General features: G+C 46.6%; 1 long non-coding RNA gene across 1 annotated transcript; it reads left to right on the forward strand.

Annotated features, from left to right (window-relative positions):
* Positions 1-11,145: 11,145 nt before the first annotated feature.
* Positions 11,146-50,786, forward strand: LOC144172526 (uncharacterized). Its single transcript, XR_013323033.1, has 3 exons — positions 11,146-11,189; positions 37,821-37,922; positions 50,512-50,786. It is a non-coding gene; the product is annotated as an uncharacterized LOC144172526 (long non-coding RNA).
* Positions 50,787-72,089: the final 21,303 nt, after the last annotated feature.

The raw sequence follows: 72,089 nt of genomic DNA on the forward strand, positions 1-72,089 counted from the left end.
TTTTATCTGAGAATTCGTAACACGTTTTTTACCCCAGTACAAATAAATTGTTATCATGATGGTAGAGGCAAAACACGAAACGCAGGTATTAGAGGTTACAATATGTTACTGCTCTCAGTGAAACCAAAAAAATGCCTGAACCGATCTTCGATGTAATTAGGAATTATAGGGAACATATCTTTTTTCGCGCCCTCAGGACTCTTTTTTTGAATGCCAGCCATACTCACCCTGAACAGCGTGATGGTAACAACTTAAAAATTTGAAGCCCCTAGTGTCAGCAGTTTCGCTGGGTGTTCAAACTAGCTCTTGAACCTTTTCAGTCCTTTAGAAAGACTATACATAGAAATTCCTTACTACATTTTGTCCGGCGTGTATTTCTTGTGTATTTCATTTAGTAACATTCACCATCAGAGATTGATTTGAACCTGCCATCGGTTAAACATATATGGAAATCTCTGAAAACAACCTGTTTACTTCATATTTCAAATTTGGACAATAGTTGTGAAACCAGTGTATAGATTTTTTTACGCGCTACCTGCAACAACAAACACAACTTCGTTACGTCAACTTGCTAGTGAGGCAATCACACAAATTGTTAAACAACATTCCTGTTTTCCTTTTTGATCTGTGAAATATCACAAAAGTTAATTTTACTAAGACCATACCCCATAATTTAAATAGACCCCAGAACTTCCATTACCCACTGTTCAGCAGCCTCAGCTGGACATTGATAAATCAGTCGGTCTTCAACATTCTTGTACTTCAACACATCAAAATTATCCTGCTTCACGCTACGAGCCCCGAGGAAAATGGTTTGACCTTCAGGCTTCTGATTAGGCCTAATGTCAAGCCATCATATTGTCGCATCCTAAAGGTGTGCCAAGTAATGCTGACGTCAATATAGGTAAATGCAGTGTACGCGAAAGTTAGCGGTAAACATATTTGTTGTCAAGGTTCGGGTGCACGTTTCGTAGTTTTTCTCCTGGAATTTACGAATCCTAACGGCAGTCATCGCATGGTGGCGCTCTGTTGACTCTGGTGGGGAAAAGTAAAATATTCAGGTTTTTAGGTGCATCTTGGGAGAGATAATCACTTCATTTTTTAATTAGCCGCTTTAGTCCAATTCTTTTGTTTTTGTGTCTTGTTAGGCGTCTTAAAGAGAATTTAGGAACCACCGCTCTCTGCAATCCAAAAAACAAAAGCCTAGGCATTCGTGCGTACGCTATTGAATAAGAAACCTAGAAAGCAGTCTGTGAATGCATTTACATTAATGTAACTGTGCTGCCTAAATCAATCACTAAACTAGGCCACTTTTAATTATTCCTCTCCCAATTATGAATGCGTTTTAGAAGAAGTAGAAAGTAGTTTTTCTTGTTCCATAAAAATAGGTTGTTCGTATGGAATGTAAGCACCCATAGCTTACCGTAGTACACCTTAGGAATAAATTCGAAGCGAAAAGATGGCGCAACAGGTTGAGCCCTTCTTTCATCACGACACCGCGGTGTGTTCTTCTAACCACCGTGGCATTGCGGTGGTTAGAAGAACATGTTCATGGTGGTTAGAAGTACATGTGAGTAGTTGGCGGCGGTAGCCGCGCCGTACGGAGTTAGGTATTATATTTAGCCTTTTGACAAATAATGAGTATAATAAAAGTCTTTTTTGTACCAATGTGCTGCCCATATATAAGCCAAATATGCCAAAATTGCTTACACAAACAAATGTTGCTGTGCAATGTGAAACTGTTCACATTTGAATTCCAGCAACATTTTTTTTTTCAATATCCAACACCTAATTAACACTGTTTGTACCTCAGTTTGAATGCAACTTACTTCGGTTACTGTTTTGACGCATTGGTGTTAGTGCCTCAAAAAGTATCGTGACTATGGCTGAATACTCGTCGCTTTCAGCAAGTTGACTCTCAAGTTGCATATTTTGCCGAAAATGGCCTGACGTAGTGGTTTGAGGGCAAACATTGTACACAAACCCGTCAGCTTTGATGGGCGTAGAGTGCGCATAACTATGTTTGTAAGTAGTAAGTGGCAAACGTGATGTCAACGTAACATAAAACCTAACAAAAGATGTCTGTGCCATCGTTACGCTTTGTGTTGTAAGGCCTTCAGTTTTCTCGCAATACAATATCGGAGGGTATGACCGGTGCATTAGAAACTGCGCATACTACAGGCAATTCGTCAGGTTCCTGGGAAACACAAGTTTATAAATAGGAAAATAAAGCAACCCAGCTTAATCTTAGTGCGGCATTCTTTTGGTGTACTAGTACACACAAAGTAGACAAAAACTAAGGAGCAGAGTATTTTTATTGTTTTATTGCCTAATTGTACCTATCGTACAGTAAAAACACAGCTGGAAAATTTTGCGCTTTTAGTCGCATACGAAAGTATACGAAACATACCCGCATGCTAATAACTAGGTATCAAGCCAGTGCATATCTGTTCAGTGCCTTGTCTGTCCAGGGTCCTCGCAGTCCCTGCTTTAAAAATGGGCAGAGCAGTGCCGGTAGCTGCTGTAGCTCTGACCAGGTGGTAAATGAGCCAGGTCCTGGCTTCTCGCATACTGGAACAAATCGCGAGATCTGTGTCATCAACGTGTACTCGGCAGTATATGGGTTAGAATGGATACTAGCTTTATTTCCGTTTTCAGGCGCACATTATGTCCGTTTTCTGTTGCACAGGTGTACTTAAAGCTGAAACTCAAAGCATCGAATTAAAGCGTAAATTATAAATGATAAATCTTGAAGTCATAATTATGATCGTTATTACATATACGGTAATAGCTCAGTTCGTATATTTTTGCTACAAATTCATTCCCCTATATAACGTGGATTCACGTGAAGCCAGAGCACAAAACATACAACTGAAATACGACAAACTAAATAGCGCTCGTCTAAACTCACATGTGTAAATAATTTCTGCAGTCACTACTTAACATAGTGCTACCAACAAATGCCATGAACGTATCTGAACCAATGGACCCTCCGTTTGAGCCAAAAGTCAATGGGAGTCGCCGTCCTCCAGCCGTGGACATTAATACGCTGTCAATAATAACGATAACAATAACTCTGCTAACAATATTAATTAATCAATCTGTCGTTTATTAACGTGCCGGGTGGCCTTTGTGCTGCGTACGAATACAAAATACACACGCAACACACGAGCACACCTCTCACAATTAATGCATGAGACATCACACGTACATATACACATTTGCAAAAATAACGTAAATACCGTAACGTAAATAACGCAAAAAATATTCAAAATTCTGCTACGAAAAAGAACTCAACGCATGCAATCCAAAGGAGTGCGGCAGAGCTTACACTGTTCCGTTAGTTATTCTATATGTTGCTACGAATACTCGTTGCTGCATACCATGCATTCACTTCAGCAAACATGCAATACACACAATGATAATGCATTAAAGTAAAAACTCAGGTACCGACAAAAGTTTGTAGCTAATGCAGTATTAGCTCTGCTGCGCATGTCATGTATAATTCAAAACGCAAAGCTGAAAATCGCAATCTAATAAACAAAGAGTCCACACGAATGCTCAATTGAATTACGTAGCTACTGCTGCTACTGCATCCGGCTATTTCGTGCGAACGTAGAAAATCAAAACGACCGGCATGCAGACCGTACCTTTTGTCCGCGGGGTTGCGAAAGAATTTTATGCCGCCATAGCCTAAAGAGTTTCGGCACCACTCAGCACAGCACAATTTTGGATGACGGCGCGAATACATTCATGCGTCTGTTTCAATGAAACAATCTTTACTATGGTAAAAGCTGCCTTTGGAACGCCGCAGACCATAGAATAATGGTGCTCGCGGAATAATAGTGCTCGCGAAAAAAACGCCCCGTTTCAGCAGTGAGAGGTAGGAAGGCGCGGTTCCTGTTTTACACTCCGGGTGGCGCTCGTATTTTCGCAATCTTAAACTGCAAGTTTTCGGTTCACTTGCAAATTCAAAACACGAGAGGTAATAGATAACTGGGTCATAAATAGAAAAACAACAACAACCTTCCTTTATGCTCCTATGCAGTACATCCCTAAAACGTTAGGATCGGAGCGGCCACAAGACAGTAAAACGGCGAAGTTTCACCCCCTGACCAAACTCCCAGATTATGTCGCCCTAATAAAGTTACTGAACGCAGCACCGACCCCAGAGAAAAACGGAGCGAAGAGGCTGACGAAATGTGAGGACGAGGGTGGTACGCGCAAATACGGTGTCATCTTCCTTATTGCCTCCCTCTCACTCTGCTTTCATGCGTTGCCGGCAACGATCGCCCTCCCCCAAACACTTTCGCCAGCGCCGTTTCGTTCGCCACTAATCCAAGCCACATGATTTTTTCGAGGGACGCTCAAACAGGATTTGCAACAAAACGCTGTCTGGCGGCGGCGAGGCGCTGCGAGATCGCTGCAAAGTAGGGCGCGCCGACGTGCGTTCACTCATCACGCGATCACTTCCTGAGACGAAGCAGATATGCTCCATGACAGAGCGGCGCGCAAATTTCGAATTAAGGACCACAGTAATCGTCAGTGCATTTTATTTACTCCTGCCTTGCCACAGCGCGTCGTATACCGTGTGCATAAAGGGTGGAATGGCACCTAGCAATCTTTTCAGCATTCCTCAAGCCCCTTATATGCGTCACGACTCGAGGAGGATTCACTGTGAGTTGTGCTTTAGGTGCCAATAACCTGCACCGTCAAAGTGAATCCCGTGGTCAGCTTTTTTTGCAGCGTTCGGCAAATGCACTACGCTGTATGTCAGTCTTGCGGACGTCGTGCTTCTGCTGTCTGAGGCACACTGGGAAATACTCGGTTTCGTCATTGTAATTGGTAGGGCAATGTGCACAAGGATTTTTGTAGGTGAGTTTTTGGCAGTGTTCTACGAACGCTGTGGGCTGAATGACAGAATTGCGGCGTTGTTTTTGTTGCGGCGGAGGCCATCTCAAATCACTGGTTTCGCCCAGGTATTTTGTGGAAATTCATACATGAGAAATTTTTTAAACGACCCATTGCCCTTTTTCCTATAACGGGACCTCTTTTAGTCGTGTAAACCGCCATCCGGAGACTGAAACCGGTTTGTGGGTGAACATGTGCAACTCCATAAAGGTGTAAAAAAGAAGTTCTCTTATTTGAAGCTGCTTGTGGTCGAAACCAGTCACCTCTGATGAAGGAGCCGAGGTGGCTCCGAAACGTTGGCACCGGTTCTAATAAAAGCCCTTGATTGATGTACACTGAACTCACGTTAAGACGAACTAAAATGGACCACGACAATTTGTGCGTCTTATAAGAAGTTTGTGTTATCAGAAGCCCTCCCCCCAAAAATGAAGGAAGCTAACACTAACGCATAAGGCTTGAAGGTAGCGAAGCTTTATCCAACCTTCGCGATCACCACGAAGGCTTAAGTCCACTTCCATCCCATTTGTTGCTTGTCCGCTGCCGCAGTGACCGTTACGGAATTACTGTTGCTCCCAGTGTGAGTTTATTTCATTTTTTTTGAAGTATTAATCCTTGTAGATCACGTTGAAAGGTTTGACAATGCGACGTGAATTTTCTCGTTCCGAACAAGTGTTGCAATGTTCATGACGAGCGCTTGAGGTTTTTTGGCCAATCTTGCCCATATTCCTTTCAGCGGGTATGCTTGGCTTGTCAAACGTGCGCCGTGGATGCTGGAAGGTCGCCGCGAGGCACGCACCCACGCGCGCTCGGCATTTTCTGTTTTTTTTAGCTGCCACGCGGTCGCCGTAATGTCGACCAATCTCCCTAAGCGGGCATGTTTGCCTTGACAAACACGCGCAAGGCAAGATGTGCGGTTGTCGTGAGGCACGCACGCCTGAGTGCTAGGTATTTTGTTTGTTTTGTTCACTGCCGGGCGTCCGCCGCGACACCCGCGCTCACGTGTGCGCGCTCAGTAATTTCATGGTATTTTTAACTTCGGGCACAAAAAATTACGATTTTCTTAACAGCTTTGCTGTGTAAAATTACCAAAAACACGCCCAGGTAGATACAAATATCTTGTTTTAAGGCGGTGCATGAAGCGGGCTTACAAAGGAAGAAGACTGAAAACTTTTATTGGGTGCCCAACTTGATAGGACTGTCTTCAGTGCTCTTGCCTGATTTCATCTAGTCCAAGCTGCTACGGAGAGCGTACTCCGTCTACCTCAAGTGACAATGCAGCGGAGACAAAGAGAGAACTTGGCCCTTTCTTGGCGGTGAAGCGGTGGTACTCGCGACACGAACCGATGTGAACTCACATGCTCGTGCTGAGAAACGGCCTTGGTCAGAAGATCTGCTACGTTCGCGAACAAGAAGCCTCCGTCGTCGTTTCTTTTCAAATTTTTTAAACTCCTAGTTTAAAGAGCCGAGCCTAAGAGCCTAAAGAGCCTAAAGAGCCGAGCGGCCACAGAACTCACCCTCGCTCTTTTTTTTTTATGCTGGCTTCGCAGGTTGAAGGGTTGGAGAAGCGCTAGCTTTATGCGCGTGTCTTTTTTTCTCCGCCCCTCCATTCCTCTATCTCTGGCGCGAATTCGCTTCGCGCTGTAGTTTTCTTTTACTTTTCGTACCCCATGGTTGCGTGAATGCCCCGCCGCACCCCGCCAGGACTGTTCGCTAGGCAGAATGGCCAGCTGTGGTGGACTCTCTGCAAGTTGTTTGTCTTAGCGGAAGAGTACGTGCAAGGCTCCTCATATAAAGTGGATTTTTTGTTTTTGCATTTGGTTTATCAAAAACCAACCAAACGTTCCTACGTTGCTAGGCGTATGCGAGAATTCGTCTTAACGACAGTTTAGAGTATTGGCATTTTCCTCAAGATTTCTTCGTAGGCTGCAAAATCCCACTTCTCTCTAACGTACGTTTTTCACTCTACGACTATAACGCCTTCACTAGGTATAGTTTTGTTGATCTATGGAGCCCTGGTAATTGGCAGTAGCTCAGTGAGCGAAGGCCCAACCCAGGGTGGCTGCCACAAGCCCAGGCACGCAATAGAGGTCGGCCAACGACTCAGTAGGGGATAAATTACGAAAATTCGTTGGCAAGGGGTGGGCTCACAGGCTCTCGTCCTGCAGTGCGGACACCAGGCTGATTATAATGATAATGCAGACCGGCACTGCGGATGGCAATGGCGCTTCTTTCCCTGGCTATCTCGACAAGGCGTGGTATGAGGCGGGAGGCGGATATGTAGCAAACTTTCCCTAATAAATTTTACAATTTAGTACTCATATTAGAATGAAATGCCTCCGGTGTAAATTGAAATGTTGGCTGAAATAGGGGTTTGTGTTCAACAAAAAAACGCCGACAAAAGTCTCAATAAACGCCATAAGAGGTCAAAGCGCCAAATACAAAAGCAATAAAACATGGGTGCACTTTTGCATGCGCCTTCATCAGCCATCAACATTTGCTTAGAGATGAAGCGACAGAGTTCCGACCGGTGACTTCATAAATGTGACAGAACAACCTCACGCCGTTCTTAAATATGACAAGCTTTCTCGCCTAAAAGAAGATATGCCCCGAATCAATGTATGGAATTAAATAAATTTTGTACATATTTTACACAAACTCACGAATGCACTTTTGCACAGGCATTTTGTTCTACACTTCCGTACTTTTTCCGCAGTTATAGTGAAAAATAGAGATCAATTATGCGGCTGAATTGGTTTTACGAAGCTGTAAAGCATGAAACTGACAATGTGTACACCTCGCCAGACGTCACATTTGTTCACCAGAAAGTTCTTTCTGATACCAGGTAGCACGTGAAATGTTGTAAGAAAGCCTGTTCCTACTTTATCAACGGACTTTTGGGGGCACTGTAAGCATTACATATTTTGCCAATTTTTTTTTTCGCCCACAAATTTTTTTTGTGGCCGTGCGATTCAACTTGCCGTAAGAAACAAACATGTTTCCTTAGAAATAACTAAGGGTGTGTGAATAATCGAAAATTTCGAATATTACTCGAATATTGAATACGTTAAATTCATATTCCCTTCGAAAATTATGTATTCGAAACATTTCTAATGTTGGAAAGGGTTGGAATGATCGACTATTATCGAATATTTTGACTGATTAGAATTGTTTAAGGGGTGGAAGGCGGGGTTTCACCTTCAGAAAAATGACCGAAACATCGTTTGTTTTCGAAAGCCACATGTTCAGCTTCTATAATATTTTCTATCCTTTGTGTTTGTAGAATTTTTCTGGCGAAAACCGTCGCAAAGTGGCATAAAAATACTTTTACCAGCCACGGTTACAAAATGCCACCGCGAAAGGGCGAAAAAACGGCAATTTTCTAAGCGCTGTATCACCGCAAGATGGCCACCGGGCACGGCCATTTTTATACCATCGGTTCGGCCGAGGGATCCCCTTTCCGTTCCTGGCCGTCTCTTTTACCAGAGTCCGTCAATGCTTTTTGACGGACTCTGCTTTTACCTTCGTTCATTCACAAACGCCCGAATGGTAGAAAACAAAAGACGCTGAAACGAAGCCAAAAGTAGATGCTGAAGCACGGTTTGCCCTCCGGTCGGCGCGCGCTGAAGCGGTCCTCCTGATTGGGCGTCGCTGCATCGATGCAAGATGGCGGCCGCCTGAACTGCGTAGTGCGCGTTTCGGTGTTCATTCGCGCTGCTTCGCTCGGCTAAGTTTCTGTTCAGTCATTTTATCTCAACACGGACATTATCACGACGGGAACGCCTGAGATCACAAGCCAGTATACGGGAAGTTGCGTGGGTTGAAAGGCGGAGGTAATCGAACGCTTCGTGGTGAGCGTGATTTTACCCTGATGACTAAAACGCGGTGTGTGCGCTTGTGATAGCGGTTCGCAAAGCAAATTTTCGTCCGCTTTGCGATGCTTACACGCTTAGTTAATCTAAGCTTGAGGTTAGATTTAATCTTAAAAGCGACCTGACGGGCCATGTCAGAAATAATCAAAGTATGACATCTTAATAAAACTTGCTGCTAGGCCAGTTCGTTCATGATCATAACAACTGGGATTAGCGCTTTAAAGAACAGGACACACGTAAGAAAAAACGGACAGGACTAGCGCTACTTCAAATGATTTATTCCGCTGTCGTGCGGGAAGGCCTATATCGGCCAGACGGGCCTGTGTATTAATGATCGAGCACGTGACCATGAATTGGCAATAAAGAATGGGGGAACAGCGCACTTGCCTGCACATTGCGCTAACTGTAAGGATTGTGTCGCACGGTTCAGTGAGATTAAGATTTTGAGCAGAAGCCACGATGCAAACGCGCGTGAAATACTGCAGGCTTTTTATATTAAGAAATATGGCACTGATTGTGACAGTGATACTTCCGTTGCTCTTTTGTCTTCTGAGTCTGAATTTTTATCTTGTATGACATAGTGTTAACGGCTGCGGTTATCTATGTATTTCTTGCGATGATTGGTTGGGAGTTGTCCTTTAAATGGTTCACGCTGCGCATGATCGAGTCCGTTATTGTATAAATGCGAAGATGTAGCTTGTGAATAAATCAGTTGAAGTAGCGCCAGTCCTGTCAGTTTTTTTTCTTACGTGTGTCCTGTTCTTTAAAGCGCTAATCCCAGTTGTTATGAAAGTATGACATGTTGCGTTGAACGTGCGGTGCAATGCGTGCGAGCCATATTGTTTTCTTGCCCATGGTTTCCTACGAATTTCGAGTAATCATGCAAACAGGTATGAGTTCAGAATAAAAAAATGTTTTAAAATCTACCTTAATGAAGGATAATTTATCATATTGAATTGTTTAGAGAAATTATGATACCAATGCATACATATCGGATGCCCTGAAGATAAAACTACTAAAAAATAGGCATGCATTGAAGTTGAAGGGAGTATATGCAGAATATTATGCCAAGTTTCAAAGTAGCTCATTTGTATCCTTGTGGATGTAAACTTTTGGCAATGAACAACTGCACGGAAACTGCTGCTGCAGGCAAGTTTATAAAGCATAAAAGAAGTCAAAACTCAGTTTTGAAATTTAAGTAAATAAAAGGCTGCTTCACTTGTTGTCATGGTCCCAACAATGCAAAGGGAAGTTTTCCAGTGTAATACAAGCAACCAGCTAACCTCTTTGCATTGAACTCCATCTACCCACCGTTTGGTTCGCAAACTGGGCTATACTTTTTACAGAGGAGCTGAAAACGATGTTTTATGGAAAGAAAAAGGCGGCAACAGCCTCTCCAATTTCAAGGCAAGGCATTCCAGAAGCCCTATTTTCAAAAGGACGCGAAAGGCTACAACCTTGACTACTTTTGATGAATGAAGTGTATGTTGCAACTTCGGAAGCCGTTTTCCCAAAACAGTTTTTTTTTCACTTATGTCTTTTGTTACAGTGATTTATGCGTGGCTGCTAGGTCTATTTTTGACTCGGTTCTTGGCGTTACATTCACTGATGAAGAGTTCAGGTCGTGACACTCTTGGTTTTTAAGGTTTACTTTTTGTGATTTTTTTTATTCAAATAGCCGTTTATGGTCTATGTGCCTATTTTACATTCACCTCCAAAAATCTAAAACTAAAACAATTGTGGTTTAATGAAAACATCTGACTGTCACGACCTTTTCTATTCATTGGGGAATGCAAAACAATTTGAAAAAGTTTTCTATCATGTTTTATAGGTCGCTCAAGCTCGGTACAAGGTGAACAGAAAGAAATTCTATAGATAAAAAGTTTTCAAAAGATTACTTTGAAATTTTTGTGGCGTTATCAGAGAAGCATTTACAGTTTCTGTGCTAATTGTCATCAAAATCCCCTAAGAAATAAGAACGTTCATTTCTAAAGCCTCGTCACCCCTTAATTTTTCGATATTCGATTCGATATTCGAAGCCAGATATTCGCATTCGATTCGTATTGGTAAAATTGGTATTCGCACACCCCTAGAAATAACCAGTACGAGAATGAATTGTGTGGTCCAGTCGTTTACCATTATTTTTATAGCACTAACTAGAGGCGGTCGACCGCAGCCTCTGGGAGACTGTCTTGGAATGAGCCCCCGAAAAACCGCTGAAATAAGAAAGGGTGAGGTGGTATGCTGTAGTTTAAAAGACTGAAGTGCAATCACAATAATTTTACATCAACCCCACGCAGTGTAATAACAGAGAAAATTTCTCTTCATATAGGACTAAAGCCAAATATCTGATGCGCTACACTAAATATGAGAAGCTTTATGACATCATGACATCTCAACAACTGGGTGGTGAGTACATTTGTTATATTAAAATAGGCAGAGAATAAAACAAAAAATAATTACAACAAGTTCATCACCACTTACTATCGCGTATCCAAGTATATGAAGGCTTTCCTTCAAAATTACAAGTACGACAAGAAAGTGCGCATAGAAAAGTACACATCTCCGCAAAAACAGGAACGAATGATTCCAAGCTTATCGTAAGTCTCGGTCTATATTCCCAGTTTATCGTAAGGTATATTGCAACCTTTTTGTCACCCACTATTTGTGTAAATGTCAGTTATTTAGTTTTTTTCGGAGACTGATGTATAAGTCATAAATATTAGAGCTAAAAGACATACTTGATTGATCACTCATGAAACCAGCTGTTAAATAATTGCAAAGCACCACCGATCTCGAAGGAAAGAGATATTAAGTTCGGAAACACCGCGTTCTTCGATAGATTGCTATGCACCAAATATTTCATTTTGTCAGCTTCTCAAAGTGGTATACGTTCTACATAAAAATGACTCAACCAAGTATTTGTCACTATGCCCATGTTTACTCGCCTAGACAGTGTCGCTCCCACCATATATCCCTAAAGATTATTCTTGCAGGGAGTTAGGTTCTACATTCTGTTCTTAACTACAATATCAATGTTCACTGATAACCACTGGAGAGACCAATGTCTATGTACGACTATTCTCAGGTTGATGTTCAGGAGTGTGCATTACTGTGAAAGCAGTTATGATCACGACTAGCCCAGGGAAAGCAGTCGCAAGCGTTATAGCAACGCCGTAGTTAACTAAAACTTTTTACAGTTTAAGGGTAAGATATTTGCGGAAAAATGTATACCTAGATATTATTGATGATCTTTTTTGATAACCGCCAAAAGCACGAACAGCCTTCAACTAAATAATTATGGTAATTTGTGTCCAGTCGTCTAATAATTCTCATTGAAATTAACACATCATTGTCCGAACCTATATAAATAAACTCGCCGCTCACACACTCAAACCTCTGAGGCTCGCTAGACAATCCCTTGCTTCGCGCACTTCAATTATCAGGTGAACGTCATTATTATTGTTGACAGGAGCATAGCCAAAACAGGGCCAAGAGCGCACAAAGGGATTAGGACTAATTCAAGAATAATGTAAAACTTATATTTCTTCAGGTATTATGTTGTGTAAAACACCGACGGGGTCGGTATAAAGGGCTGGGTTGCGATTTGTGTGTTGCGAAATATGCTGTAAAAATTAGGCTTGCATAGATGCGCAAATCTAGAAATTTGAGGTGCTTCGTCAAAATACGTCCGGCACAAGAAGCTTCTCAATACTTCTGGAAGAAACCTCAAATATTCGACATGAAATCTGCCTTGCAAGTTTTAATTGTTTAGCCTTCCTTCTTTATTAGGCTCTTGAATACCTTTGTACCAAATTCGGATCTTGTAGCACCCATAGTTTTACAGATATAAACGTTTTCTTTTTTTCGGCGCAGGGGTGGCCGCGTTGAGTCACACCTGGTGTCAAAGCAAGTAAAAAAAAACATAGCTAAGTTCAGCGACAGGATGGCGCCTTCAGGGCCACACAGGCCTTATTGAGCGACTTTTCCGATAGTTTGACAATGTAAATCAGATCGCTAGACGCATTTTTCTAAGGTATGGCCAATAGCCGAAATGTAAACAAAACAGTCCATATAGCCCTTAAGGGAAGCCGCCTCTGTAAACGCTCTGAATAAACACATAATTCACCCTTCGGGGTATATACACACTTCAAATAGGGTACAAAAACCTTCCGCTTCATCGCTTAGGCAACTAGAAACGATTAAAGGCCGTATAATAACAGCGCTCGTCGAAACGCGATATAAACAACCCGCATTAACCACAAGCCTAACCAGCCCATCCAGCATGTTTTAATGTGAAAAAATAAATTTTTCACTATGCAAAATTCAAAGAATGTCGGCAAAGCTAGACAAGACCTTTCGCAGCATTGGGCATCAAGCTACAAAGGAAACAACACATAATAAGTTTAGCTCTACGTCAGCAATAGGACGACTGACAAAGGGCTCAGGTAGCATCGCTGAAAGTTGAATTCCTCGACAACCCCTGGGAGCTAAAAATTTAAAATCAATTGCGCTGACCGCGCGTGCAAGGACTACGGAGATATGTAATCGGTTATTATGTAGAAAAGTATGAAAGTAGAGTCTTTGAACAACTTTCATGGTTCCAATGTTTACGGACTTTAGCACATGCTTGTCTAACTTTCGCGCATTCCTGCCAAAATATCACCGTTCTTGGCGCAACGCCCGATAAACAGTTTTTCAGTTCAGGATAGTACTAAAAAGGCCAGGCCTGGATTAATTACCACATCAGCGACCTTTTTGTATGGCTGAGCTTCAAACTCTCGCTTGTTTTCGTAGCTATACACTTGAGCATTGCGCTGGCCTACCTTCCCAGTGACCAGACGTCAGTGGATCTGACAAATAGGCCACCGTTTCAGGTTATTCCGTCAGAAAAGCGCGTATAAATACCATATAAAATGTATCAAAAGGTCGAAACAGCGATACAGCACAGCTTGCTTAGAATCCCTTGGTCCGGTCAGGCCGCCATTTGAACTTGATGCTGTAAACGTCCATTACACGCACCTTGTCTAGTGACAGAAGCTTAGGTGTGCTACTAGAAGATCTCTCGGTCGTTACGTAAGATTCAATAGCGTAAGGGAAGGTAGAAGGAGAAGAATTCATGGAGCTCACCAGCCGGTATATTCTGTGCTTCAGTGGACCCACGAAAGCAAATAAGACAGGGTGAAATTTTTCATACAGAAAGAAGTGGTAGAACGCTGCATTTTTCCGTATTGGCGAGACAGTAAGGCTGTTGTGACCAAGCTGAAGAAGTGACACAGGTTAAAGATAGCACAAGCTCTTGCGCTAATAACGAGTTATGATGACGGAAGCATAGACAGCTTCTACGAGAACGTCCAACCAGCAGTAAAGAAGAAAAGAACTCATTTCACGATTGTGACGGGATTTCACGATTGTGACGGGAAACTTTAACGCAAACGGCGGTAAGAAGCAGATGGGAGAGAGGTCAGTGGGAAACTTTGGAATACAAAATCTCAACGGTCGAGGAGATACACGGGCAGGGTTTTCAGAGTGGTATAACTTGGGGTTGATGAGCAAATTATTCTAAAAATGACCGAATAGAAAATGAGCATGGAAAAGTATCGATGGTACCACAAAAAACAAAAGTAACTTTAAGTGACAACCGAAGTATTGTGAAAGACCTAGAGGTGCTAAGTAACATTACGAGCAGTGATCACAGGATGGTTAGATGCAAGCTAAAGCTGCATCTGAAAAGAGAAGGAAACTCGTGAAAACTAAGCAACATTCCATAGATGAGTCAGGGCCGACCGCAGAAGTTTAAAACAAGTCTTCAAAAGAAATTCTCGCTTCTCAACGAGCAGAGCGAGGTCAGTGTAGACAGGCTAAATGACAACCTAACATCGGCACTCAGTGAATCATCAGAATCTGTGGGAGAAAGAACATGTCGGAAACAAACTGAAATACGAGGTAACAAAATGAAGGAAATAATTGCGAAATGTAAGAACATGGAAGTATAAAGTAAGGCGTATCGAAATGAATTACCGCAGCTTTTGAAGCTGATTAACCGAAGTAAAACAAATAACATTTCTGTATATAACATGGCAGTGATCCAGGAAGCGCTGCAAGAAGCGGGTAAGGTTGAAAGCAACTACGAGAAAGAAAGCCATCGGCAAGAACAGTATTTGTTCACTCAGTGACAAGCAGGGTGACATTACGCTCAACTAATATAAGATACTGGATGTAACAGAATGGTTCTACACGAGGCTCTATACCAGCGACGCTAGACCAGGAGAAACTACTGAGAGTGCAAGGCCTAGTAGCGATATCCCATAATTACCTAGGACGAAGGGTCAAAGGCTCTCAGAACCATGAAAATTGAAAATTGAAAAAGCTCCAGTTGACGATCTCATGACCGTGAATCGTTTCAAGGAGAGGGACATATTGAACTGGAAGACCTTGCTGTGCTGTTTTCGGAACGCTTGAAGACTCAGAAAGTGCCGATAGCCTGGAAAAACGCCAACATAATTATGCTTCATAAAAAGGAAGATCCGGAGTACCTCAAGAATTAAAGGCCCATCAGTCTACTGTCAGTTGCTTAGATGCTGCTTACCTAAATATTAATTAGCCGCAAAGGCGACAGCCTTAATTACCTACAACCCAAAGAGCAGGCTGCGTTTAGGAAAGGGCACTCAGCCATGGGGGACATCTGTGCCGTAAATCAAGTGACAAAAGAATCCACACACTACAGTAAGCCCCTCCACGTGACATTTATAGATTATGAGGAAGCGTTTGATTATGATCTCGCCGCGTCCATCCCAGAAGCGCTAAAGGACCACGGAATAGAATGAACGCACGTAAGAATTCTCAAAGACACATATAATAAATGCACGGGCAGTGAAACTCTCCACAAGCAAAGCGATAAATTCCCAACCCGAAACCCACTAAAACATGGAGAGACCACCTCGCTAATATATTAACAGGCTGTCTTAAGGGGTATTTAGAAAGCTTGATTGGGAAACTTTAGGAGTAATGATAAAGGGAGAATAAATGAGTCATTTTGGGATTTCCGACGACATAGTCTCGCTGAGTGAGACCGCAGAACCCATGCAAAGAATGCTTGAGAAAGTACAATGAGAAAACACGGCCATGGGGCTAAAAATAAATAGGAATAAATGTAAAGTTATCAGGAACATTGGTACCAAAAGCGGCCTCTTTACCTTAGCAAACGAAACGTTATAAGAAGAAAAACACTATAACTACCTCTGACAGATTGTTACTGGTGTCTCCAAAAACAAGAGAAATCCGCCCCTGAATATCTGTTGTTTGCGAAGCACTCGGTACGTACTCGCAAATAATCAAAAGTAAGCTACCTCGGACGCTAAAAAATCTACAGCTACTCCACACTCCCGGTGATGAAACACGGACCTCAAACTTGGCACTTTACTAAAAAACTAGCAAGAAATCTTAGGTTCGCCTCAGCGGGCAATGGAGCAAATCATGTTACAAATAACTCTCCGGGAGACGAAACGAACTACCCGGATCAGGCAACAAACTAGAGAACAATATGTGAAAATAAAAATAAAAATGGACACTTGGGCTGGCCTAATGGCAAGACAAATCGACAACGGGTGGACAGTTAGGGTAAGAGAGTGGATGTCAAGAGATGGGACTGGAATATGGGGTGTCCAGTAACCCGATGTAGGGCTGAAAGATGGAAATTCGGGGGTACACCATCGACTCGAGAAGGGTAGGAGAGGCGCGGTTGGAAGTGGATGGGAGAGGCTTTCGTCATGCCGTGGACATGGCTGAGTAGGCTGATGACGATGCTGACGACGGCAAGATACGCAAAAACATACCAAACGAGAAATATGGGGTTGTGGGCTAAACGTATGATGGTTGAGCTGGAAAACGTTTTCTGTGGAGCGCCTTACATTTTGTTCAATTTTGAAGAACGTATAGCTCTTCTCTGACCTGTTGCACAGGGGTGTCACGATACTGTGAGAAATAGTAAGCGCGCTGCATGTGTGTGACCCATCCGACAACTGAATAATGCAGCTTAGTGAATATATTGTGTGAGGGAGTGTGGCACCATCCCAAGTGTTTTTATGTGTAGTTTGTCGTCTGTCTACACACTCCAATGCGCTTGAAATTTTTTATGAAGGTGTTGCCCGATTTATATAAAGCTTCAGGTGACTTTGTGGTAGTGTTGTTTGTCCACCGTTTTCCACTGTGCAGTCTAAGCGTTACCTTGAACACAGCGCAAGCCGAGCTTAAGCTTTTCAGGATTACAAAACACGATTACGTGGTCTTTGCGGGGCTTCTAAGACGACCAGGGCGCACGACGCTCACACAATCCCTAGTGATGATACATTTAGTAATATGATGTTGAAAAATGTCTTGCAGAATTAGAAAAATGTCATAGCTTCTGGTAAGAAAATATGAGTGCTTTCACTCATGCTTACGTTTGCGTTACGTTGGGTCCAAGAGCAGCAAAAGGCGCCATGGTGGAGGTATTCACAGCATCAGATATATTGTTTGGCCCACATCACCAGGATTTTCGTTAAAGCCTTTTTTGTTCCCATCAACGATGTTTCCTCTTCCCTTTATTTGGTATTAAGAGCTCGTGGAACATGCATGTTTATTTGTTGTCTATCAGGGCAGTGACTTTATGAGGGCTTTTAGATGCGACGCATCTCTTTACCTCGCCTTGTCCCTCCGGCGTCTTCCGTCGTCCGTCGTCCACATCCCTCCCTCATACTCCTCGCCGCGCCAGCTGCGCGCTAACGCCACTCTCACCGCAGCGCCATTTGCGTGTTAGCGCTCGCTCCCGTCGCCGTGCCAGCTGTGCGTCAGCGCGCGTTAGCGCTCGGTCAAACATCGAACACATGCGCATGCGCTGCTCTTTCTCGTTCCCCTCACCGTTAACGCGCGGTACATATAAACGCGGTAACTGCGCCGCTCCGCTCAGTCGTTACGCCGCTCCGATGTCATCCGATGACCACCAATGATTTGAATGGAGACTAACAGGCCTGCAATAGCGATGGTCGGCGCAACCGTACGTAATATAATGGAAACAACAACAAATTGACACGCTAAACGGAAACAACATAAAGGAAAGGCAATGGAAACCCCAAGTTGCGTCGCAACTACCCATGGTTCCCCTCGCTGGAAGATGGTGTAAATTTTTTGTTATTCTCTAGACTAGGACATTACACTCCGTTCCTTGCGCTGCGATCCTGACAGGTGCGGTACCAAGTCCATGCCGTCATCGCAGGTCGTAGGAGCTGCCGATAAATCCAGCTCCTTGAACTCTGCACTTTTTCGCGTGTCTTTTACGTCAACCGCCACTGCTGAGGTGGTCGGAAACACCACGGGTGGCATAGGCGGTTCGGCGTGAGGGGAGCCGTAGCGGGTTCCTCTGTGTCCACCTCCTAGGTGCCTTCATGTGTTCTGGGTGCTAGGGAAGAAGTGTCCAAAAAAGCGGCATTGGTATCGTCCGTGTTTTTTGCGACCACAACTGCTGCACGCCTTCCCTGAAGCGTGGTGAAGGCTTAGGCTGCAGAAGACAACCTACTGTGATCGGGGCTTAGACTACGTTGCTCTCTCGGCATTGTGTCGCCGTCGAAACCAAACACCGCTCCGCCGCCCTCTGAGTTGCATTGGCGTACCTGCCCAGAGGGAATGAGGCAAACCTCTTTCGCGCCTTTAGGAAGATGTTCGGCGTGACATTTTACATTAATAATCTGTTTCCCCTCCTTAAACTTTTCGCATGCCCAGTGGAATCCCTTGTAGTTGGCGCAGATGTTTGCGATTCGCAATTTTGAGACTGGTGGTGATGTTCGGCATACTTTGTGCAGAAACGTCGGCCACGGAAAATTTAGTCAGGAGCAGGCCAAAACTTCTGGCACCTAAAACAGCGCTGCTTGTTGGGAATGTAAGGCCGATCTAAAAAACAAATGAAACCTGCGCCTGCATGTAATAATGGCGGGATTTTTCACAGAACAAAGGTTGAAAGGATGTGTTTTGTTTAAATGTTTTTCTCTTTTTCTCCGTATTGCTATGTGCCTAACTGCTATTACTCCCTGACATCTGAAGCCCTCAAGCAGGTAGGTTTTGCTTGGATTCACATAATCGGGACAGAAGATCCCGCCCTGGTAGCTGTTGCGCTGCTGTGGGGCGTTACCTTAATGTCAAGATGCGTAAAGTAATGTCAAGTAACGTCGCTTACGATGTTTATTGCTTCCACCTCGCTAGTGACTTCCACTAGAACTTAACTGGTTGAAGCCTGCATAGATTTGCATAACTGTTCTATTACACTTTCCAGAAATGCTAAAATATTAAACACGAATTGTGACCTGAGAGGCTTTTTTAAAAGAAATTCGATTGCTAGGAAGCGCGGGGAGCTCTCAGACTTGAGAACGGCAATCTAGGGGGGGGGGGAATAAAATGATACTCCGACGCAACGCGATTTCATGGGCTGATCGTGATGTTTTCGCGCGGAGGAGGGGGGGGGGGGTAAATACCATGCTCCATAGTATGAAACATGCGACTGGGCTACATCCCTCATTAAATTTACCCTGATGGCCGGTAAAATCCCAGAGCTCCCTGCCTGGTAAACAGACCGGGAGCTTATCGGCCGGAGTTAAAGCAGGGCTGCGACGAACACCGTTCGTGGCTTCTACTGTCCACCTTTCAACATGTCGCTACATGGGTTGCCACTTATGTTTGACGGCTCGGTGTCCGCGTTATTGCAAATACCTTCACATTGAATGTACATGTGCCGCGTGCGGGGGTTTACTTCACAGAAAACTCCCTTACAAAACTATTGTTTGGAAAAAAATAACACTTGCCTCACCCATTTAGAATTCTCACCTCACAAAGCAGCAGTACAGAACCGTGCCGCAAGCGTTAAAACTACAAAATACAGTCCCCACCATAGCATCAAGAAGCGCCAAAGTATAAGAGTTCTCACCAATGCATCAGTACATCAAAGCGGCTCTTGGATTTTCTGAACTTCTGTGCATGAATACTTGACTTTCCCTATACAATTCTCTTTTTTTCAAATACCGAAGCCTTCTAACCAGACTCCTGATCTCCCCTAGTCATTTGTCAAGTGTGCGTTTTAGCTACCGTTGCTTTTAGTTCTTACACGGCTTCACGAATGCTTTTACTAAATTGCTTTAGAATCTTTAATAACATATTGAAACAAGCTACCCGAGCAATTTTCAAAGAGCGTGTTTCCAAAAAATGACTGTGGCAATTTACACACTGTTTTATGTAGAATATGTTTACTTCTTTTTTGACCGCTATGTGCTATTTCTGCCCTGTTGATCTTCAAGCCCTCAGACTTTATCAAATACCTTCCAAAAATTCAAAAATGCGCGTTTTGTTTCACCGTTTGGTTATTGAGTAATTCCCGTTTATAATTACATCGTTATTACCAGTGGTCTTGCTTCCCCCCCCCCCCTTGTGTAACATAACAAACGGCGCCCTCAAGATCCCAACAAATGATGGCGAAGATTATTACAGCATGTTGAATGTCACATAGTTATGCTAGAAGAACAGAAAGGCGATCTTTGTAATTTTGGCGAAACTACGCACAGTGTCGAAAAGGTTACGCAGATTTGATTTGATTGATTCTAGGGTTTAACGCGCCGACGGAACGCAGGTGATGAGGCGTGGCGTAGTGGAGGGCTCCGGATTAATTTTGACCACCTGGGGATCTTTAACGTGCGTCCAAATCTCGCACACACGGGCGCTTTCGCTTTTCGCGTCCATCATAAAAGCGGCCGCCGCGGACGGGAATCGAATAAGCGACCTCGTGTTCAGCAACGCATCGCCTCAGCCACTGAGCCACCGCGGCCGGTAAGGGGTACGCAGAGCCTCCGGATACTAGTAGGTGACGCAGGAGACCACTCTCGACGCCACAACCTGGTTTATCATAGCTTTCCGTATGTGGTCACAGAATGCGCTGAAAAATTAAATAAAAATTTTTGACTGTTTCAACACACTTGTAAACTGTACACAACAGCAAAAGCAATATCGTGCGCATACAGTAACACTCGATTTAAACAAAAACAATCTCAGTCAATTCATGTAGAATTTTCCATTTCATAAACAAAAGAGACTTGTTCATTTAACACTGGTGCTTTGCGAAGACCGTCAGGTGGGCGTCATTGAAGGTATCGCTTTTCAGCACGAAACGCGAGAAAGGACCTTGTTGAATATGACAACGGACAACATGTTTGACTCGTGTTTGGCCTACTGAATTGTCATGAAAGGTGATCAACAAGGGGACAGCCCCGATACTAACATTGTTTACCAAATAGACCCTCTGGTACCACATTCAATGCGGAAGAAACAATTCCCCGAATTCTTCGCACTGGCCGGAAGTTGAAAATGAGTTATGATGGTCTATTCGTGTAACGGCGATTTCTTTATGACACTGTTACTAATTTTGTAGTTCTTTTCCAAAAAAAGAGGACCTTACGGGAATCACTATTGAATTTAACAAATATAGGATTGCTTACGCAGCAATTTGGCTTTCTAGCAAAATCATTATTTTGAAATATTAGCTGTTTTATAACTATTTGTGTGATGGAAACATTAGAGGGGATAGAATTCGTGACGGTGTGCTGCTAGCTATTAAAAAGTGTTCTGAAAATTTCTGCATATCCAGCTTTCTTGAATTTGAAGTAATAGAGAATGTGACGAAGAGAAGTTTAAGAAAATATTATCACAATTCTCCATCCCTCACCTTCAATTGATTCATCATTTACTAATGCATTGCGTTATTTATTTGCATCATCAAAGCTCGATACTCGATCAGAGCAATAGTTTGGACGTGTAATTTGATCCTGCGTATTATTGTTAGGTGAATTTTATATGTGTTTTTTGGCAAGTCGGCAATGCAGTTTTGACAACTCGAATTCGGTTTGTTTGGGGTTTTTTGTCGCACCGTGTTACCAACCCTAAACGCGTCACACTGAATTTGCCTTGTTTTCCAGACGTTATACTTACACAATCATGCAACCCCAATTCGCCTATAACGGAATCGCCTCTGTCACATAACCACGATATACATCACTTTCGCTGAAATTGCATGTATAGAGTTTCGGCGGTTCTCGTTTCGTCACTCACAATCACCGCAGCTCCGGGCGTCTTAGTTCGCTGGATGTAGCACATCGCCTTTATTTTCACTAGCATACTACCGGTGCCTAGGTGTACAGAAGACGCGTCGCCGTGGCATGCTTCCAAAATTGCGTCGCAAATTTCTCCTGGGATGAAAAGAAGGTGATTCCTTTTCGTTCCTGGGTGCATTTTCTTGAAGAGAACACAATTTTTTTGAGCCAGAATGCTGCCAAGTTTCGCTTGCAGGCCTTTCACATTGCAAAATGAGGTCCGCGAGGTAATCCGTCTTAACGCGAAAGTTGGCTTCGGTGGGGTGCTCAATGGGTAGGCCACTCTCCTTCCCGATCATTAAACAAATAGGCCTGCCATTGTGGCTCAATTGGTACGCCTGACAAAGAGTCGCTCTTCCAATGTTTCCTATCGGATTTGAAACGGCAGTAATGTGCAATTCTTGGAGGCGCAGGCTGAATCGCCCGAGTCAGCCCGAGCACGCCACCTAATAACTAGAATTCAGTAATAGAAGATAAAAGAAATAAAAAAATACTTAGTTCAGAACACGTGCTGTACTAATTAATACTTTAGGTATGCCACCACCTTTGAAAAACGTATTTATTAAAATTCAATTTTTTCTGCTGATGTTTTGGCAATCCCCAAACATTCTAAAACGTTCTGCAGAAAAAAAACGTATGCTCTTATATTAGTTAGCTCAAAGTTATAGCCAATTTTGTAACAGCTGGTGGATGGTTCTGAAACGGAAACTAAAGTTGTGTAGCACAAAAGCTGATAATGCAGCGAATATTAACCGCGCACATTAACAATGTTCGTTATCTTTTAGTCAGATATGGGAAAGATTATTCAAACGCAATTTTTCAGCCTTCCTTTTCATTAAATATTGCTTTAAATTTGTGTAAGAGAAATGCCTGCCACAGCAAGCGTCTCTTCTGTGTTCTTTACTTTTCGCGCGCTTGATGCTCTTACGGTGAATGCCAGAAGTCTCGTCACTTTTATCGCTATTACATTAAGCAAACAGAGTAATAACATAGGCTGGATGGTTAGTTAAACGGTCGTAGTCAAGTCCAGGATAAGAGGCGACGAACGCAAAGTTTTGTGAGAATCGGTACACAGTGACTGCTCCAATCGAAGACCATCTGACGTGAATGCATCTCTTAGTGCTGCAAAGCCCGGGAACTTTGAGAAGTATTGTGAGGTGGCGCTGCGAGAAACTTTACTACAAGATAGTAATATTATAGCTATGCGCACTGTAGCGTCTGTTTTTGCAAACCTGACTTAGGTTGCCTAAGACGTCCACGTTGCCTGCCTATCCTGCCTTTTGGTATTTATGGGGCTGCTGGACACTCTAACGATAGCAAATATTTTGAGGGAATCGGACATCGAACCTGGCCACCACACTCCCGTAGCATATTGTACGACTGACCAGTATCGAGTGAAGCACGTTAAGCGCCAATGAATGGGTGAGCAAAGCACTTCTGCAAAAAATATGCGGGCATAAACAACAGCCAGAAAAGAGCTCGTGACAGCTTAAGAAAGCCGTAACTATGAACTTGGTGAAGTGTATCCTTCCCGGGCAAGACTATGTCGTTTAAACACACATCAACAAACTTTTTCTTGTTTTTCTCGAAATGTGACTTTTTGCACCTTCTTCTTGGGCGAACAGTTGAAACTCCGAAATGAATAATTCTTTCTCATTGAAACAATGCCGCCTTTTCTCTTTATTACCATTCTGTGTAACGGACTGGTGCTTTTATAAAGCGATGGCAAGTTTATAATTTAATTGTGATTTATTGCACTGAAGGCAGACAAAAACGACCCATTTTTCTGTGTGTGTTTTTTTTTACTATACCTTGATTCCATTTTATTGGCCAAAGATACTAGTTAGTTGGACAGTGCTGTTACTTGGCCACCTCTGTACCAAATATTTTTCAATTCCTGCAAACCATTTATTTGTTATGAATGATCGCGAAACACCCAAGTTCTGGGTATTTGTGTCAATAACAAGCATCAGTTATAATATTTTCTCTATTTCTAACTTCTAATTGCCATAAAAGATAAGGCCCTGCAAGGTCTATAGGAAGTAAAAAACAACTGTTGGAAATTTATTACCTTTTTTGGTAAAAGTAGGGACATACCTTAAACAAAGTATCTGTAACGAGCGCGCTGGAATTTATGTGGGTAATTAACTTTGATGCGAATTCGTTACTTTTATATTGTTTTGGTGTACCATGATGCATTGTATGTTCTATTTAATACGAGATGAATGTTTTTAATAAGCTATGTTTTTTGTCAATGCGAGCCATGATTCAGTACTGTTTTGGTTTATATAGGTATGTAGGCTGTGCCACTTCTGTATATTGAGTTCTCTACGTAAATGCGTAGCAGTTCAAGTGTGCTGTCGAAAAAAAAAGTCGCTGTAAGCTCCTAACCTTTTCGCTTTATCACAGTCTCTACGTTCTCTACCCCAGTCATTGGACAGAACATAAACTACAACTTTAAATTGAACTTAAAATTGCAGAATCAACACAGCGCATATTGGTCTGTCACCATCTTTAGTGGCAGGCCAAGCACGTATAGTCAGAGTGTTAAACCTGTACAGAGCGAGGTACCCTGTCTCACAGGATGATTATAATGTGAACAAACGTTTATCATAGAGAAGAGGGGTGAAGGAAAAGGGGTGTCCAAGTCTCTTATGTGCTCTGTCAGTCTCCTATGTCGAGGAGGCCGCCAGAGGACGCCGACGTTACCAACCGGGCGACCAGCATACCTTGATGTTCACGGTCGGAGCTGGTCAGCAACCTCTCCCTTTGGCAGAGTCTAGTGGTTGGCAGAGTCTAGTGCTGGCAGAGTCTAATCCTCTAATACATGGTTGACAGGTTTTCAGGTAGAGCTTAGAAGCAATGTGGTGAAGTAGTGTACAACCGTAGTAGGCATGTGTTTGTGGGCGTCGCCAGGTGTAGGCCTTGGCGTCCGTGACGGAGTGGTGTGGTGGAGGATATTTGTAGCGGAGGTGCTTGTAGTGGGTGAGTGGCTTCAGTGATGGTCAGGGGTGGGTGGCGATGTCTTGTAGGCCTTGGCGTCCGTGACGGAGTGGTGTGGTGGAGGATATTTGTAGCGGAGGTGCTTGTAGTGGGTGCGTGGCTTCGGTGATGGTCAGGGGTGGGTGGCGATGTCACAATTGGCGAAGCAATTTTTGAAGTTTAGTTATGTCAGTTTGACTTGCTATTTATGGGGGTAAATCGTTCCAGTCAGATATGGTGTAGGGTAGGAATGAATTTGCATACAAGGACAAGTGACATAGTGGGCGTTTAACTTTGTTGGGATGATCCCTGCGTGGAAAAATGGCTGATGGGGGCTGAAAGAAATCGCTGTGAGGTGTTGGGTGGAAGTAGATTTTATGGAAAAAGGACAGGCGGAAATATGTGCGACGAACGCATAACTTATCCAGTTCAGCACGCTGTTTTAATGCTGTGACACTTGAAAATGTAGAATAATCAGAAAAGATGAAGCGAACAGCACGTTTCTGTAATGACTCGAGGTTATTTGTGAGATATGCTTGATGAGGATCCCAGATTGCAGAGGCATATTCCATTTTTGGACGAATAAGGGTGACGTATGCAAGTCTTTTTCATGAGATGGGGCTTGTTTCAGATTACGCCTGAGTAGTCCTAAAGAGCAGTTTGCTTAGGCAAGGATGACACTAATATGGTGCTGCCATGTTAAATCATTTCTGAAGTGAAGACCAAGATGATTGCACGTGTTCGTTACCTCTATTGCATTTTGTCTTATAGTATAAGAGGTTTAAAAATAGAGGGTTCCACCTGAAAACGACATTTGCTTTGTTTTAGATAAATTAAGGGCATCAACCAGCTTAAGCACCAAGTGTTAATAGTATCAAGGTGAGATTCGAGACTGCAACGGTCGGTATCAGAAGAAATGGTACGGTAAATTACAAGGACATCGGCAAATAGGCGAACACGAGATGATACACAAGAGGGAAGGTCGTTAACCCTTTCAGCCCTGAATTTTTATTTCTACTGAAAAGATTTTTTCTATGTGTTTTCTTTAATATTTGTACCCTATTAGTTTACAAAGAAAAAAGTGAGCTTGTGATACATGTAATTAGCGATCCACAGGCATTACAACTAATTAAGTCATTAGGAAATTAAAATTTTAAAGTTGAGTGAAAAAATATTTTTGCTTGTTTTCCTAAGTTTTGGAAAGAACTTAACCCACATACAAAAATTGAGGCTGGTAGAGCAAATATTTTTTTATTGACAGCCATGTAATCTAACTATGACTTCAGTCCTTGGAGTCACCCTGACGTCTATTTGGTCTTCACTGCAATGCCTTCCTCTTTCATGTGTTCAGCTATAGCAAAAAACGAACAATAGTTATATGAATGGGCAGGGGCATCCTTAGAAAACTATTTCCCAGAAAACTACCTACTTTCGTTTTGTTCTCAAATTGCCAGAAAACTTTTGGTTAATGTCCTAAATATAGGACACCAGGGCCGAAAGGGTTAATGTAGACTAGAAAAAGTAATGGGCCTAATACGCTACCTTGAGAGACCCCTGATGTCACTTGAGCGAAAGCAGATGCGTGATTGTTAACAAATGTAAACTGAAGTCTAGATGTAAGGAAATTTTGAATCCAAGCTAGAACGTCAGGATGTAGATTACATTTAGTTAGCTTGAGGAGTAGTCTATGGTTTGGAACGCGATCGAAGGCTTTAGAGAAATCAATGAAGACTGCATCAACTTGCAACCCAGAGTCTACTGAAGTATATAAATCGTTAGTAAATCCGGCCAATTGGGTCTCACACGAGTAACCTTGACGGAAAACGTGTTGGAAGTTAAAAATTGCGTTATGATCTTCTAGGTACTTAATAACTTGAGAATGTATGATATGCTCAATAATTTTACAAATGGTGCTAGTCAGAGAGATGGGTCGGTAGTTTAGTGGTGAAGAACGACCACCGGATTTAAAGAAAGGTGCACTTTTTCCTATACGCCAGTCATTGGGGACTGAACCCTCAGATAAGGACTGAGTGAAACGTGCTGCTAGTACTGGAGCAATGCTTAAGGAGGTATTTTTAAAACTGTATTTTTAATGCCCATATGGTCACATGTCGATGAAATTTTAAGTTAATTCAGTAAATATAAGACTCCCCCCTCAGTAATGACGATTTCAGGCATCATGCCCTTTATGAAGCCAGTTGTGATCGGTAATGAAGATACGTCTTCACAAGTAAAAACCGACGCAAATGAGTTGTTAAGTATCTGCGCGCATTCTGATTCCGGAACAGTTTTGCCGTTATGATCTGCAATAGATATGCAAGGTGGCTTTTAGGATTGATTACGCGCCAGAATTTACTAGGGTTGTTACTTATCATGGATGTTAAGTCGTTAGTGTAGAAATTGCGACGAGTAGATTTAAGAAGGGACTTATACTGCTTGTCACACTCTTTATAGCACAGCTAAGATACCGAGTGTCTGTTTTTATCTGCTTGCCTGTTGTGGAGAGCCGAAGACGGCGAAGGCAGGACTAGGGGCAGGGGAAGAAGAGAAGGTAGAGGAACAGAATAAAAGGATGGTTCCCAAGTGAACAGCCTCGGATCATTACATTGGCGCAGCCGACAGGGTACCAAAGACGGACACTATGTGGATTACTCTGCATGCCACGCGGAACTCACAAGGCAAGTTTTACTTCTCGTCATGCCAAGTCGACGACGAAGTGCCGTACGTCTTGCCCGAGTGCATCACAACACCACAACTGTGTGACTGGGTGGCAAAGAAGTCCGGCCAGACAACCGAGGACCTGACTACCCAGTCTTCTTTCAAGCTCAGGGTGAAGCTGTCCGAGTTCCAGGAATACTTCATGGAGCCAACCATGAGGGCGTCAGGGAACACGAACGCGACACCGAATGTTAACGTTACCACCATAGACCCAGGCCTTCTTCTGATTCTGCAAGAGCAACAACGGCAGGCAGAGAGGCAACAGCAGCTCATGGAGACCCTCATTGCTACGGTCCAAGCTCAACAAAGACAGCGCACAGAAATGGTGAAGCCGGATCGGTTTGACGGAGAGAGTTCAAGTCCTGAGGATTGGATTCGTTCCTATGAATACGCATCCGAGAAGAACTCCTGGCACGAAGGTACCGACCGAGTGGAAAACATGCGGCTGTATTTGACGGGACTTGCAAAGAAGTGGTATGAGCTGCACATCTCCACACACGCGTCAGACAGCTGGGACAGCTGGAAGGCAAGCTTTCTTGCAGCGTTCAAGGAAAACCCCGTGGAAAGGTGGGACCGTGCAATTTTCTATTAATACCGATCGGGCAAACCCTTGGAGTATTTTTACGAGAAAAGGCGCCTACTAAAAATGGCTGATTCTAATCTCCCGGAGTCTTCATCTGTGCCACTGATTATTCACGGGTTGCCTAAGGATCTTCAGAAGCAGGTGCAGCTTAAGTCCCCAAAGACAATCGAGGAACTTTTGCAGTGCTTTCAAGGCCTGTGCATAGATGCTCCTGGGAGAATGCAGGGTACGCGACGTTTCAATTTCGAAACCGGGCAAGCGTCACAGAGGTCTGGAACTTCCGAAGTGTCATCGGGTTCACAAAGAAATTCGTACCGAAAACATGGTGTCATTAACCTTGCATCTCCCTGCAGTAACAATATAACCTCGGATGAGTCCCGTCAAGTCGAAGCACATAGTGACGCTGAAGCAACCCAGAAAAAAAGCTAATAAATGAGGGTGATCAGTCCCACCCGACGACAAAAATTGAAACTGTTTACTTCACCACATTAAATCTTCTTTTCATAACTTTGGGAGTTAACGGCACCGACGTCACAGCACTAGTTGATAGTGGCGCTTCCATGTCCGTTATAAACAAGTCACTTGTGTCTGAAAATGATATTCTTAAAGGGAGACCAGTACAAATACAGGGCTTTGACGGAAGAAGACAACCTTACGATGAGTGGATAAAAGCCAAGGTGACGTACCAAGGTCAAAGCACAGAGATCGACGCCTTAGTTGTTAATGGGTGCGAATACCAATTTCTACTCTCAAGACCTGATATGAAAAGACTTAAAATAAACGTATACTGGAATGATAATGTCTGCGTTGACATAGAGGCCTGCGGTTCCCTGAGCACAACAGACCGACTTGTTCGGTGTGAGGAGGACGTTCGCCTGAAGTTTCCAGAGCTCGTTTGCGTCGGTACTTACCCGCCAGCAACAACAAAATTCTCTGTTCCTTTCAAGCTTGCTGATGTAACCCCCATTAGACGAAAGCCTTACAATATGTCCCGTGAAAGAAGACTTTGGCTAAAGAAAGAACTGCAGAACATGCTGGAAGCTGAAATATTACGTCCCTCAGTCTCCAAATTTGCTTCCCCCATTACATTAGCGTTAAAAGAAGATGGCTCATTGCGTTTTTGCACAGATTACAGGATTCTAAACAGACAAACTGACCTTTTCCCATTTCCGATGCCACGAATAGACAACATCATTGAAGAGACGGGAGGCTGCCACGTCTTCTCTCGCATAGACTTGTGCAAGGGATTTTGGCAGATTCCTCTAGAGGAAGAGTACAAACAGTACACGGCTTTTGTCACGCCCTTCGACGTGTACGAATACAACCGACTACCTTTCGGGTGGAAGAACAGCCCCGCCTGGTTTCAGAAGATGATGAATGGGGTGTTGAAACCATTTTTGGGCCTATTTTGCAATGTTTATGTTGATGACATTATAGTGTACTCCAAGGATGATAGCTCACATGCGGAACATTTGACCCCTGTCTTGACCGCCCTGAGTGCAGCCAAGCTGAAAGTCAATTTTAAGAAAAGTGAGTTCTTTAAGCCGAAAATCACATTTCTCGGGCGCGTGCTGCATGGCTTCACTAAAAGCACGAAGGAGGAGTCCGTTAAACGGGTACGAAATATGAAGCGACCTGAAAACGTACACGCACTGCGAGTTTTTCTCGGTCTGACAGGACACTTCCGGAGCTTTATTCCGGGTTTCGCTGCTCGTGCCAAGCCACTAACAAGCCTGCTTCGAAAGGGTACGGCTTTCCAGTGGACAGAAGAGTGCCAAAAAGCGTACCACGACTTAGTGTCAGCCATTTCATCTGACCACGTTCTCACCCTGCCAGACTTCTCACTTCCTTTTGAGCTCACCGCGGACGCTTCTCACTATGGTGCAGGCGCCGTCCTATACCAACGAGGACATTCGGCTACAAACGATCGAAAACTACACGACCCCCAGGCCCTAACATATCTCCTGCATGACAGTCAACCTAAAGGACGAGTCTCTCGTTGGATCAGCGAATTGCAGCAGTTCGATTTCGACGTATTGGACCAATCTGGGCAGTTGCTTTCAGATGCTGAAGCCCTTTCCCGTCTTCCTATTGACATAAGCTGCAAGACTGGCGAAGAAGTAAATGCACTGATGGCTCTGAGGCTGTGGGAAGGAACATAAGAACTACAGTGTGTAGATGGACGGTTTCACGTTCCACCTACACTGGTCAGAAAAGTTCTGGAGTTCTAACACGACAGTCCAGAGTCAGGAGGTCACGACGGCTTCTGGCGAACCTATTACAAGATCAGGAAGAGGTTCACTTGGCCACACATGAAAAGAGATGTAAGCGCATACATCCGCTCGTGTCACTCATGCCAAATCAACAAGGCCAAATACAAACAGAAAATGAATGCAATGACTTTGCCAGTCCATTCAAAAATACCATTTGAGACAGTGCATCTCGATTTTGCGGAGCTCAAAAAGAAGGGTGAAGGGGTAAGAAGGACACAGTCTTTCTTATTGTGTATCCATGAATGCTCCAGGATAGTGGCTGCAAAACCAGAAAAGGAGGACGCAAATACTGTAATAGCGCTTTTGAACAGAGAGATGTTTAATGGCGTAAAATACGTTGTGTCCGACAATGGACCTGCTTTCAGGACCCGAGCAATGATACGCTGGGCGGAAAGCAGAGGCATCACATTCAAGTTTGCAGCCCCATATCACCCGGAGGCTAATGGTCTTGCAGAACGGGCCATACGAGATATTAAACAGTACATCCACTTCTACCCTAACTTTCCCGGGGGTTGGAAGTGCTGTCTGGAGGCGGCGGTCACGCATCACAACCGGTCGCACACAAGTGCGCTGGGGTGCAGCCCTCAGTATGCAGCCTTTGGTAAGCCATCATACCTGCCCGCTGACGAGATCCTTGGTCTGACGACAAGGCTTAAACTTCAAGAAACGAAAAGGACAGTCGAGAGTGAAATGAAGTATAGGGAGACGATGAAACGTTTCTTCGACAGGCGCCAAAACACGAGTATTCCGGCTATTTCTCCAGGCGATTTGGTCTTGGTGCGAAAAGGATGTATTAACTCAAAAACCAGACCTATCGGGCCCTTCGAAGTTATCAAGACAGCATCTACCAATGGCATTTTGAAGAACGTGTGGTACATGACGGGCAACGGGACTGTGGAAGTCGCGGCCATCACCAACGTGGTTCCCTACACACAGAGGAAGGACGAAAACAGGGCCCCGGAGAGTGTGGAGAGCCGAAGACGATGAAGGCAGGACTAGGGGCAGGGGAAGAAGAGAAGGTTGGGGAACAGAATAAAAGGATGATTCCCAAGTGAACAGCCTCGGATCATTACACCTGTAAAGAGCCCTTTTTCTTATTGTTCAAGCGGCGAAGGGCACGAGTGAGCCAAGGCACTGCACAACTGTTTGTAATGGTTAAAACCGGAATGCATGACTCAATCGCATTAATAAATGCTTTTTTAAACGTGAGCGAATTTTCTTCAGTGGAGCGTGAATGGTAAGTATTGAAGAACTGCTCAAAGAAACAAGACAGTTGAGTGTTCATGGCATCAAAATCGGCTCTGGCGTAGCACCTAATTTTTTACTAGTGGTTTTTGGAATTAAAGAGACGAATAATGCTACCAGTTATAATGGCATGATCCGAGAGGCCGTCAAAGATAGTAATATTGGAACAAAGGTCGGGGTGATTGGAAAGTATTAGGTCAAGGATATTTACAGACGTCGCTGAACGACGAGTTTGGAAGTTAATTAGTTGAGTTAACGAGAAGTCAAGGCAGGTCTGAAGAAAAGAGTTTGCCTCTATTGCATTTGATGCTACGGATAGTGAAGAGCAGTCAACGCTCGGGAAGGTGAAATCGCCAAAAATAATAAAACTGATTTAGGAAAACGCATGGTAGCCTTGTCGAGGATTTTGACTCTATGACTCTTTCAACCGTTGCTGGTGCAGGGAACATTCCAAACGGCTTCACCTTTTGCTCAGATGGTTCGTCCTGTGTTATAAATACTGTCTTCTGTCAGTCAGTTTGGTCGTTTATGGATTTTCGAGCCATGTTTTTATGTCCATCAAAGTGAAATACTTCGCGTGGCTGGGGTGGTCTAGGGCGTCGTTGGTGCGTGGCAGTAGGTAAACGCCTTTTGTGGTTTTATTTAGTGAAACGCAATACCCGATAATGTGGTCTTCTTTTGCTGGTACAAATGGGGCAGCGGGGCTTTCGGGTGGATTTATGGTTGTTGTACAAGAACATGTCTTCAACTTTTGTCTACATAACGTCGCGATCGTGGGCCGAAACTCGGCATGGTGACTGAGGCGCATGTCCGGCTTCATCTTCGGTGATTATGAACTGACTAATGAACTCATACTTCTAGCGAACTTTAACACAGGACGAAGAAAGAAAAGACAAAACACTTGCCTTGTACTGTGTTAAAGTTCGCTAGAAGTATGAGTTCATTAGTCAGTAACCAACTCGATCAACGATACGCTTCAATTTGATTCTGCACTGCTTCTTCAGGGGCGTCTGTCGTAATTTGGAAGTCGAGAAAGACCAGCCTTTAGCGGGGTAGCGAAGGCTTCCACTGTTCTTGTTTCTAGTGCCATAGCGCTGCGTTCACGTAAAATGAGTAAGCAGGCTTGCAAGCGCCGTCTCACACTTGTTGAAAGTCGGAAACGAGAACAAATTCACTCGCGTCCAATTTTTGAGAGCAACGCAGTAGATGATCCTAATGGAGATACTAATACTACCCAATAATATGTGGTACCAAAACAACAGGCCTTCGTTGCTTCAATTACACAATGGCTTTTGCGGCAGAGAAGCCGTGACCCAAAGGCAATGTGGGCACTCCCAACAGTGAAGCTCGTGCAATCAGCAGAATGAGTTGTGCCGTGGTCATTGGCAGACGTTCTGGCAAAGTCATCGCCAATCTTTAAGAGTAGCACATTGTTCAGTGTTCGGTTTCAGGCTCCTTGCGTGCTCTGTTAAAATACTGATCAAATCGTCTTGTAAAACTATTTTAACGCCGTAGAAGCTCTATTACTGGAGGATGACGGAAGCGAGACTGTGGCCGTGGCTGCCCGAAATGGCGCTGATCACTTTAATGATACGGGTGGATTTTGCACAGTAATGATCATGACTGGCGCGTTCTCAGGGGGAGATTTAACATGCGCCCGCGCCCGTGAACGATACGCCCGCAATCCTAGGTGTTCATTTTCTGCCCATGAACAATCTATTCAAAGCACTCGTCAAATCATTCACTTCTTACATTTCCATCTGTGCATGCGCCATTTCGCAGCTTTCAGCACAGCCTAGTGTCACCAAGGCGATGCGGACGACCCCCAAACTGTGCGCCCAGATCACTAAAACATCTGAAATGTGGCAAGTCTGTAGAAATTGTAGTTAGGGAGGGTCCGGCAATTTTGAAATTTTCTATGCTGCCGCATCTGTGGTGCAGCGATGCAAGTGGTGTTCTTAACTGAATCTTGCGCTTTTCTTGGGCATTATGTTCGGTAATTCCCGTTCCTGAGGAGCGCATTTCCTCGATTTTCGCCTGCTCGCAATGCGGCTCTGGTGCTTCTAAGCCAGGCCTCTTCGTCTCGGAGCAAACGCGAGAAGTCGGCAAGGTTGGTTCAGCAAGCTTGGTTCATCTCTTTAGCTTCAGGGAGACGGAAGGACTCATATTTGCGTTTGGGGGAAGCCTCCTGGAGTAATAAGATTGGCGCTAGACGGCTTTCAGGAAGGTCCAGTAACAATTCGCCTTTCATGCAGTCTGGAACTGTGCCCGTAGCCATACGGCGGAGTCTCTACCGTTATCTTATCGTCATTTACCTCAAGTATTTTGTCGTCTTCTTGGAGGGAAGTAGCCGACAGGCAGGCGTAGCCTCGTGTTCTTCACAGTTATCTTTCGGGAGGGCACTCGGCGATACTGCGAGATTTCGGATGGGTGAACCCCGGGTTGTAACGGTGGCTTGTTCTTTGACAGATACTTCACAGACGCCAGTGGACGAAATGCGCAGGATATTTTTCGTTACCGTTATCTCGTGCTCTGTTACAGGCAACAAGTGCTTCCCCTAGTCGCACGTGGTGCTGAACAAAAGGCCGACGTCCTCGAGCATTTGTCCTACGGACGAGCTCCTATCTTCGCGTTATCTATATTCGAGGTAACTGATGTTGTGATATAGGAAAAACTACAGTACGTTTCCGCCTCCTTTTATGTGACTGATGGACATGATTGTCGGCGTATCTGACTCCTTCACGTTGTGAGTATCGACAACGTTCGAGTGACTGAGGGCCGTCGTCTCGACATGGTACCGACACCTTTGCCCCCGCGTGGAGCAGCGTTGATAATTGAAACCTGCAGCTTCGGCAGGACAATTTCGGTATTGATGGGCGTGAGCCGGAGCAAGAGAGGCCGTATGAGTGGATTGCTGGGCTGACACCGCTGTACACGATGTTCACTGGTCGAGGGTAATCTGGCTTGCCGGCAGTGCTGCTGCTCTTGTGTCCCATGCCGGCCATTTTTGGACCCACCAAAGCTGAACAGAGCCAGTTGAGGGGACGATGTATATTTCTTTTGTACGTTAAGACTTCGAAGAAGTCCTGTTCTAGTTCGTCCCGTTCAAGTATCTGTACGATTTTTCGGTCCGTCCCGTAAAGTGCGGTGTCTTTGATTGCAAGAAGGTCAATGGCCTCTTACAAATCGTGCGAAGGTTGAAAGGGGACTTACAGAAGCTCTGCCGCTGCCTTGAGCAGACTCGTCATGGTGCCACGAAAGATGCGTTGGTTCCCGCGCAGCTCATTCATTGCACACTTACGGTTGGTACTGACTTAATTTGTCGCTAATGGCCGTAACTTTGTTAAGGCCAGCCATCGCGATCTCCGGCTGAGGGCGGCACTGGATACTCAACGGCGGTCAAGACAGGTCAAAATCACAGGGTTCTACGATATCGGTGGTCCCCTTCGTAGCACGCGTTCACTCTTCCGGGGTTAATGGCGCAAACATATTTGCAGAAGAATGACGGAAGCGCGACAGTGGCCATGGCTGCCCGAAATGGGGCTTACTTTAATTCCACAGGTGGTTTTTACGATGAGGATCATGACTGGCGCACACCCAGCGGGACCTTTAACAGGCTCAACAAAGGTATTCCCGGAAATACATCTCGAGATCAGTTGGGCAATATGACCAACGCAGAAGGCCCGGCGATGCCATTGATACCGACGCATAACGTGCACGTTCCACTTGGTGTGACGAGCTTGCCACCTGATAGGTGGGTTTGTGGACAATTTCAAGTCGTGGTTCTTTCTTTTGCTTCGGCACGACTGATCCGCTTATCTCTGTGTAGTCGGCTTCCGTTTATAAGCGCCACTGCGTCATGGCCATTGACAAATAACTGGACGTCAGACATCGCTGTCCTTAAGTTTCGAGCGCGTCCAGCTGTTGTATCGGTGTTGTTGCGTGTTGATTCTCTGTCGCTACGCGTCGCAGTCGTCGCCTCGTTGTAATACCAGGTTTCGCCACGTTAGGCCGGCGTCACAGCTTACCACTGTCTTCGTATTCAGTGACGTCAGCGTTATGTGTGGACCCGTGCTCTGATAGAGCCGTGGCACATGGTCTTCATTGCGTCTTTGCATTGTGTTGGGGTTTACGCTTCTTTCGTTGTCATAGTCGGTTTTACGGGCCCCAACTGCAGATGTGGACGGCTTTTCCGCAGTGGTAGCAAAGCACACGTCGACTGAAGGTTCACCGCTAGTCGATTGTTGGTGAGGAGTATTGCACCAGAGGCGGCCGATCACGCGGCATTGGAGGGTAATACAGTGATTCCTGGCTACGAAATACAGGTGGCCGAGGGCGACAAACAGCATCAGCGTAAGATCGACAACATTCCGCAATAAACAAGAACCTCCTGTGAAAGCCACCGAAACGCAATAAAATTTGCTCTAAAATATGATTGTCCGAGCGACAGGATCGTATGGCAGGGCGTGGCCAAGCCATCACATAGTAACATAAAGGAGCCACCGGCATGGTTGACAGCACGATTCAGATATCTTACAACGTGTACGATATACGTTCAAACGAGCCGCTGCTTCCATTAAGTTCATATTTTTGCATACGTATCGTGGACCCGCCTACAAGTATGCTAGTACATTTGCAACAACAAACAAAATAGTTGATTTTCTTGTAATTTATTGAAGTTCGCGTAGGTTACATTTTCTTACAGCAAATGGTCAATGTGAATACCTTAGAAATTTTACTTTCTAAAGTAAAGTGTGGTGGTAAAATGTGTCGCGATAAAATGCGGTAGTTCGAGTGAGGGTGGAACGCAGTTAGACTGGTAAGGGGCCCGAAACCCGGCAATTGCGACTTGAATGTATAGCGTGCGAAAATGCTTACCAGCAAATACTGCACACCAATACAAAGTTAGCAGGTGTTACATTCCCGAAGGAGTTCCCAAACAGGGCTCCGTTGCCGCCGTCATGGGGGTCGAGCGACCAGCAAAAGTTGCTGTCTTGGGTATGGCAACAAGAAGTGTAAGGCAAATTTAACTGTTTTTACTGCATAGCGAGAGGTGATCTCGGGCGAAGCAAAACAATACCCTCAGGAGCAAAATTACAACATGACTTCAGCTGAGTAGCCTTTCTAACAGAAGCCCGATGCGGTCTGTTATCGGCCGCAGAAAGCACTGGATTTAAAAACGCAAGCCATCACGAGTCCTTCACTTTCCTAGTGATTTTGCCCACGCTCCGAAAACAGTACAATCTTTCTAAAGTTGGTGAGGGCCTGCAGTAGCGGTTGACGTTGAGCCTGAGAGAGGTGGAGAGGAGATCGCAGTCAGCAGAATCGGCTTCGCAGGTGCATCTCTCCGTATGAACAGTAGGCCCGGAGCGGCAGGCACATGTAACAACGTGTTCCAGGAAGCCTGCCTGTGTCGCAAAGAACAATACCTCTACACAAACTTTCCAGCACGCGCGAACAGGGTAACGTCGCGCTGCATGGAAACACGGGCAGGAATAGAATGTAAAGTAATGGACAAAAGAAACGCGAACCCGAAAATATGAACCAGACGCACAAATAGCGCACTGTTTTTCCGTGCAAGTCCTAGTGACGCATGAATTATTATAAAAATAAATTTGGGAATGGTGGCTTTCCGACCATGCATACAGCGCGCCATTATTGGGCCTCAATCTGCAGTGTGCAGTAGTTTTCAATTTTCCTTGTTCTGGTTCATATTTGAAACTTCGTAATTCATTTTTCCTTGACTGCACAAACGAATCAGAGACTAGCGGTGGTTGATTTTTAGTACTATTTCCGATTGTTAACTTCGCGCCGCTGAATTCGCGCAAGATGTCCTAGCAAACCATTAACCTAGCTTCCATGCCTGTCCTTTGGTAAGTACCGAAATAAAAGGTTCTTTTATTTTGTTTCTCGGCGGCTTGTTCGGGATTATGTTGTGTAAATTCATTTTGCAATACATAGTACATCGCGCAAGTCGTCTTAATGTGGGAGGATTAAAGTTATCCTAATGACTCCTGAACACCAAAGTGTTATTTCTTGGAATAATGTAGATCTTAAGCGCTTGTTTTCTCTCCCACAGCTGATCCATATTATCCACTCCTGCCGCCGATGTGGGTACACTTGTACTCAAATAAAAACTGTACCATTGTCAGAATTCCTGAAGTCAAACGCAACGTTAATGGTAAGTGCTCAAAATCAGTGACTGAAAAACGTCTACTGTGATGGTTGCTGCAAGGATGCTAGGAAATGGGAATTGTTAACAATTTTTATATTTTATGTTCTTTGACCTGTATCCAACATCAAAACGGTGTTTCCTATACCTCTTTCTTTAAAATTATAGTATTCATAATAACCCAAACGTTAGAACATCTTAGGGTTAAAATTACGGTATATTTAATGCTGCGGGCACAAAAAAGAAAAGCTTGGAATTGAAAATCTAATTCAAACGCGGGTCTTTCTACGCGGGTGCGTAACTGAAAAAACGTGAATACTAAAATACCAGCTCCTATGCATGAAATAAAAACATGTTGGACACTTCCAAGCCAAAAATTGGTACTTTTCTTTCTGTGTTTTCAATAGGGTAATTAATAATAAAATGCACTGCGAAAAGTTTCTCGTTGAACATACATAATTTTATTTAAAATGCTCGCGATTTTTTACCCGCTGTTTGAATTCGACACCCACAACAAGAAAAATTTGGAATGCTAGAACAGAGGCATTGCGGGAAGCCATCGTTACAAGCTGTAAATAGGCAAGACACGCCTATCCATTCCAGAGTGATTTATGCGAATTTGAAAAAAATGTGTAATTCAGCCGAAAATGCACTGACAATGCATGACGGAAAGCACAACCTATATGGCCCCGCCGACATGTTGTTTTCTTTGCCGGCGTCAACTGCAGCTTTCCTCAAGGCTGATGTTCAATCAAGGTCACGTTAGGAAAAGCATACCACCCATAATCCGCGCGGTGCCCATCAAACCTACGTTTTGCCGGTGCTCCAGTTCATAAGTGTATGGGCCGCACAACTCCCGAGTTGCGCCGTCTTTATGGTTTAAGGATCAGTCTAACGCCTACCTTGAAAATCCTGATGCGGACTATAGAAAAAAACCTCTATGACGTTTCCTGCCTAACGAGCGCTAAAACGTTCGCGTTACAGGCGCCAGTAGAGATTATACCCGCGTGCTTACCTTGAGCGCGTAATAAATCATTGCTTACACAGAGACAGTAAGATAAGACACAGACACTGCTGCTGAAAATCAATTGCGCAATATTTATTTCTTGCGGAAATATAAAGGACAAATACGATGATGTCACACCTTTGCGTGAAAAAGAAACACAAACAAATAAACAAACTACAGGCGCATGTGCTATGCCATGATAACTCCAGTCACATGTTCAAGTACCCAAGTTCTTTCTTATACAAGGCTAGCGAAGGGGTGCTCACGCGATCTTCGCCACGCTGGGATATCTCCCACGCCTCGTAGATGTCGCGTGCGTGTGCATCACGAAACATATCGAGCACCTAAGTGTCCTCCAAACGCGGGGAGCCTTCACAGGTCTTGCAGTGCGTTGCCAAGTTGCTTCCTGTGCCGATTTTGCAGGAGTACGCATGCTCCTTTAGGCGCTCGCCCAGGCACCGCGCGGTCTGCCTTACATACACACGACTACATGCGAGGTGCACCTCGTACACGACGCTGTCACGGCCAGCCAGGAAGCGCTTTGCGTGCTTTTGTCATGCATCGCCCGTTTGAGCGACCAGGCGAGTTTACCTTTGTACACCAACTTCCAAGTTTGTTCGGCGCAGAGAACACGGTCCACCCTCCTGCTTTTTTAGCGGCCTTTTTGATGCGGTGGGATACCTTGTGGATGTATGGTATGACGCTGAGGGGCTTTTTCCGTTTTTCTTCTCGGCTCTCGTGGGTCGACCGGACGTTCTTTAGGAGTGCCTCGCCAATGCCCCGGATGGAGGCCTGTGGGAAGCCTGCCCACCGCAACCGCTTCCAATTGCGTGTCCAGGCTGCACTCCATTCCGTGAGAACACGACCGAACCACGGCGTTCAAGAGTGCGGGGTGGGCAATTCCACGCATCGTAAGCTAGGAACGCGGCGACGAGCAAGTCACTGAGGACCGGTGCCAAGGAGGAGCCAATGCAGATCCCCGTGTTAATGCTTTTGTCTGGACACTTCAATCTTGTCTACATGACTTGGGTGTGGTGCAAGTCTTCTGGTACCGGGGCGATTTTCTTCTCCTTTTTGAGGCTGCGCCGGAAACGACGTTCAAACACATGCATGAACTTTTTTGTGTGTTTGTGTCCGCCCTCAAGCCCCTGGAGCTCACCAAGGAAGTTCCCGAAGCAGGCTCTATGCGCTTTCTTGACCTACTGCTGTCGTGCCAAGTTCGTCATATAAGTTGAACGCCGTTCTTCGGTCATGTTTTCACGGGATGGACTGCAGCCTGAACACGCAAGTGGGGCAGTTGCGGTGGGTACGCTACCCACAGGCCTTGATCTTTGATCCTCCTGAAGAAAGTCTGCTTGACCCACGAGACCCAACAAAAGCGGGTAAAGCCCCTGAGCATCATACCATACATCCACAAGGTATCCCACAGGATCAAAAAGGTCGCTGAAAAAGCAGGTGTGCCGAAGGTATTCTCGGCCCCAAACAAACGTGGAAGTTTGTGTGCTAAGTGGAACTCGCCTGGGTGCTCAAACGTGCGATGCATGACCAAGAACGCGAAGAACTTCGTCGCTTGCCGGGACAGCGTCGTGTACAAGGCGCCCCTCGCATGTGGTCGTGTGTACGTGGGGCCGACCTGGCGTTGCCTGAACGAGGGCCTGAAGGAGCATGCGTACTGCCTCAAATACGGCACAGGAAGCAACTTGGCAAGGCACTGCAAGGCCTGTAAATTCTCCCCGCATTTGGAGGACACTAAGGTTCTCAAAAGATTTCGTGATACACGCGCAGGCGAATTCTACGAAACGTGTGAGATAACCCAGCGTGGCGATGATTGGATGAGCACCTCTTTGGTAGCCTTGTATAAGGAAGAACTGGAGTGCTTGAACATGTGATTGGAGGTATTATGGCATAGTAGATGCGCCGGCAGTTTCACGCCCGGGACTGACGCCATCTTAATTTTTATTTATATTTCCTCAAGCAATAAATATTGCTCAGTTGATAGTCAGCGGTCGTGTCTGTGCCCTATCTTACTATCTCTGTTTAAGCGCTGTTTCACGGTTGAATAATGAAGCAACTTGCCCAAACCCAAACGCTAGTTACGCGTAATAAATATTCCTGATTTCATATTTCCGTAAAATTTATTCTCTGCAGAAGGGGCCACCAAGTATGGCCTGAATTGCCAAAGTGTGGGACTGTTCGTTTTCGATGTATGTGGTTAAGCGCGCATATATATATACATATATATACAGAAAGATATGTCGGCAGTCTAGAACGCCGAAGGAGGCATAGGGGTGTGGTTAGGCTCTTTTTTTACTATGGTTAATGAAGTTAACATTTTTTTAAACATACAGAAGAAAGCAAGAAAAACACGCCCCCTTTGGCGTTCTCGACTGCCGACATATCTTTCCGTATTTCCTCAACGAGCCGCTGATTTCATTACTATATTATTCTGCGAAAGCCTAGCGAGGGTCTCGGTTCTGGCAGCCTTGATGCCTAGGTAGCATAAGAGGGCTTCCCGCCAGTTACCCACTCATGACAGGCTGTAGACGTTCGAGTCACGCCCCGGGGGCTGAAACGAAGGTCCCCTTCTCCCCGTGTAGTCAGAGTGGCGCTGGCTACCACCCTCAAGCGTCCGATACACTTCTAGTAAATATAAATAGCCCAGAAAGTGAAGGACAGCACAGTCGCCCAGATAGCCGAATTGGTAAGGCATTCGAGATCTAATCGAAAGGCGTGGGTTCGTTTCCAACTCTGGGCGCGTGTTTTTCTTGCTTTCTTCTGTATATTTTTAAAAAATGTGAACTTCATTAAACGTAGTAAAAAAGAGCCTAACCACACCCCTATGCCTCCTTTGGCGTTCTAGACTTCCGACATATCTTTCTGTATTTCCTCAACGAGCCCCTGATTTCGTTACTATATATATATATATATATATATACAGGGTGATCAAAGTTAAGTCGACAGGTTTTTTATAAATTAGCCGCTGAGCTGTACGAGAAGAACACCTCTGCTGTAAGGTTACGTACCCAGGGGGACACACATTGAGGTGGTAAATATTGATGTCGGTGGCTTAATTAACTAAAATTGCATAATTAACTTTTTAGTGACTGCAGAAAACCAACATGTTTATATTGAAAAGTTGGGCGCAATCGTGTTTCTACACAGTTTCATTTGGCAGAATTTTTCTAGCGCATCTGTAATTCGAGATATCGAATTGCGAAATTTAATTGCCGTTTGCGTGATTACGCATGCAAGGCGGTGGCAGCCGGCGCAAAGCTCCTCCCTTTCGTGACGTACCTGCTGCGTACGAAGTTTAGTTTGACAACGGGGTGGAGGCATAGGCAAAAGCGATAAGTGGCACACTTATTGCTTTTATCGTCTTGGCTTTTGAAGTCAAAGAACAGCAGTGTGGTGTGACATGCGCAGTGACCTTTACCGGGTTACAGCTGGGAGCGGAAGATAATTTTACGGCACATTTTCAGTGCGGTTTGAAACCGCTGTGGGAAATTATCTTGTCAGAGTGTTAGCTTCTTGACCGTGGCCTGATGCTTTATTAGCGCTGCCCGTCGAACGACAATCAAGAAAAGCGTTGAGACCCGCTATGTTGCAATGGCTGCTTCCACCGGCACAAGGTATTCAACAGAAACAAACGTTGACGTGGTACTTGCAATGGCCAAGACGGATGGAAACGCCCTGTTAGCGGCGCGGCTGTACGGGGCTCGGTACCCACACCGTCCACTTCCGTCTAGGTCAACGTTTATAACCCCGTTCCGGCGATTTTGCACAACAGGCTCTGTCCACCGTCAGCGTCAGAAGAGTGACACCGTCATCAATGAAGATTTCGAAATTGATGTTCTCGCGTGTGTAACGTCTATGCCAGAAATCAGCATCCGACAAATTGCCAACGAGTCAGGACGCAGCTTCGGAACAGTCGCAAGAGTGCTAAAAAAGCATGGGTTGCATCCGTACCATGTTTGCCTTCACCAGGACCTAAGTGAGGCAGACTTCGAAAGGCGGCTGGACTTCTGCAATTGGGGCCTCATCAAAATTGAAGAAGAGAGTGACTTCCTACAAAGAGTAATGTGGACAGACGAGGCTCGGTTTTGCCGGAATGGCACCGTAAATGTTCACAACGCCCATTATTGGTCACAATAGAACCCACACTGGCTGCGACAACACAAGCTCCAAGTTCGCTGGAGTGTGAATGTGTGGTGTGGCATACAAGGAGACAGGATTATTGGACCCTACTTTTTTGAGGGCAACCTCGACAGCAAAAAGTACACCCAAGAAATTCTTAGTATTGTCGTCGACAACTTTGCCTGCGATCTTTCCTTAAATGACTTGCGAAAGGTATGGTTCCAGCATGACGGAGCTCCACCGCATTTCTCCACCTCTGCAAAAAGATGGTTGGACCGCCATTTTTCAGGACAGTGGATTGGGCGCGGAGGAGCGATGTTTTGGCCACCAAGATCCCCTGACCTTTCTCCGCTCGACTTTTTTCTTTGGGGCTACGTGAAAGATCAAGTGTTCGCAACGGAGCCAATTGACATCAACGATATGAAGAACAGGATAACATCTGCCTGTGCGAGCATCCGACCAGAAGTACTGCGCAGAGTTACCCAGTCAGTGCGAGAGCGGTTTATGTTTTGCATTGCTGTCGAAGGGAAGCACTTCGAACATTATTTAAAGCACTGATACATTAATAGGTTTCCATAAAGACCCGGCAGTGGTGGGTGAGAACGACGACTTTTAAATACTGCTGCACCAATATTAGCTGGCCACTTCGATGACGCGAATGGTTGATCGACAAAAAACTACGACGTAATTTTGTCTCGGGCTGTCAGCTGGACTCATTAGCGCTGGAACAACTACTGTAAATAGCTCATGTAAATAGTTTATTGCTCATCCGCCTCTTCATTCTTGTCCCAATGCCACAGCAAAGAATTCATTAGCGTAGGCAATACCTTTGTTGATTTCAATAAAGATTTCAATGTTGAGAATTGAACACTGAATTTATTTTGCCTATCCCAAGTTAGCGATGTGACCGCTCATCTAGATACCATCACGCATGCGCAAAGCCTCCTCCTTCTCCCCCACACCGCCTTCAGCGCTGGATCTCTTATCTCGGTATTGCAGTTTCTACCATCAAGACATGCCGATCGGTTCCGTGTTTTGATAGCGGTTCGAAGAACTGCAGCTTGCGATTACGCAAGCGGTGTCAGTTATCACATTTGCCTATGCCTCCACCCCGTCGTCAAACTAAACTTCGTACGCAGCAGGTACGTCACGAAAGGGAGGAGCTTTGCGCCGGCTGCCACCGCCTTGCATGCGTAATCACGCAAACAGCAATTAAATTTCGCAATTCGATATCTCGAATTACAGATGCGCTAGAAAAATTCTGCCAAATGAAACTGTGTAGAAACACCATTGCGCCCAACTTTTCAATATAAACAAGTCTGTTTACTGCAGTCACTAAAAAGTTAATTATGCAATTTTAGTTAATTAAGCCACCGACATCAATATTTATCACGTCATTCTGTGTCCCCCTGGGCGCGTAGCCTTACAGCAGAGGTGGTCTTCACGTACAACTAAGCATCTAATTTTAAAAAAACCTGTCGACTTAACTTTGATCACCCTGTATATATATATATATATATATATATATATATATATATATAGTATATGTAAAGAGTCGGATACACAGCAAGAACAATAACAAACAATGTTTACTTACGTAGCGGCAACGGGACTTGCCTTCATCAGAGTAAAGTTACATGATTTTGATGTCGCAAACATTTTGAACACATTTCTTATATAGGTTTGCATAAGACTGTGAGAAAGAGCGGAAATGTTTCGGAAATGGGGAGTGTGCATACAGTCAGGCTACGCCTACGGTACAACATCAACAAACAAACAAGAAAAATAAAAAGGGGGGCGGGGAGCTAGAGAGTAAAAAGGGGTCGTGTTAACAATGCAGCGTTCAAGGTTGCACCATGACGGGTCAACGGATGCCGCGTGGGCTGCAAGTTCAGACAATGGGGGAAACTGGACAACCGCGGTTTGAAAAGAAAGGGAAGAGTATACAGTAAGGTATTCAGTGACTGCGGAGACTAGTTCGGGGAAGCGAAGATGGGTGTGCCCCCCGCGGGTCAAGAGAATAGATAGGGGGCACAAAAGAGCATTTCACAGAAGCTAGCAATTGAACAGGAAATAGGTAGGGTCACAAAAGGTTAACGTCTACGACATGTCCAGAGTGGTCGACCAGCGTTGAACCATCTTAAGCTCCCTGTGGCACCAAGACTGCCAGAAGAGAAGCCCGCGCTATGTATGTAGCGAATCAGAATAGGAAATGACGGGTTCGTTGAAATAAGACAGAATTAAGCATTGTCAGCCGAGAAAACCTCTGAAAGCGAAGGGGAGGATGTGGTGGGAAGTGATACCGGAAAGTGGAGGGGAAAATACCACCGTCGGTAGCGTAGTGGTCATCACACCAGACCGGTATTCTGGAGGTCGTGGGTTCGGATCTCACCCGGCGGGCATTTTATCTCCACTTTCTTCCTTTTTAAATTTACCTTTTTCAATGACCCACCACATCCTCCCCTGTACCGTTATTTTTTGAGATCGCTGAACCCGAACCAGAATTGAGTCAAAACAATTAAGAACGGTTACTGGTTCCCGCCGAAATGATTCTACCCCCCCCCCCCGCGTTCTTGAAAATACGCGGTCAATGTGATTCAGGAATTTTCTATTTCACGCGAGATCACCTTAGTAACCACTCACGCACTTTCTCCTCCAGAGCAGTCACAACACTATCAGTCCTTTATACGTGGTCGCACCATGAGAAAATGTGTGCCCGGCAGTGTTTCAATGGTAGGCTGCTGCTGGTCGCGCGGGCAGAATGCAAGGACAAATGAGACACTTTTGGTATACTGTAAGCGATATGAAACATTGACTTCGCCTTTCCTTCGCTACGACGGTATGAGAGCAATCAGACTGCAAGATTGTTGCACGCCGCAAAATTGAAGGCCCACACCGTAAACGTTCATCAATGCTGCATTTCATGTGTTTAGAGAGGTCCCACACACAAAAAGTCCAAAAATTAACAAGTGTTACTCGCTGGTGTGACTCAGTAGCTGAGCCACTGGCAATGATTGCCGCCCCCTGCCACTGTTTTGGGATGTATAAACGCAAACTAAAAACGTTTGTATTTCGATATTTGGAACCTGGGTAAAGATTCCGAGGTGCTCAAAATTTTTCTGCCACCCTGCAATATATGGTGCTCTTCAAAGCAAGTAATAGCTTCGGGGCGTCAGACTTGCAAAACTTACTACAAATGTGTTCGGGCGAGAAAAAAAAGAAAAACACTATCACTTATGCTTAAAATGATCTGCATACAGTTCATGCAAGAATAGTTCCTGCTCTTTTTATTGCCTTCAGGCATCGCACAAGCATAAAATCATGCGGCGTATTGCTCTTTAGACGTCCCTCCTTTGCCCGACCGTTAACATAAATAAACTTGTCATCACTTTCATGGCAGCGGGAGCCGCGCTGCCTTCTACAATCGTTAGCTGATCACGACGCGTAGAGTGGACCATTACGACCAGCCATTTGCCCTCTTACGTTGACGCAGAACGTTTTTACAAACCACTCGAGCATGTAATTGCCATAGAGCTACAGGGTACTATCGTTTGCTTTGTAGCTACAATACTACACAATAATGCGGCATATCTTTGAGACCTATGATAGACAGCAACAGTGCCGATTGGTGGAAGATAGAAAAAATCTAATGTTGCGCTTTTGTATTGGTTTCAAAATTAGAGCAAACATTCTGACTTACATGCAAGGCAGAGAATTTTTCTGATTAACTATTTATTCTAAATTAACTAAGATTGTATCGTACAACAATAATACGGGTAAATAATACTAAAATATAATCTCACTGGCTTCCCAAAATGCAGAGAAACAGCATCTAACATTTCAGCAATTTCTAAAGATAGGCCGTGCTTGTTATTCTAAATATACGGGGAACATTATAGCTTTTTGTTGGTCGGGCAATATTGTGTCCTAAACAAAAAAACCGAGCCGGAACCGGCAGTACTCGCCCAAGACGCACAGCGCATGCGTCAGGCTAGGCGGTCGTGTAGCATAAAGCTCCGTATGCGTGTAAAGAAGAAAATTACGCCCACCTCCCCTCGCGGGAACCCTGGTGTGATGCGACGTTGAAGGGGGTTCCATTGTGCGTTTGCGTTGGGTCGATTACTCAAATTGCGTGAGCAATCGTCGGGTAATGCGATAGAGAGAGAGAGAGAGAGAGAGAGAGAGAGAGAGAGAGAGAGAGAGAGAGAGAGAGAGAGAGAGCAAGCGTATCGAGGACTACCGTCGACTGAGGGACCGGCCGGAGCGCGGCACTCTGCTTATATGTGCAGCGCGCCCGAAGGAGAGGAGACCGCGGAAAAAGAGGGCGCTGCGCGTGCGCACACCGCGCTTGCGCCGCGCGCAGCGCCGCCTACCGGTGGAGTGAGAATGCGCTGCCCCACGCGCTCGCAGATGTTTGGGCGAGAGTGTTCGCTATCAGAGAGAGGAGAGGAGGCGAGCGGAGGAGAGACACAGCTGTGCGGACGCGGACGACGACGACGCAGGAAGCACAGGGCCGCCGGCAAGGGATGCTCCTCTCAGTGTCGCATCTAAAAACCACAAAGCAGGCATCGAAACTGGGTGATCGATGATAAGGCGCCGGTGACCAATGGGAACCCTCACGCGCCCCCGCCCCCCCCCCCCCCGTCCCCACCCGAATGTGTGCTTGTAAAGATTTGGTTTGCAGCAGCTCTCGAAATAGGAGCGGCTTTGACGTTATTCAACGGCTAGCCCACGCGTGAGGCTAGGCAAAAAGAAGCAGTGGTCTCCCAAGACGTCGAGCGCATGCTTCGGGACCCAGCATTTGCCGTCAGAGAAGCGCAGTGCAAGCGACGAGCCCGTCGAGACAATGAGGGACCCTTCACACTTCCCCATCAGCAGGTGTAGTGGCTTAGAATAGCTTTGCTGGACATCCACTTTCGCAGGGTGGGATGGCGTACATTTTTTTAGAAGTACAGTCGCGAAAACGCCTGTCTATAACGCTCGAGTAGGGTACTTCGGACCGTTCAGGAGACACGTTGTGATAACGCCGGGTTTGAGATGGGTGGAATGTGAGCATGGAGGGTCCGCATCAGCGTGATGGCTGTGTCTCTTCTCGCTGTGCCCGTCGCCTTGGCTTCCGCGCATTCTTTGACCGTAATAAGCGCTGCATCCCTGCTCTGTCGGGATGGGAAACAAAAGCGGAGATTACCCGCCTGAGCAGACGATGAGCGAGTTTTTCATCTGCCTTAGCTTTGACGCACACCTGTTCATTGCGTGATTGTTCTGCCAATACGCTGCATTAGAACCGCGTGCCCCACTATCCGGATTCCGCGCTCGGCTTTGCACGTCACTGCTAACGGGCCAACACCCCAATACATATGCACGGTGCAAGCAATCAGAGACTGATATCTAGTCACTCTAGAACACCGGCACTGATGAGTTTTCGGTGATTGTTGTTCGTTTTCTCGCATACAAAAAAATCCGGTGTGTATTCTGTACGGAACCACGAAAATTAAGCGTTACACGTAATTAAACGCATCAAACGCTGTATTAAATATCGGTAATCTCCACTATTGCTATTGCCACCCGGCCCGGCAGTGCTGGCAACGCTTCTCACGGCAAAAGACGGTACGGAAGCAAAGACGACTTTGACAGCGCAAGGGAAATAGCCATCGTGCTGATTCGGGTCGCGCAAGCTCGCATTCTACCGTCCTCAAACCAGGCGTTATCACTAGATGTCTCCTGTGCAGTCAGGAGGATGCCACTCGCGCGTTATAGACAAGGGTTTTGCCCACTGTAATTTTCCTAAATTAAAGGCAAATAACCTAAATCCTTTAAAAGAATACATAGGCTCAAGACAAAATAGCCTGTACTGATCGCGGCAATAGTTTGTTTTGCAGAGGAAAACTTTTGACACTTGAGTGATCCGTCTAACATTCATGTGAATCAAAGCCGTGTTTGCTATTTTCTTAGAAAAGAAAAGTTTGTTTCCTGCAAAATAACTTCTCATAACTTAAACGTTGTGTCAAGTAGCTATATGTATATGTGTAGCTATATGTAAACACTTAATTTTGACAAGTAGGAGATAACTCACCAATTGTTATACCTGGTAGTGTAAATTATATATTTGCCAAACTGGGCAACGCCGAGTTCTGCCGCTAGTATATGATGAAGCTACAACCGTCAAAGTTCCGGGGCAATGTATCTCATGGGGCCCGGGGAAATACCGTCGATACCACATGCGATGTTATTGTTAGGTAAAAAATTGCACATCACTCGTATCTCTTGGTCTGACAGCTTGCTGCTATTCCCGTTGCAATCATTAGTATTCTGATAATTGTACAATGTAATTCCTGCCATCTCGTTTTTACACTGCCACTGGTTCCATGAAATTTCAACAACGCTGACAGACGCTCTGACAATGGATTTTCACAATAATAAGGACTGATTTTTAGGAGTGTATGAATGTCTTTGTCAGCTTTCAGTTGCAAATTCTCTCCGCTTATATCCACTTTTGGCCTTCCGGGAACTTGTGAAGGAAAGTTTGATATCCACCTGAATGCAGCCGTACGGCTACAAAGGAAAGCCATACAGCTTTCATTTGGGGATTGCCTTGGTGATTTCCCCTAAATCTGGTCGATTAACAACTGTCCTCACTTCGAGTTGTCCCAGGACGCTTCGTCCACAGGATGTTACTTTTGTCGAAAGTGGAACGCGTCAGCACGCGCTACAACAGCCGGCAATGGGTTTCGCGCACTTGGCGTCTGTAGCACGAGCTTCCCTGTGCTCCCTCTTGATGCGCGGACGCACGGGAACTACTTTCTTGGTAATTTTTTGCGTGCGCCTCCCGCAAGTCTAGATGACGCCCGGTACAATTCCTGAAGCGTGTGCTCAGGTGTGCGGTATATGGCGAGAGTAGCGATGACCTGGGTTTTTCCGATGACGAAGCAAACACTACGGCCAGCAACAACAGCTGCGCTGTTGTTGCTAGCCGTGGTTTTTGTTTTAGAAGCTGCGCTGTTAAAACGATGACGGAAGCGGTGATTGAGCACGCCCTCTCATGAATTTTCACTCACACTTTCATCAAAGAAACACTCATGAGTTGTTACTGATCAGATGTTTCGGGGTAATGTCGCAAAAATTAAGCTTTTAGGTCTCACGTTCCCGGCCATATTTTTGTGTTTTGTGTCATGTATTTGCATTACAAAATTATGCGAATGCTGGCTTGTGAAAAAAAATCTAGAATACAAGCTATGGACCTTAGTCCATTTAGCATATTTAGGGCAAATAAAAGCCCCTTAGGTGACCTGTAGTTTTTATACACAATTCTTTCGGCATACTGAAGTACACACATGATAAATCAGTTAAAGTAATCTTAACGCTTTCTGCGACTTGTTAATTTTTTACAACCTGTATATTTCATACCAAGTATATATTTATTTAAATTGCACTTTTTCATTCTTGTTCCAAACAATGCAGGGCAACTACTACATCCAGTGAATGGAAAGGATAATTGTGAAATTTGGACGGTTGTGCCTTTCGATGGCCCTCCTGTTCATATTAATGGCACGAACCACACTATTCCACAACTGGAGCGCGGAAGGAACAAATGCTGTCTCCGGTATTACAGAAAGCTATGCCGCCCAATTATGCTGGATCCAGAGGACAACCGGTGTTATGGTTTTCCACAGGAACGTCCTTACGAAGTTTAGTAAAAATTGTCCCTTTTTTGAAATAAAACAATTTCAATGCCACATCGGGTTTTTGTGTGAGAATAGCATTTTGTAAAATTTCTAATGCGTCGGTAGCCACGTAGTCGACAGACAAATACAGATTTTCGGCATTTGCTGTCACATTTGCAGAAGATATATGCAGCGGAAGTCTAATTATGCTGTATGGTTACTCATATTGTCTGTATATTTTTCTAGGCAATTTAAAAAAACTTCTCACTGTATGAGCATAACAAAAACGAGAGGTTCAACTTTTGTTATTTGAGATAAAAATCATTTATGTTTTCATTACAAATATAAGTGAGGAAAACGGGGGCAGTTCGGCTTTGTAAGAATACTCGACGGCGTTTTTTGCAACAAATTAAGGCATCGCAAGCTGAGGCACAATTCGTCAAGGCTTGCTGACCACAAATCTCTTCCCTTGGTACAAAAAAAACTTACCCTTCCTAGTATTTTAAGTGCGAATGCACTTTATAAGCGACCCCAAACCATCCACCGCCGGCGTCGGCGGCGGCGTCGGCGTCCGCAGTGCTCCTCTATACGCCTCGAGCGCGGCCTGTAGGGGCGCCACTGAAATCCCCCTAGCGGCCCGTTTCGAAAGCAGGCGCGGGAGTTCCCGGCCCGCTCCCCCTGTCGCCGTTGCTTTTGGGGCTCGTTGAAGACCGAGATTTACCGTTTGTCCGCATTCGAAATACCGAATAACATGGAGCAGGCACTCTGTTTGCAAGCGTGATGTGTTCACGAGAGTATAAACGTTTATGACGCGATCTTAGTGAGATCTATATGAGCGCCGGGCGTGTGTCACAGGCCGGCGTCCCGAAGCCAGCATTTGCATCAGCTGATTGCAATTCCGCTGCCCTGAAATTTAGTGACTGTGTCTCCGTAAGCAGTGTTTCCTCTGATGGTCATGTTGCGGCCATACACACTATGATGTAAATCGACTTGTGCACTTACAAAATCCAGCAGAGCACTCATATCTGCAGTTACGCCTGCCAATATCACATATCAGATATTGATCAGTACCATGAACAAGCCAATGCGGCATAAATTTCACAAACATTGTACCAAAGAAGTACGATGGATAATCCAAAATTATATTTGGGAATCAGTACACGACGACAAATTTCATGCTGGCGTCTTGCCCCGAGGTGAGCGCTCGCAAAGATTCATCTGTTACATTTATCCTCCACGAGAAACGCGAAGATGGCGAAGATGGGCTTATAGAGTAATCCGCGTCCGTGACCAAACTCTTCTTCGAAACATCGTCATATGACACAGGGAGACTGCAGAATCTAGCATAAACCGAAATCAGAGACCCTTATCAGATCTACCCTCTTCCAACGAGCCCGTGTGTACGAGATTTCGGCGCACGTTAAGGATCTCCAGGTGGTCAAAATTAATCCGGAGCCCTCCACTACGGCCTGCCTCATCGTCTCCGTTGCATCGGTGCGTTAAACCCTTCAATCAATCAATCAACTCTTCCAACGACGCCTCATATCGCTTGTGAACTGCCTACCATGTATTCATCAAAAAATGTGTCCGCCGAGTGATCAGCCGTACGTTGAAGGCGAAAAACAAACAAAAAGTGAATACGCAGCTTGTGTGTGTGATTACTAAAACTTTCATACCTTGATTTCGCTCCGCATTTGTAAACAACGATAGTTGAGCGTCCTCCTCCTCACCCCCCCCCTGTCTAGCGAAATATCAGTGCATTTCGCATCTAGTTGGTCTGGTGAATAGTACCTTGCTCAAGCAAACGTTTTTAGCATTTCAAAAGCTGCACTCTGTTTTTTTTTTTTTCATTCCCGTACGACTATTCTATTTATTCCTGACTTGCAGACCATTCATTTTCCCGTGGTTTCGTTAACATATACCTTGGTTCTTACTATAAGGCATGAGTGGGCAGATATCTGACAATGCACAGCCTTTGAGTGTACTTAACATTTTCACGTGGCTTATGTTCCCATAAAAGGCACAAGTTTTTGTCAGCTATTGGGTTATCACATCCCCGAAACATATTTTTCTACGACGTAGATATTCGAAGCAAAGCCGCATTTGTTGTCTGCGCCGCGAAACGAACCAACCTCTTACAGTGCCAATATCAGGTCTAAACGAGGTGACAATAAATAGAATTCACTTGTGCTGACGTGTTCGAAGGTGACAGCGGTGACTGTTGCCGTCGCCGACGCCCGCAAGAGCGGCCAAGAAGCGCGCAGAACCGCCTCCCCGGGTAGCTCTTGTTAGCGTTAGAGCGCTCTACCAAGACGCAGCTGTTTTTTTTAAGTGCCCTAAACGTGCAGTTAGCTTACAGACGTTACTATAACAAGTTGTTTAGTGCGCGGAAAGGCAAAGAGAAGCGAAAGAGAACCAAAACACTGCATGACCACCTATCAGCCACGCAGAGCTAATCCCACAAACGCCGCGGAGAAGCGGCGTCAGGCGGCGCAGCGATCGCGAATCTCGAGGCGTATAAAGAAACAGCATCCGGCGCCAGGTTTCGATCCGCGGACTTTGCGGCCGCAGCGCGACGCTCTACCGACCAAGCCACGCACGCGACGTGATATCAGCGTTAGTGACGCGCCTTATATCTTTAACGCATTCAAACTACGTCGTCAGCGGCGTGCGTTGGCGACTCAGCGGCGTTATAGCGGCTTGATAACTGCGTGGTGTACACGTGATACTACAAACCCGATGGAAGAGATGGAAGAGAAGGCGGCGAGGCGGTGGGCTGCGGGGGCCGAGCGCAAGCGCCGCAAGCGGGCCGACAACCGTGCATTCGCACTTTCACATTCTCCCCCTCGGGGAAATGCGCGGGAATTTTTTTTGAGAAAAATTGCCGTTTACACATTTCCGACGCCAACAGTTGTTCTGGCCGCTTTCCCCTGAAAATGGTGATCTAACATCTTTTGGACGAGAAATCTCACGTATATTATTCCCAAATCAAGGCCTTCTTTTACTACCCCTGTGTAAACGGGAAAATCCCCAATACTGGAAAGAGCCACTTTATTCCTCAGTTTTTATAGTGGTATGCACCGTCAACATCTCCGAACATTAATGGGGGGGGTATACGTTCTATGGCTTATGTGACAGCGGTTGGTTTAAAACGGGATACGGCACACGAGTGAAGACGTTCATGTGGAGATAGGCACGCTCGTATGGTATATATCAAATGCAAACACCAAACCTAAATCATACAGAGAAGTCGACAGCCAGTCGTAATTCTTCGCGTCAAGACACCGGTTTTTGCTGCACAGTACGAAAACCTTTTTCAAAGATTTTTAGGAACACCAGCACATGGTTTCGTGGATACGTTCTCTGCCGGAAAATTTCTCTGTTTCAGCCGCAGCCCTGTCGTTTGCATTTTTATGACTATCTTGTAGGTCTTCTAATAAATAACGATCCACCGGATGTCCACTGCTTGCCCACGGGTGCACTTGTTCCATAAATGGTAACATACTACTGTACCGGCTGCCCCCTCTTCGCGTTACAGAAACTTCTCAACTGCGCTTCTCATGCCTACCGTGTACATCTTTAATTTTTACAAAAACGTTTTAGGAAAACATGTGAAGTTTTTTTTTACGGAAAAACAATTTTCCCATCCTCCAAAAAATTCACAAAGGCGCGCCGCGTCACAAACGCACTCAGTGGCCCGAGGAAAATTGGAAGCCTTCAACGCTGTAAAACAAAAACTACTGCAGCTCACGCCCTAGTTGGTTTTACACAAACACTTTGCATACACTCAAACGATTTAAAACGTTCGCTCTTGGCGGGCAGAATGAATAAATGATTTTGTCAAAGAAGAGGCTAAAAAGCCCTGTGGGTAGGAAATGGAAAACAGGATATAGAAAGATGTCACTAATTAGTTGTAACACATATGACTAAGTTATATCAAAATTCTCAAATCGGGAAAAAGTTTGAAAATTGCATAAATATGGGGCTTTTTTTCTCGTTATCTAAAGAAGCTTAGTAGTTTAAATTCTTCACTGTTATTCTTCTATCTTTGCGTAAATCGTTCCAATTTTCGTTTATGTGGTCAAGACGCTTCAACATGAAAAGTTTACTGTACTGCACGAAGGTAACGCATTTCGGAATATTTTGCAAGATAATTAAAACAAAGGAATTTTTTATTTTTTTCAACCCTTCACAAATGAAACCTAAGGTTTCTCTTTGTCGCCTACCTAAAAAACATGTTCGACTATTTTTGGTCTTTTGCTGCTACAAAGCGCCAAAAATGTCTTGTTCGCAGTAATGCGGTGACATACCCAAACGGTGTCTAAAAAGCATATGACCGCAATCTAGGGGGAGAAATGGCGGTAACAAAAAGAAAATCAATAAATCAACATTGCGGTGAGCATGCATTCATGACATTTAGTGTGAATAACGTAGCCAGCATTTTAAAAAGTTGTAGAAAAGCACCAAGTGGAACGTTCAGGCTAGCACGCTCGGTTTTATAGGCGAATCTCTTCATGCGCTGCTCAATGTTGTTGTGTACGTGCTGTGTAGGCTTAAAGTACGACGTCTTTACTTGCGGTGTCGCGCGCGCGCAGCGCCGGACGCCCAAAAACGCGTGCCACAAAACGCCCTTTTGCAGCATCATTCGTCTGCCACGCAAGGATGGGTGTGGACCCATTTTCGCGGCAAGGCGCTTTGTGCCAAATTCAACAAGCCCATCGGCACCTGGTTCACGTGTGCTGCGATGTCAGTGGTCGCCCCGGCGAGCTCGCCGGCGCGGAGCGCGCAGAGCCGTTCCTTCCCTGCTCCCCCGCCGGAGAGGGCTTTGGACCGGTTCCCTCTGGCGGTGCTGCCGCTGTTGCGCGCGCGCGCTCCCATTATTGCGGCGTTCAAAACCGGCGGTGTTTCTGACCGCGCGCCGCAGCGCCAGATTATTGCCGCAAGTGAGAACGTACCATTACTCATATTGTTACGTGCGGGGAACGACGGTTTATTGCCAAGTCAACAAGGGGGTAGCTCAGTATGTCCGACTGCAGCCGCGAACGCTAGCAACCTCGTCTTTCTCTACCTTGCCAACACATTCCCTTAAATTCGTTGGTCAATTTCTTGGGACACTTGACCTTGTGGACCGTGAGTAGACAGCGTAACATTTCCCCCGGTGGAGACGTTGCCCTCCGGGCCACTCAAGGCATGCCGCGTGAGTAGTAGGGTTTGAGTCGGGCCACGTGAACTGTTTGAGACTTGCTGCTTCGTCTGCCATTTCTAAGGAGCCGTGAGATGACGTAATTCACATCGCTGGTACGATTGAGAACTACAAATGGCCCTGTGTAGTGTGCCAGAAGCTTTTCACACAGACCGCGTTGGCGGAGGGGGGTCCAAAGCCACACAGAATCTCCTCTTCTGAACGACACGTCTCGGTGGCAGCTGTCGTAGCGCAACTTCGACCGGTCTTGCGAGGCCAGAGTACGTAACCTAGCGATTCGACGGCCTTCTTCAGCGAGGCACAGAGTCTTAGCTACGCTGCGGTCATCGTTCACAGAAAACGGAAAAATCGTGTCCAAAGTGCTCCACGGCGGACGCGCATAAAGGAGGCAGAAAGGGCTGTATCCTGTGGTCTCGTGGCGGGCGGTATTATACGCGTACGTAATGAATGGCAAGATGGCGTCCCAGTTTTTGTGTTTGGAATCAATGTACATAGCTATCATGTTCGTAAGTGTCCGATTGGTGCGCTCAGTGAGGCCGTTCGTCTGCGGATGGTAAGGGGTTGAGTGACGAAGCTGCGAGAAAGAATGCCGGAGCAGTTCTTCGACAACATCGGCGGTGAATTGGGGCCCACGGTCGCTGATGATGACGCGAGGCGGGCCGTGGCGGAGCAGAATACGGTGCAAAAGAAAGTTAGACACCTCGGTGGCAGTAGCTGATGGGAGCGCAGCGGTCTCTGTGTAACGGGAGAGGTAGTCCACGCAGACAATTATCCAACGGTTACCGTGCGCTGACCGTGGGAATGGACCGAGCAGGTCGATACCAACTTTCTCGAATGGAGAGTGCGGTGGGTTTACCGGGTGCAGTTGGCCAAGTGGCCTTGACGCAGGAGTCTTGTGCTGTTGACATTCGGGGCAACTAGCGACGTATCGTTCTGTCACCTGACGCATTTTGGGCCAGTAAAAGCGCTGGCGCGTGCGATGAAGCGTCCGAGCAAGTCCCATGTGGCCCGCAGTGGCATCGTCACGCATAGCTTGGAGAACCGATGTAAGCAAGCTTTGGGGAACCACAAGAAGCAATCGGGAACCGGTTGACGAGTAATTCTTTTTGTAGAGTAACCCGTCGTGCACACAGAAGGAGCTGCGCGTTGGACTTTGACGTGCTGAATCGAACAGTGATGCTAGGTGCGGATCTTGCAGTTGTGCTTTCCTGAATGTACTGAGGTCGGGAAACTCCGTGGTCACAGCTGCAAGATAGTCGTCGAGGTTATCAGAATCGCCGTCTGTTGTTTCCATTGGGAGGCGGGAAAGACAGTCGGCGTCGGAATGCTTGCGGCCGCTCTTGTAGGTGACCGTAAAGTTGAATTCCTGAAGACGCAAAGCCCACCGTGCAAGACGGCCTGAAGGGTCGCGGAGGTTCACAAGCCAACACAGTGAGTGATGGTCCGTAACTACGGTAAAGCTGTGGCCGTACAGGTAAGAACGAAAGCGTTGAGTCGCGAATATGACTGCCAGGCACTCTTGCTCCGTGACCGTGTAACTACGCTCGGCTTTGCTCAGCGAACGACTGGCATAAGCAATAACGTGTTCACAGCCGTCATGACGTTGAACTAGCACGGCACCAATTCCCACTGCGCTAGCGTCTGTGTGAACTTCTATAGGTGCCAGGCGGTCGAAATGGCGCAGGATTGGACCCGATGTAAGCACAAACTTCAACTGGCGGAAAGCTTCTTCACATTCTGGAGTCCAGATGAAAGGGACGTCTTTTTGAAGCAGGCGCATTAGGGGAGACGCAATGTCAGCAAATCTGGGCACGAAACGTCGAAAATAGGAGCAGAGGCCAAGAAAACTTCTTAAATCCTTTACAGACTGTGGCTCTTTGAAGGACGCAACAGCCTCAGTCTTGTTCGGGTCTGGTCGCACACCATCCTTGTCAACCAAAAGGCCTAAAACAAGGGCTTGGCGCTCGCCGAAGCGACATTTTTTTTAGTTCAATACGAGGCCTGCGTTCTGTATGCAGTCAAGCACAACAGCTAGGCGGGAATTATGCTCATCGAAAGTGCGACCGAAAATGACGACATCATCCAGATAGCACATGCATATGTTCCACTTCAGACCACGCAAAACTGTGTCCATGAAGCGTTCGAAGGTGGCAGGCGCATTACACAAGCCAAAGGGCATAACATTAAATTCGTATAGTCCATCTGGGGTGACGAAAGCCGTCTTTTCTTTGTCGCTTGGATGCATAGGAATCTGCCAGTATCCGGATCTTAAGTCGACGGAAGAAAAGTAAGAAGCTGAGTGGAGGCAGTCAACAGCGTCGTCAACCCTTGGTAGAGGATATACATCCTTTTTTGTGACAGCATTCAGGCGGCGGTAGTCAACGCAAAACCGCCAGGAGCTGTCTTTCTTCTTCACCAAAATAACGGGAGCTCCCCAAGGACTCGAGGACTCCTGAATCACGCCTTGCTTCAACATTTCGCCGACTTGGTCGTTAATAACTTTGCGCTCGGATGGTGATACTCGATAAGGTTTCTGCCTAATTGGTGGTGCTGATCCGGTATTTATGACGTGGTGCGCCCGGGATTTTGGAAACGACAGCGTGGAGCGGGTCTGGGAAAAATCAAATACGGTAGAGTACCGGGAAAGAATCCTCAATAGAGACCGGCGTTCGTCAGAGCAGAGAGATTTATCAATCATTCCAATGAACTTTGCTTCCTGGGGAGAAGGATCCAGAGAATGAACTGGGGCATCGGTCAGTGCAGAAATTGCGGTTGGGGCATATTCGTCGTACGAAGCAATTTTCATGCCCTGGGGAAGCACGGTGGTTTCGTTCGAGCAGTTCACCACCCACAATCTGGCACAGCCATCAGCAACTGAGACGTCACAGCGCGGGACAAGTAGGTTTTTTTTGGCACAGCGTTCATGTACTGGCTCCACCAAGGCTTCGAACGTGCTTGAACGAATTGTGGGCGAAGTAACAACAATAAATCTTGCCGAAAGTGCTGGTACGGCACAGTCTTCCAATACAGAACGAGCAGCGATATCAGTGCAATCGTCCATGAGGGGTGAAGGAACATCATCTGGCAGGTGAATTTCTCCATTCGCGCAATCAACAGTAGCGCCACACTCTTTCAGGAAGTCAATACCCAATATGACATCGTGTGTGGAATGGGGGAGTACAGTGAATTCTGTCTTGAACACCTTTCCACCGAGATGCACTCCTGCTAAACAAGTCCCAAGCGGACACAACACTTCGCCTCCAACTCCACGAAATGTAACAGGTTGATCCCAATGAAACATCACCTTTCGTCGTAAACTCTGTTTAAATCTCAAACTCATAACCGAAACAGTAGACCCAGTGTCCACCAAAGCGCTTACGGGAATTTCGTCAATTATAACATCCACTTTGTTCTTTAACATGAAGACAGGCAGAGGTATTTCCGAAAAAGACTGTCCCGCGACCTCACCCCCATCGGCAGCGCCGGCTAGTTTCCGGGCGGTGGCGAGTGACGTCGTGGAGAGGGGGACCGCCGTAGGCGCTGAGTCGGGGGTGTGACACTCCTGTCAGAGGCCGGAGAGTTGTTGCGACGAGATTGCTGGAATGCCTCCTGTCTAGGGGAAAGTGCTGACTGCGGATGTCTGTAGCCCCAAAATCGCGAGGGTAGGTAGTGCGCTACAACACGGGCCGTTGTTCCAATCTCGGTGTTTGGCGGCGGCGGCGGCAATAACGCGCAATGTGGCCAACGCATCCGCAAAAATAGCAGACAGGAGGTTCTCTCCGATACTCGGTCTGACCGTCTCTGTACTCGAGGTTAGGACGTCCGACATAGCTTGGGTACTGGGATAGGTATGGAGGGTTGAGGTGCTCATTACGGCTCCTCCTATCCCGGTCGACGTGAGGTGCCAGCTCCCGGGGATCCGCGAGCGTCATTGAGTTGAAACGGGTGTTCCTGGTTGGGAAAGCGTTCAAGGGCTCTTCTTGCATTGCACAGCCATCGCGAACGTCATCAGGCCGCTGAGTCAACTCTGCGTGCCGTACGAGTTCTTCTCGCACGATACGCCGCACAATCTCAGCGAGGTCGCCTGACGCGGCAACATCAACTGCAGCGACCGTGGTGACATTGGCAAGACGTCCAAACTTGGTCGTAACGCGCCGCATCTTCAAAACTTCAAACGTCCTGCAGTGCTGGATCACATCGGCCGTAGTGTTCAGCTGATCTTTGCTTATCAGAAAGTTGTAAACATCTTCGGCGATGCCTTTAAGAAGGTGACCCACTTTGTCTTCCTCAGACATCGCTGAATTTACGATCCGGCAGAGCTGCAGCACGCCTTCAATGTATGCCGTGCATGTTTCCCCCGGGAGTTGAGCTTTTTGTAGCAAGGTCTGTTCGGCTTTTTTCTTTTTGGCGTCGGAGTCACCAAAACGCTTCCTGATTTCCGTTACAAAGCTATCCCAACTGGTGACGGTTGATTCATTATTTTCGAACCAAATCAACGCTGTGTGAGTCAGGGAAAACGGAACATTGTCGAGCTGCATGGTCGCGTCCCATCGGTTGTATCGGCTTACTCGTTCGTAGTGCCGTAGCCAATCGTCGACATCCTCACCGGATTCGCCAGAGAAGTCGCGGGGCTCTCGTGGATGTTGCAAGGTGGTCAGTGGAGCCACGCGCTGAGCTGGTTCGTTGGGCATCTCCGGCAGCGATGGTGGTAGACCAGCGACTCGTCGGCTCCGGCGAAGAACCTGGGTGTGCTGAGGATCCGTCGTGGCGTACCCGGCACCCTCCACCACAATTGTTACGTGCGGGGAACGACGGTTTATTGCCAAGTCAACAAGGGGGTAGCTCAGTATGTCCGACTGCAGCCGCGAACGCTAGCAACCTCGTCTTTCTCTACCTTGCCAACAAATTCCCTTAAATTCGTTGGTCAATTCCTTGGGACACTTGACCTTGTGGACCGTGAGTAGACAGCGTAACAATATATACAGGTTTGGTAAGATGAGCTCCGGACCTCCCGGGAACAACCGAGAAGCACAGGATATGAACGAGCTGAGTCTAACTTCAGCGTCGGCGCAAATGTTCCAGCGGAAATTAATGAGGTCTAAAGGATGGCGGCTCAACTCCGTACTTAGTATAAGAAAGATATGATCTGATGCTTCCCAGCAAAACTAAAACTGTCAAGCAAAACGTACAGCCATGATCTTAGCCAACGTGAGTGATAACGCGATTAGGCGGATTGAAAAAACAACCCCTAGCTAGGAAAAGTTGCTGCTTGGCCATCACCTCCGGCGATTCACGCATATCTACATGCTAGAGGTTGCTAATAGCCCGAGAGTACTGAGGAGCGAGCGCGTGCTTTTTGCTGAATATTTACGAGGGCATAAAAAACGACATTCTCTGAAAAGGGAACTTACCCGGCGTGAAAGATCTAGACAGTGGAACAAAAGATCCCGTTCAGCCTGCTGACCAACATGTACATCGTTTATTGAAGGTCGCCAGATGGCTGCCGCACTAGGGCTGGTAGCATCGAAAACGCTTTCGTAGCCACTAACCAGGTATTGACCACTTCGATCAATCTCACTGCTGTCCTGCTTTAGGCTTAAGTCAAGGACAGTAAAGACGTATGGCCTCGTCGGTGCTATGTGCTCTGCAGTAGCATATTGCCGCGAACCATGGATTAGGTTTGTTTATTTGTGTTTTGCTTTTACCGCCCGGCTGCGCCGGTCTGTGTTATCTCTGTGCCAAGGGAAGCGCGTGTTCGATTTCTTTATTTCTGTGCCGCATCTGTTATCTGTTCTGATAGGGAGAGTATCCCGATGTAACGTGAACAGCCCGGAATAATCTTCCTTTATCTAGAATGTTCTCGATGCGAATCGACGGTTCGAGAACCACGCGCGCCGAAAGATAAAAAGCCGGCAAAGCAGACGCCGGGGCATTCGATTCTGTGACGCTCGTCGACGCAAGTCACTTTGTTGACCGCTGCTTCGCGCCTCTGTATTCTTTTGATTTGTTAGGGGAGCGCAAGTTCGCTCTAAGAAACTTGTTTCTCCTTCAAGACAACTGCGTCGTCCTTGTCTTCGTGACATCTGGTGGGGGTGCGGGGTAGAACCCTTAATGCCCACTACAACCTCTGAAAGCCGCCAAGCCAGTCCCACAAGAGCCAGCCTCCGCCGGCACGATTTACCACCCGAGTTCGGTCTGCTACCGCAGAAAGCGAAGAAGAAAGACGTCGCAACCAGCACCATGGTCAACAAAGCCGATCGTCCCGTCGATCTGCAGCAGCCACGGGATCCGCCATCATTCCGAGGAGCCTCCGCAGAAGACCCAAAAGAATGGTTGGAGAAACTGGAGCGCGTCCGGAAATTCAACAGGTGCGACGATGCAGAAACGTTCCGGCATGTTTTCGTTTACTTGGAAGATTCGGCTCGCACTTGGTTCGAGAACCACGAGAGCTCCTTGACAAACTGGGCTCAGTTCAAAAGCGAGTTCCTGAAGACCTTTACTACCGTGGTCAGAAAAGAACGCGCAGCGCTTTTGCTGGAAACTCGAACGCAGCACCCCAACGAAGGGGTCATGATCTTCGTCGAGGAGATGTAGCGACTTTTTCGCCGTGCGGACCCAGAAATGACGGAAGAAAAGAAACTACGGTTTCTCATGCGAGTTGTGAAGCAAGAGCTCTTCGCGTGCCTTGTTCGCAACCCCCCCCAAGACCGTGTCCAAATTCGCGTCTGAGGCCGCCGCAATGGAGAAGACGCTCGAAATCCGAACGAGGCAGTACGACCGCCCAATCAATTCACTGGTTTAGGAGACTATTGGTGCCGGCGCTTTCAACTCCGACTAACTACGCGACACCATCCGTGCAGTGGTGAGGTAGGAGCTGCGGAAACGTTTGCCGACGACGACGCCACACCCTCAAGTCGCTTCCCTGACTGACGTGATCCGGGAAGAAGTACAGCAGGCTTTGGTAACTTCTATGCAGTCCGAAGCACCCCGCGAGACAGAGGCTATGACCTACTCCGCGGCTGTTCGTCGACACCGCCCTCTTCCAACACGTCGTCAAGAGGCCCCGCCCTACCGCCGCCCACTGTCGCCCGCCCGACACCCTGTAGTACGAAACCAGACGCCGAGGAAGACTGACGTATGGCGAACACCGGATAATCGTTCTCTGTGCTACAACTGCGGAGAGGCCGACCACGTCTACCGTCACTGCCCATACAAGAGACTCGGACTTCGTGGTTTCTCCGTCGACGCACCACGCCCCCGACCCGGCCAGCGCCCTACTGAGATCGACGAATACCTGTCCAACACTAACCGAGGCCCAGCTCGCTTCAACCGATCGCCATCGCCCTACCCATAGCAGTCGCCGCACCGCCGTAGCAGTGCTGACTTCGCACGTGGAAGGTCCCACAGCCTACGCGGGGGAAACTAAAGGCGGCAAATTCTGGAGGTTAAGTTGCACAACGGCGGAAAACCGAAAACCATCCAACGACGCAACGATTCGCCGAAGACGGTTACTTACGATATGCCCTCAACCCGACGACCTGACCTAACCATGACGTGACTCCTGAAGACGACGACAACCACACGGACTTGAGCAATCTTGGTGACGGTACTGGCAATACCGCGGGCCCCGAGCCCCCAAACATAAGCTGGATCCAACCGTGGCGATGTGTTTATAGGTGGAGGGTTAGAAACCACGAACGTTGGCCGTCGGAGCCCAGGTCAAGCTCCGGCGGATGGGCTCCCTGCCTGTCTACCAGGCAGGGAGCTCCGGGACCTCGTTGGCTACCAGGGTAAGGTCAGAGAAGAAGTACCCCCGTCTCCCTGCTTTTATACTATGCTATATGGCATTTTCAACCCCCCCCCCCCGACGTGATCGGCCCCCGAAAAGGGGCCGCACCGAAGTTTCTTTTCCACCACTTCCTGACTTGAGGCCTCCGAAACCGAACAACTATCCTCGCTTCATCGTGATGGAATCTGTAGATCAATCAAAACCTCTTGCTTCACAGTCGGTATTTCTGATTTCAAAGTTTCTTGACAGTATTGTAGGAGGGTCGTATAAGGCCAAAAAACATCGAACCGGTGAAATTTTTGTCGAGGTCTGTAGCCAGGACCAGGCCAATAAACTTCTTGCGCAAACCAGCATCGCCGATCTGCCAATCCGAGTCACACCCCACCGCAGCCTAAACAGCTCCCACAGCGTGATTTCCGAGTATGACCTACTAAATGAATCTGAAGCTGACCTGCTGGAGGGCCTTCGTAGTCAGGGCGTAACAGCGGTCAGGCGCATAACCATCCGCAGAGACGATAAACAAATACCGACAAAGCACCTCATCCTAACCTTTGACAACTCCACCCTTCCAGAATTCATCAACGCTGGTTACATCCGATGCTCAGTACGGCCGTACATCCCGAACCCGCGGCGCTGTTTTAAGTGCCAACGGTTCGGGCACGGCACAAACTCCTGTCGCGGCCGACTTACCTGCGCAAAATGCGCCCAGCACGACCACTCATCCTACAACTGTAACGTTCAACAATTTATTTGCGTAAACTGTCAGGGCCCACACGCGGCGTACTCCAGAAAATGTGAAAAGTTTCAATTAGAAAGGAAAATAATCAACATCACAGTCACTGAAAACATCACCTTCCCAGAGGCGCGAAAGAGGTTCGCCTCTTTCCCCCTCGGGAGGTACGCCGACGCAGCTCGCCGGGGGGCGGAGCGGCGTCTGGTTTCGGCGGGGACCCAGTACCGCGAGTCAGACTTGGTCCCGCCCCCCCCCCCTGGGTTGCCTCTGGCACCCCAACCCGCCTCCGCACCGCTCGCTGAGCCAGCAGCGGTTGTGGTGGCAACCTCTTCCGTCGGGACCGGTGCCGCTCCCGTCCCTGCCTCCGCATCCTCCAAAGCGTTGGAGGGTGCCATGGACACCACGGGCCCCGCACCGGCTCCCACCGCCACCGCACCGCCCATGCCACTTCTGGTGCCTCTGACACCTACTGCGGTGGCGGGTCAAACGAAGGGCCCCCGAAGGGGGGCCAAGTCCGGGGGGCCCGGTTCGACGGGCACACCCAAGACATCGGACGACGAGATAGACGTCGTGCCGTTCTTGCCTGCGGTGCACCGCAAGGAACGCGTCCCGACGCCAAAGCCTCCCGACAAGACAAAAAAGCCGAGAGTCACAGCCCGAAAGACGACACATAAACACAAACACTCCAGTAGCTCTCACACTAAATAATGGGAAGAGAAAACATAATACAATTGAACTGCAGAGGCCTTCTGAATAATCTTGACGACGTGTATGAGATTCTGCATACCAATCAGCCAAGTGTAATGTGTGTTCAGGAAACACATCTGAATTCCAAGCACAGAAATTTCTTGAATAGTTACATGGTCTTCAGAAAGGACAGGGATGGCTGCACACACTCTTCTGGCGGTGTGGCCATAATTGCCTGGAAATCTTTAGCCTGCCACCCTGTCACTCTGAACACTGTCCTTGAGGCTGTGGCAATTCGAACAATAATATTTAATAGGTTAATAACGGTATGCTCTATATACATTCCTCCTGATGTTTCACTTTTAAGCTCTGACTTCGAGGCGCTGGTTGACCAGCTGCCCAAACCATACATCCTGACAGGCGACCTTAATGCTCACAACTCTCTTTGGGGCTCTTCTCGCACGGATGCCCGAGGTCGCCTGATAGAGAAATTCCTTACGTCTTCAGGAGCATACCTTTTCAACAATAAACAGCCTACATACCATAACATAGGACACAACACATACTCATGTCTTGACTTGGCGATTGGCTCTGCAGTTCTCTTTCCTGTCCTCGAGTTGGGTGTGGGCACTGACCCATACGGTAGTGACCACTTCCCCACCTCACTCACATACATAGGTAAAGGCCCATGCAGTCCATCTTCCCAAAACAGGTTTAATGAAGCAAGAGCTAACTGGAATACATTTACAGAGACATCCAAACTACACCACACATCCATAGGACACCTACAGGTTGAAGAAGCTACCCAACTGCTCACGGCGCACATCCTCGACGCCGCCGAAAGGTTCATTCCCCACGCCTCTGGTTCCCCGCGCAACCAGCGGAGGCGGTGGTGGAATGAGGACTGTAGGCGGGCGCGAGAGGCCCAAAACAAGGCGTGGGGTATCCTTCGTCGGTACCCCACGTCGGGAAACCTCCTGTTGTTCAAACGGGCCAAGGCGTTAGAAAAAAGTGTGCGCCGTGAGGCAAAACGAGAGAGTTGGCGTTCATTCATAACATCAATAAACTCCTACACAGACACACGGAAAGTATGGACGAGAATACGTAAACTCAAGGGACAACAAACACACACCTGCCTCTGGTCAGCACTACAGGGGACACACTCGAAGACCAGGCTGACACACTCGCACAACACTTCCAACACGTTTCTAGTTCAGCACACTACTCAAACACATTCATGAAACACAAACAAATGGCCGAAAAGAAGCCTATAGTAGATAACAATAGGTCAACATCTTCTTATAACTAAGAGTTTTCACTGTATGAGCTGAGGGCTGCTTTGAGCACGTGTAAACCCTCAGCTCCAGGCCCAGACAACATCACATACACAATGATACAACACCTGCACGCAGACACTCTTCTAACACTCTTACACCTATATAACAAGATTTGGCTTTCGGGGCACATTCCAAACTCTTGGAAGGAGGCTATAGTTGTAGCTTTCCTGATGGAGGGAAAGCACCCGTCATCCCCCTCAAGTTACCGTCCTATTGCCCTGACGAGCTGCCTGTGCAAGCTCTTCGAGAAGATGATCAATCGCAGGCTCGTGTACTTCCTTGAGTACAACGGTCTTCTCGAGGGCTGCCAGGCAGGCTTCAGGGCAGGGCGATCCACGAATGATCAACTCGTAGCTATTGAATCGTATATTAAGGATGCCTTCGTGCATAAACAGTTTTGCGTAACTGTGTTTTTCGACCTCGAGAAGGCCTACGACACGGCTTGGCGCTACGGGATCCTCAGTGACCTGAAGTCTTTTGGTGTTTCGGGCCATATGCTCAATACACTGGCTAGTTGTCTGTCCCAAAGAACGTTTCGCGTGAGAGTTGGTAACGCACTGTCAAGGATTTATGTGCAAGAAAACGGCGTGCCGCAAGGTGGAGTTCTTAGCTGTACTCTTTTTATAATTAAAATGAACTCTCTTGGGCAAAGGAGGAAGAAGACGACGAGGTACGGCCACGTTTGCAATGCTTTCTGCTGGAAATCGTCCTTCCAGTAGTAAACTTCTTCAGTGTTTCCGCGAGAAAACATCTGTATCGTGTGCCTGAAGTCATCAGGAACCTGTGCAAACCAAGAATTCGTCCGTGAGGGCACCTCTTCTGTTTTCACGGCCGGTTTTCTTTTTGAAGCGGTGGCGCCGCGCTGGGCCTAACTTCGGGCCTAGTACGAGTGCGCGCCGAGCGACGATGGCAAGCGCGGTCATGTCATCGGATCAGCCCCAAAGTGATCAGCCTGAACAACCAAGCGGTGAAGACACCATGCAGTGCGGTCCCAGTGATGAAGGAGACCCAACCGAAAGCAACAACGACGAAGGCTGGATCTTGCACGTCGGGCGGGCTCAGAGACGTTAAGCTAAGGTGAGTGGCACTAACACCCTAAGCCTCACCCCTGCTCGTCCGGCACTTAAGCCAAGCGTTAATAACAAGAAGCCTAAGCCACCACCACTACCGAAAGACGACTATAAACTTGTTATCAGACCCAAGGAGGGCCTCGCCCTCGCCAAGCTTGGCCCCGCCCAACTATCCGAAGCGATTTTGCGAGAAGCAGGACTCACCTGGCGAGAATCCGACATGCGGATTCGAGTAGAAGAAACCCAGACCATTCTAACCGTGAGCACGCCTCATCAGCAAGATGCCCGAGCCCTTAACAGAATCCGAGAACTGACCATTGGGGGCCGAATATACCCGATCAATCTCTACGGGCTCGCCCCATACGACTCTGCCAAAGGGGTGATCCACGGAATACCCAACCACTACACGATGGAACAAGTCTTAGACGACCTATACTTCCCGGGGTTCGAGTTTCTCTCATGCCAGCGCCTCGGCACCACCGGGACGGTCGTGATCACTTTCCTGGGGCACAAAGTGCCGTTCTACGTCTACTACAAGGGAGTAGAAGTCAAGTGCTACCTCTATAAAAAGACAGTGCCATTCTGCAGCGGTTGCCAGACCATGGGTCATCGATACGACGTGTGCCCGAATCTGAACATTCTCAGCTGCCAGTCTTGCGGTGAGCAGAATCCCCAACCAGGACACCCGTGTAGCCCGTCTTGTGCCCTGTGCAAAGGGGACCACTTGACAGCCAGCAAGTTCTGTGAGCCCTACATTTTGCGACGCAAGGCGCTGGAGCGGGACCGCGAAACCCAGCGGCGGTCCTCTACGACGCAGTCAAGACCTTCCCGAAGCACGTCTCGGAGACATTCTAGCAACTCTGCACATGTGGACGACAGAGCGCGGCACCGTTCCCGATCAAAAACACGGAGGGGTGGTCGAGAAATGAAGAGGCCTACCTCCCGGAATCCTCGGAGGGCAGAGACTGTTCGCGCTACCAGGTCACCATCACCATCCTCGGCCAAGCTCCATCACGGAAACCAATGCGACAGCGACAACGTCAGTGGAAACAGCGGTGAAAATAGGGTAAGCTGGGCAGAAACAGTCTCCCAACACAACAGAAATGAGAAACCAAATGCACCACAAAAGGACGAACACGATAGTATCAGCGTTTCTGAAAGCACGCTTTTAAGGCAGGAGCTTTTTAGAATCAAACAGGTATTAGAGCAAGTCACTAGAGAGAATGCTAAGCTCAAGCAAGAGATATGTAGTCTCAAAAGAATAAACGCCACTAGCGCACCGGAAGCCCACGAAAAAAATGAGGAGCGCCAACAACCGGCCTATACTAGCAGACAAACCGCAGCAGATGCCGTCGGCCAGTCAAACACTAAAGAAGAATTCACAGAAATGGAAGTTGCCATTGAATCACCAAACCAAAACCCGCCTCCACCAAAAAAAAAAGAAACAAAAGCAAGGAACTGCACAGCGGACACAGCTTGGAAGCGCTAGAAGCGAGAGTTGAAGAAAATCTTAAGCATGCCCTTGAAACTTTTGGCACGAGCCTTGGCGAGAAATTAAGCAATGACCTAAGCAGTAGATTTGAAGCTATGGCATCGAACTTAACACAGACGCTAAACACTCAAATTGACGGTCTATCGAGTCGGGTTATAGCGCTAGAAGGACTAGTAGCCAACATATCGCTACCTGCACAGTCGAGCGCAAGTATCGGCCCCATAAAGACGCACAAACCCTACGCTCGCCCGTCATCAGTCGAAAGCCCATAAACAGTTAAAGCGTCAGTAGGAACCACAAGTCTCGACATGGATAGGAATAACGACAACAGCACCAACATTATTGAGGGCTACACCGTATGGCAATGGAACTGCAGGGGATATCGGCGCAAGAGAGGCAACATTCAGCAGCACATCGCGAACCTTTCCGTCGCTGAAACGCCTGATGTCATTGCACTGCAGGAAGTTGGATGCTTAGCCAAATTACTCAATTATAAAGCTTTCTATTCAAATGCGGGTGATGAGAGCAAGGACAAACCCGCAGTCTGCACGCTAACCAGGAGAAACGTTCCTGTAATACAACACGACATCGGAATCACACTGATTGAGCACGTGCTCATAGAAATTTTTCCCACGAGAAGGAGACAAAAGGAAAATAGCCTTTTTGTACTAAACGTCTACAGTAACCCCCAAAAAAAGCACAATTTTTCAACTCTTTTCCGGAAGGCAATAGACATTGCAAAAAGGCAACCCCTACTCATAGTGGGTGATTTTAACGCCCCGTGTACGGCTTGGGGATACGCCAGAGACACACCCAAGGGCAAACAACTCTGGGAAACCACTCAGCAAGAAAGACTCTCTCTCATAACTGATCCCGCTCACCCCACGCGGTACGGCAACAGCATCAGCATGGACACCACTCCGGATCTCGCTTTTACCAAGTACGCACCTCAGGTCGCCTGGAATAACACCCAGGAAAATCTGGGGAGCGACCACCTCATTATATCTATCCAAATAAGTGCTGGCCCAGCTAAACCCAAAGGGCACAAAATCAAGGTTGTCGAATGGGACGACTTCAGAACCCTGAGACTTGCTGAGTGTGACCACGACGGTGGTATGCCGGACATAACCGACATCGACACATGGTCAGCACAGCTGAAGGCGCACGTCGAGAAATCTACGAAAACCATACCAGAGGAGGCGGGTTTTGCGACAGCTGATTCCCGCCTACTTCACATGTGGGAAGCCAAACAGGGATTAGAGAAACGGCTTAAGAAGCAAAAACACAACCGCACCCTGAGAAGACGAATAGCTAGATTAAACTGCGAAATTCAAGAACATGCTAATCTACTCTCGCGCCAGCAATGGCATGAAACATGTGAATGCATGGACATCCAGATCGGGCTCCCCAAAACATGGAACATTCTGCGATGCCTTATGAATCCTGAGTCGGGTAAAACCGTGCAGCAATTGAATTTAAACAGAATTCTCCACGTGCACAACGGGACAAATGCCGAGCTCATACAAATAATCAAAGACAAGTACGTCGGCTCCAATCCCCCCGTAAAGCTCCCGGACTACTCCGGACCAGAGAACACCTTACTTGACCGACCAATCACCGTCGCGGAACTCTGTGCGGTTGTTCAAAAGCTGCGGACGAAGTCGACACCGGGACCCGATGGCATATCCAACAAGACGCTTAGAAACCTCGACGAGCCTTCTCTCACTGCGCTAGCTAAATTCATGAACGAGTGCTGGTTGAGAGGCAGCCTTCCAAAAATCTGGAAGACTGCAAAAATAGTCATGATACCTAAACCTGAGAAAAAGCTTCACATTGACAACTTAAGACCAATCTCTTTAACATCTTGTATTGGCAAGCTCCTCGAACACGTCGTTCTTAACCGTATCAGCAACTACATGGACGACAATGACCTATATCCGCACACTATGATAGGGTTCAGAGCGAAGCTTTCTACCTAGGATATTATGCTACCAATCAAACATCAAATAATCGACGGCGACAAACTTTCTCCTTTGGACACAAGGGCAATCTTAGGTCTTGACCTCACCAAGGCTTTCGATAGCGTCAGACACGAAGCGATACTAGACGGGCTAGCCAAGATAGCCCCGGGGAAGCAAGTATACAATTACATCCGAGAGTTCCTTACAAACAGGACTGCTTCCCTTTCCGTAGGCAACCTTGAGTCGGGTGACTTTGCCCTGGGTGGTAAGGGTACACCTCAAGGGTCTGTGCTCTCCCCATTTCTTTTCAGTGCCTCACTCTTAGGCCTGCCTGAGAGATTAAGCAACATCAAAGGCCTTCACCACAGTCTGTACGCCGACGACATTACTCTGTGGATCGGCGGCGGCAGCGATGGGCACATTCAAGACACCCTACAAAAGGCAGTAGACATAGTGCAAAATTATGTTCGAGAACGAGGACTGGACTGTTCTCCTCAAAAATCCGAGTTGCTGATCTACCGGCCTACCAGTAGGGGACGGAAGAGAGACCCATCGAATCCCGACATCTGCGTCTACGCCAACAACCAGAAGATCCCAGTTGTCAACACCATTAGAATCCTCGGCCTACGACTGCAATCGAATGGTCACAACAAAGAGACAATCCTTCATCTCGAGAAGAGCACTCAGCTCACCATGCGACTCATCTCCAGAGTCGCAAACAAGAATAGAGGTATGAAGGAATACACGCTCATACGGCTCGTTCAGACCTTCGTAATTAGTAAAATCACCTACAGCATTCCTTTCCTACAGCTCAAAAATGACGAGAAAGTAAAAATTAATGGCTTAATTAAGAAAGTTGATAAACAAGCAATGGGATTACCTATTACCACACCCAACGAACGCTTCGAAGCACTAGGCATCAGTAACTCGATTGAAGAACTAATTGAAGCGCAGCAAACAGCCCAATTAGAACGGCTATCTAAAAGCAAAACAGGAAGACACATTCTGCAGTCACTAGGAATCCGAAGTGGAAGTTCCCTCCCAAATGAAGTTGACCTCCCACACGAATGGCGAAAATACATTCGCATCCCGCCACTACCAAG

Source organism: Haemaphysalis longicornis, unplaced genomic scaffold, assembly GCF_048455015.1.
Source record: "Haemaphysalis longicornis isolate Haplotype H1 unplaced genomic scaffold, Haemaphysalis longicornis Haplotype H1 scaffold_23, whole genome shotgun sequence".
NCBI classification, from domain to species: domain Eukaryota; kingdom Metazoa; phylum Arthropoda; class Arachnida; order Ixodida; family Ixodidae; genus Haemaphysalis; species Haemaphysalis longicornis.